Source organism: Musa acuminata, chromosome BXJ1-6 (assembly GCF_036884655.1).
Source record: "Musa acuminata AAA Group cultivar baxijiao chromosome BXJ1-6, Cavendish_Baxijiao_AAA, whole genome shotgun sequence".
Classification (NCBI taxonomy): Eukaryota; Viridiplantae; Streptophyta; class Magnoliopsida; order Zingiberales; family Musaceae; genus Musa; species Musa acuminata.
In genome coordinates this window covers 30,399,951-30,472,039 of record NC_088332.1, presented here as the reverse complement: position 1 = coordinate 30,472,039, position 72,089 = coordinate 30,399,951, and the positions used below count along the sequence as shown (strand labels likewise).

General features: G+C 37.6%; 3 protein-coding genes across 4 annotated transcripts; 1 reads left to right on the top strand and 2 right to left on the bottom strand.

Annotated features, from left to right (window-relative positions):
* The first annotated feature begins 15,657 nt into the window (after positions 1 to 15,657).
* On the top strand, positions 15,658 to 45,006 carry LOC103988692 (uncharacterized). Its single transcript, XM_009407302.3, has 21 exons — positions 15,658 to 16,050; positions 16,156 to 16,240; positions 17,102 to 17,141; positions 17,235 to 17,483; positions 19,362 to 19,461; positions 19,539 to 19,613; positions 21,142 to 21,240; positions 21,453 to 21,569; positions 21,653 to 21,768; positions 21,873 to 21,972; positions 26,139 to 26,494; positions 28,350 to 28,677; positions 28,902 to 29,119; positions 29,305 to 29,523; positions 31,234 to 31,420; positions 36,239 to 36,489; positions 38,546 to 38,638; positions 38,723 to 38,824; positions 38,990 to 39,350; positions 41,755 to 41,892; positions 44,318 to 45,006. The coding sequence occupies exons 1-21, from the start codon at positions 15,919 to 15,921 to the stop codon at positions 44,798 to 44,800; spliced, it is 3,849 nt and encodes a 1,282-aa protein (XP_009405577.2). The 5' UTR covers positions 15,658 to 15,918; the 3' UTR covers positions 44,801 to 45,006.
* A 200-nt stretch (positions 45,007 to 45,206) lies between these two features.
* LOC135676667 (ketol-acid reductoisomerase, chloroplastic-like) lies at positions 45,207 to 50,320 on the bottom strand. Its single transcript, XM_065188099.1, has 10 exons — positions 49,945 to 50,320; positions 49,772 to 49,864; positions 48,948 to 49,013; positions 48,491 to 48,631; positions 46,877 to 47,104; positions 46,638 to 46,755; positions 46,427 to 46,566; positions 46,190 to 46,357; positions 45,844 to 45,999; positions 45,207 to 45,760 (listed from the first exon to the last, which is right to left on the bottom strand). Exons 1-10 carry the CDS (start codon positions 50,242 to 50,244, stop codon positions 45,392 to 45,394), a joined length of 1,779 nt encoding a protein of 592 aa, XP_065044171.1. The 5' UTR covers positions 50,245 to 50,320; the 3' UTR covers positions 45,207 to 45,391.
* Positions 50,321 to 51,340: 1,020 nt separating this feature from the next.
* Positions 51,341 to 58,103, bottom strand: LOC135676666 (uncharacterized protein At1g03900-like). 2 transcript variants are annotated; one of them, XM_065188098.1, is made up of 9 exons: positions 57,864 to 58,103; positions 57,719 to 57,750; positions 56,686 to 56,786; positions 56,533 to 56,605; positions 56,274 to 56,305; positions 55,037 to 55,127; positions 54,775 to 54,886; positions 51,785 to 51,848; positions 51,341 to 51,679 (listed from the first exon to the last, which is right to left on the bottom strand). In XM_065188098.1, exons 1-9 carry the CDS (start codon positions 58,086 to 58,088, stop codon positions 51,546 to 51,548), a joined length of 864 nt encoding a protein of 287 aa, XP_065044170.1. In that variant the 5' UTR covers positions 58,089 to 58,103; the 3' UTR covers positions 51,341 to 51,545. The 2 variants fall into 2 exon arrangements, with proteins under 2 accessions (XP_065044170.1, XP_065044169.1); XM_065188097.1 differs by having other exon boundaries at positions 51,341 to 51,848.
* Between the last annotated feature and the right edge of the window lie 13,986 nt (positions 58,104 to 72,089).

Below are 72,089 nucleotides of genomic sequence, written 5' to 3'. Positions count from 1 at the left end.
AGAAAGGAAGAGTTCATAAGAAAGGATAAAAAGAAATCAATGAATAAAACTTCATTAAATTCATTTCTCAATAAGAATTCATAATAATGAAATCCCTGAAAGATGCATTTGTCAATAAGTTCAATGGGTGAAGGGACTAAATGTATCAAACATCATTACGTGACGAAGCAAGAGTATGGAGTAAACTTGATATGACATAATTTCATGAAAGCTCCATTCATGAAATACATAAAGATAGTCCAAAAAAGAAATATAACAACTTATGCAATCAGATAGTTTAATATGCCTATCTCTCTTCTAATGAAATTAAATTATTCTTTATTTAAAAATTTTGTAAAGATATCGGCCAATTGATATTTCGTATTAATGAATTCTAAGATTATATCATGATTATTAATATGATATTGTATAAAGTGATGCCTAATATCAATATGTCTAGTTCTAGAGTGTTGAATAGGATTTTTTGTTAAACATATTGCACTTGTATTATCACTTTTTATGGGAATATTCTTTACATAAATTTTATAATCTTCTAATGTATTTTTCATCATTACGACTTGTGCACAACATGCACTAGCCGTTATGTATTTGGCTTCAGTCATAGATAGTGCAACCGAGTTTTGTTTCTTAGAAGACTAAGACAAGTACATGACCTAAGAATTGATATATTCTGAATATGCTTTTTCTATCTAATCTACATCCACCAAAATCTGCATCAGCATAAGCAATTAATTCAAAGTTTTTAGATTTTGGGTACCATAACCCTATATTAGTGGTTCCTTTAAGTTATCTAAAGAGTTTTTTAACTACTTTAAGATGAGGTAGCTTAGGATTAGATTGAAACCTAGCACAAAGTCCTACGCTAGATATGATATCGGGTCTTATTACGGTGAGGTATAGTAAACTACCTATCATACCTCGATAAGCTTTTTGATCAAAGTTTTCTCCACTTTCGTCAATGTCTAACTTAGTGAAGGTACTCATAGGAGTATTGATAGTCTTTGAATTATCTATTTTAAACAATTTTAGCAAGTCTAATGCATATTTTATTTGACTAAAAAAAAATCATAATTAAGTTGTTTGATTTGTAAGTCTAAAAAGAAGGTTAGTTCCCCCATTAGGCTCATTTCAAACTCTAGGTTCATACTCTTGGCAAACGATTCACATAAAGATTCATTTCTAGAGCCAAAGATAATATCATCAACATATATTTGAATAATATGAAAATTATTTTTAATTTTTTTAATAAATAATGTGGTATCGACCTTGCCTTTAGAGAAATTATTTTGAATAAGAAATGAGCTAAGTCTCTCACACCAAGCCCTTGATGCTTGTTTCAATCCATAGAGAGCTTTAGTCAATTTAAACACATGATTAAAGAAATTATTATTCTCAAATCCGGGAGGTTGTTCAACATATACTTCTTCGTAAATAAAACCATTAAGAAAAGCACTTTTAACATCCATTTGAAATAACTTAAAATTATTATTGCTAGCATAGGCAAGGAGCATCCTTATGGCTTCTAATCGTGCCATAGGAGCGAAAGTTTCTTCATAATCGATACCTTCTTCTTGGTTGAAACCCTTGGCCACTAATCTAGTCTTGTTTCTAACCACAATACCACATTCATCTTGTTTGTTTCTAAAGACCCATTTAGTACCAATAACTAAATGGTCATTTGGCCTCGGAACAAGCTTTCATACCTCATTTCTCTCAAATTGGCTCAACTCTTCTTGCATTATGATAACCCATGAATTATATTTCAATGCCTCGTCAATGCATTTAGGCTCAATTTGAGAAAGAAATGCGTCATTGGTACAAAAATTCTTAAGAGAAAAATGAGTTTGAATCCCTTTTGATGTGTCTCCTATGATTAGCTCCTTAGGATGAGCATCTACGTACTTTCATTCCTTGGGTCAGGATGTTTCAGAAGAAGATGCATCCAAGTTGCTAGATGGAGAAAGGGTTTTATTTAAATTTAAAGCATTAAAATTTAGATCATCATCAAAATCATTTTTCTTAATTCTGGAAACGTCATTAAAAACAACATGAATAAACTCTTCTATAACTAATGTTCTTTTGTTAAAAGATACGAAAGGCCTTAGAAATAGAAGAATAGCCAAGAAAAAATCTCTTCATTGGATTTTGCATCAAACTTTCCTTAGGCACATTTTTCATTCAAGATAAAATATTTACACCTGAAAACTTTAAAATATGAAATGTTGGGTTTTTTATTGTTCCACAACTCATAAGGAGTTTTGGAAAGTAATGATCTTACTAGAACCCTATTCATAACATAGTATATCGTATTTACGGCTTCGGCCCAAAAAAATTGGGGTAGGCTATGTTCATTTAACATGGTTCTTGCCATTTCTTGTAAGTTTCTATTTTTTCTTTCTACTACTCTATTTTGTTGAGGATTTCTTGGAGTAGAGAAATTATGGTCGTATCCATTAGATTCATGAAAGTCTTAGAAATCACGGTTTTGAAATTCACCACTGTGATCACTTTGAATTAATGAAATCATAAAACCCTTTTCATTTTGAACAAGTTTACAAAACTTAGAAAAAACCCTAAAGTAATCACTTTTGTGTGCCAAGAAGTAAGTCCAAGTATATCTACTATAATCATCCATGATGACAAAGGCGTATTTGCTACTTCCTAGACTTGATGTAGCAATTGGTCCGAACAAGTCCATATGGATCAATTGCAATGGTCTAGAGGTGATTATTTGGTTCTTTGGTTTGAAACTACCTTTTATTTGTTTTCCTAGTTGACATACATCACACAAAATGTCTTTAATGAACTTAATATGAGGAATGTTGAATCTCGGATTTCGATGATAAAGTCAATTGTCATTTGTTATCTAATCTATATGTTGAGATAAGTGTGCAGGATTACATACGATGGAAGAAAGACATGCAACAGGAGTTACGCCGGAGTCAAGACAATGATCACGTTGGGAGTTCGAGAGTTCGACGGAAGTTCGGACAATCGTCGGAGGTTCTGCGGGAACAAATCCGAGAAGTCTAGGAGCTTGCCAAAGAAGCTCGTCGGAACTCGCCAAGTGGATCGTCGCAAGTCCAGGAGTTTTCCGGAAGTCCGCAGGAGCATCACCGAGGGTTCATCGGATGATCGACGGAAGTTCGACGGAAGTTCGCCGGAAGCTCGTTGGAAGAAGCGATTGACGCACCGGAGCAAGTTGCAGTAAATGTCTTAGGGAATATCGTAGTTAGCATAATGATTAAGTTGGAAATGGGAGGTGATCCCATTAACTTAATCTTGGGGCAATTGGGCCCCTGAAAAACCCAAATTGGGCCGAATGGATCAACCCATTCAGACCCTGATTTCTGCCAGGCGGTTGAACCGCCCAAGCCAGGAGGTGGCACCGCCTGGGCTAAGTCTCCGAGCGAGACTGGGCGGTGCAACCGCCCCAGCCAGGAGGTGGCACCGCCTGGGCTCAGTCTCCGAGCGAGACTGGGCGGTGCAACCTCCCCTGACAGGAGGTGGCACCGCTTGAGCTCGGTCTTCGAGCTCTGCCAGGAGGTGCAACCGCCTCAGTCAAGCGGTGGCACTGCCTGAGCTCGGTCTTCGAGCTCTGGCAGGAGTTGCAACCGCCCCTGACAGGAGGTGGCACCACCTAGAGGCTTAGTCTTCGAGCTCTGCCAGGAGATGCAACCGCCAGATCCCGGAATTCCGGGAATTGACAGTTTTGAGCTCGAAATTTGAACTGAGTTAGGGCCTATAAATACCCCACCCATTCAGCACTGAAAGAGCACTGAACATACACCGAAATCTTGATCTTGTTCTGTGATTTTTAAAGATCAAAATTGTTGTAAAGGCCAAAAGTTCTTCTCCCTCTTTTCTTCCAAGTTCTGAGCTTTAAAGAGAGGAGAGAAAATTCTGTAAGGGTTGTCTCCTAAGCCCGTCAAAAGGAGTGAAACTGTAAAAGGGTGGTTGGCCTTCGCCTATTGAAGGAAGGCCTCTAGTTGACGTCGGTGACCTTGTCGGTGGAGGAAGCCAAAAGTGGAGTAGGTCAAGATTAACCGAACCACTCTAAATCTCGGTTTGCATTTACTTTGAGCATCTTATCTTTACTGCAAACCTTCTCAATAGCTTACTGCCTTCTATGTTTTTACGAATGTGTTTCAAAGTTCAGTGCTTTCCGAATCGACGTTTAGACGCAAATCAGTTTTATCGTACGAACATCATATTTCAGTTTGTGCTTACGTTCTGATTTCCATCATAACTGCAAACTGCCTTTATATCTTTGCTTTAACTGCATCTCGCTTCATCTCAAGTTAAAGTGGTTTACGAATCGGCTTTCACACCGAAATCGCTTTTATCGTTCGAACGTTTTTTATCGTTGAAAGATTTCCGCTGCACTAATTCACCCCGCCCCCCCCCCCCCCCCCCCCTAATGCTCTTGATCCTAACAATTGGTATCAGAGCGGGGTTAACTCTCAAACGGATTAAAACCCAAGAGAGATGGCATATGCCGGAAACCAAGAGGGCCATTCTATTACACGTCCACCCATGTTCAATGGGACGGACTACACCTATTGGAAGACCCGAATGAGGAGCTTTCTTATTTCTATGGATTTTGAACTTTGGAATCTTGTCGAAAATGGATTTTCGAAGTCTTCTCTTCCAATGATCGATTGGAATGAATTGGAGAAGAAGGCTTTCGCTCTTAATGCAAAGGCTATGAATGCCTTATTTTGTGCACTTGATAAAAACGAGTTCAACCGTGTTTCGATTTGTGAAACCGCATTTGATATTTGGCACACACTCGAAGTGACTCACGAAGGCACAAGTAGAGTGAAAGAGTCAAAAATCAATCTTTTATTACATTCTTTCGAACTTTTCCGGATGAAACCGAGTGAGACTATTGGCGACATGTTTACCCGTTTCACGGATGTCGTCAACGGTCTAAAAGGACTCGGAAAAAGTTTTTCGGATTTTGAGCTCGTAAATAAGATTCTAAGATCCCTTCCTAAGAGTTGGGATCCTAAAGTCACTGCTATTCAAGAGGCGAAAGATCTAAACAACTTCACTCTTGAAGAACTAATCGGGTCATTAATGACCTACGAGATGACTTGCAAAGCTCATGAAGAGCAAGAAGACATCCTTCCAAAGAACAGGAAGGATATGGCACTTAGAACTTCAGAAGACCACTTGAGAGAAAACTCAAGTGATGAGGACTGTAACGATGACTTGACACTTCTAACAAGAAAATTTAAAAAATTCATTAAAAGAAACAAGTTTAAAAATGACACAAAAAATAAACTTGAACCCAAGAAGGTCCAAGTTATTTGCTATAAGTGCAAAAAGCCGGAACACTACAAGAGTGATTATCCCCAAGTCAAAAAGAGAACATTAAAGAAGAAGGCGCTCAAAGCAATATGGGATGACTCGAGCGTGTCCGAAGAAGAGGAGTCCAACACCGAGCAAGTTGCTCATTACGCCTTAATTGCCATCGGAGAGGAGGTAACGAATTTAATAGATGCAGATTTATCATTTGATGAATTATTAAATGTCTTCCATGACTTATTTGATGAATGCAAGATTATTAGTAGAAAATATAAATTGCTAAAAAATGAGCATGATAGTCTTACTTGTAATTTTGATAAGTTAAAAACTGAATATCATGATAGTTTAAGTTCATGCATAAAATGCCATGATCTAGAAACTCTCCAAAAGGAAAACTTACTACTTAAGGACATCTTGAAGAAATTTGAGGTTAGTAGCAAGTCATTGAACGTGATCCTTGCAAACAAGGGTCACGTTCCTAAAAGATGTGGAATCAGATTTGTGAGAAGTCCTCACCAAAATCCAACCACCTTCATAAAAGGCCTCATCTTACATGTTCGACACCAAAGCAAATGCAACTTTTGTTGCAAACTTGGACACAAAATGCATTATTGTCCATTCAAGAAAATTAGTCCAAACAAATTAATTTGGGTTCCTAAAGGAACCATGATAAATTCTATGCAACATGATAAACAATGTAGATCTATTTTTGAGGCACCCAAAAGCAAATGGGTACCTAAAGATCATCCTTTCTTGTAAAGACATAAAACATCTTAAGCTGGGAGCAAGAAATAATATCCTGCTCTTTGGATTCTCGATATTCATGACACGAGATCTAAAAAGAACTCGCGATGCTCTCTAGCCTAAATAACAGAAGAAGATTAGAAAGTTAAAATTACAAATGTGATATAAATATAATCTTATTTGATCTCTCAGAATTGGAAACCCATGATCCTCACTTCACATATCCTGTAGATTTTTAAACTCATTGATTTCATCCGTTCGTTACTTTCAATTCCAACTATATCATGAACTTACTAAGTTTGTCATGAACTTGCAAGGCTTACCAATCTGAACAATCTGTCACAAACATGTACACGATATTTAGAGTATACACGTCACAAGATCTATCTTGATCATGCAAAATTTCTTATCTTACAATGAAAATTCTTACCTAATTACGTAAGTAAAGTTGATTGCTCTGAATGAAAATTCTTCTTAAGTCAAAAACTTTCAAATCAGATCACACTGCAGTCAGAACAAGTGCTCACCGCCCCAGCTGGAGGTAGCACCTCCGGCTGTCACGTGTTGCAATCGATTGCACCGCCCCAGCCAGAGGTGCAACCGCCCGCAACTCTGCCCCTTTTTAACCCGAGCTAGGGCCGGCGGTGGAACCGACCCCAACTCACTCCCTTCCCTTCTTTACTCTTCCAAAGCTTCTCCACCTCTATTTCTCCCCTCATAGCATCCCAAATACTCCTCATTTCGAAGCAAAAGATCAACAACGAGATCATGCGATGACTCCTCGCCGCTTGCTCAGTCAATTGAGCTTCGTGGAGTTGTTATTTGTTGAGGTACTCCTCAACATGTGAGGTTCATCCCATATAATTCTGCCTCTGGAGAGCTGGGACTTATCCCTCCTGGATAACTGTCCCGTTGGAGCAACATCTCTCTTCGTTTCGGAGACCACAATCCCCTTGGACTACTCCGATTTACTGAACAAACTATGCATTGTTCTACCTCCTGCAAACGCACTTGCTAGATTGTGACTCCACATCAATACAGCCCCCGTTGCACCACTCAAGGCCTAGTAACATGCTGAACTTGTTGCACCCTTTAGCCTCATACGGACGTATCCTTCACATGCCGAAGAGAAAGTTTCAATGCTCTATGGCGCCGAGTTTCAGTTGCCTTGGGATGGTCACGAACATTCCAACGTCCGCATACAAGGCCATGCATGAGTGCCGAATTCTTCGAGTTAGCAATTCCCCTCACCTCTGTGAGCTTTGCACAACTCTTTCGATCATTAAGTAACTCATTCCATCTTGGATGGTCTCATCCTTTATCAAGCGCCTCGCTTGCCTTGAGCACCATCAAGTATAGTTGTCAACGTTGAGCCATAGCTCAAACTCAGCCATCCCAACTTTTGTGCGCTCCGCATTCTTCCAAGCTTGTCTGTTCTCGTGGTGCCTCTTACGCGAAGGGTTGGTCATTCCTCTGAATGTTAATCTCAGATGTCCGCTCCTCCGAGTGACTCTTTTCCCTACATCTTCATGCCTGTTTTTCCCCAAACGGTCGCGCATGTGCTGACTGCCCTCAACGCAGCCCCGCTAGGTCCCCCACATTTGTATGCTAAGTGTTTCTATGAGTGCTTGTCCCACTCTGATACCATTTGTCACGGACTTAGTTGGATTTGCCTAAGTCGTGCGGCATCCTTGCGTGTCCGTTCACAAAGGTCAGCCTCCCCGAAGCCTCTCATGTCCCTTGGGACCCACAAAAGAGAGAACGGGTTAGAGAAAATGCCTCATTCAGGATCCACAAGCAAACATTTCCGAAAACACTTCATAGACAATGCAAATTACAAACAGACTTTACAAGCTCTGAATAGTTGCACAACAAAGGATAAAATGGTTCATTACAGACCGAAAATCTCTCTCACGTGTCCACATGACACAACCTTTATTTACAAGCCTAAAGCGGGCACCAACCTAACTAAAATGAGACTATTAAGCCTTCGGTCGTCCCTCTACATGTTGTACAAAGCATGAACATACCAAAAGACATGGACATATATAAGTATTATATCAAACATCCTGTTTAGAAGTTTGTTCGTGACAAACAAGCGGTGGCACTGCTAGTTAACGATCAATATGATATTGACAGGCGGTGGCACCGTCACCGACAGGTGGTGGCACCGCCAGCTCCGAGAATCTAAGAGGAATTCAAAATTTGGAGCCCAAATTTGAATCCTCTTGGGGTCTATAAATACCCCTCAATTCTCAGCAAAGAATACAACCTTTGAGAAGTTAGAAATTGAGAAAAGCTTTAGCAAAAGTCTTGTTTTCAATAGCTTAAGTGTTCACCTCCCTCTTTCTCTTTGAAAAATCTGTAAGAGTATGAACTACTTGTGAAAAGGTTGTAAGAGGGGTATTTGGTCCTTCTCCTTTAAAGTGATTTGCTAGTGGAAGTTGAGAGCCTCATCGTAGAAGGCTTCGCAAGTGGATGTGGGTCATTTGACCGAACCACTTTAAATTATTGTGTTCCTTGAATGTGTGAGTGTTTAACTTTCTGAAACCTTTATTTACTTAGCAGCAAGCTCTTGGTTTTCATCTCCTTACTTTACTCGAGCTACTTTTACTAAGCCATTCTTTGTCGAATCAAAATTTCTACATATTTACGAAATTATTTTCAAACTTACGAGTTTTAATCCGTTGCACTAATTTACCCCCCCCCCCCCCCCCCCCTCCTCTTAGTGCCACTCCGATCCTAACACTCATAAGGGTTGTCTCCTAAACTCATGAAAAGGAGAAGAGGGGTGTAAAATGTGGTTGGTCTTCACCTATTGAAAGAAGACCTCTAGTGAACGCCTAAAAAGAAAATTGCATGACTACAACAAACAAAATGATCTTGATGAAAAATGCTTTATGTTTGATGAAATCAATTTCGATGATGCATAACGATGTAATTATGTAATGAAAATATTAAATATTTTGAAACCATGTCTTGACGTCATGCATAATGATCATGCTTAATAAATTTTGAAATTATGCATGTTATATGTTGGAGATTTGAAACCATGTTTTGATATCATGTATACCCAAGAAATGTTGATTTAACAAATTGAATGAATTGAAAATGAATGATTATTTTTCTCTTGATTATAACTAGTGATTTTTTTATATGAATCATCATTTTGATTTCTTGTCATGTGATTGTACGAAATCATGAAATACTTATGATAGTGTGTTAATTTGAAAAATTGAATGAGTTGAAAATTATGATGAATGTTTAGAAAATAAATGATTGTATCATGTTTAATGATTTTACATGTTAAAATTATGCATGATGAGTTGAAGTGATGATTTAAAAATATTTATTCAAATGCATGAATCGATAATATTTTTGTCCAAATGAATCATGATTTTTTAGAATTATAATTTTTATGATTCATAATGAATTGAGAGATATTATACATGAATCAAGATCATTTATGTGTTCTCTCATGACATCTTTTAAAGTTTATGACTTAAATGTTATTATGTAAAATTCTTTGAATTTATAAAGTATATCTCATCACCAAGTTCTTTTTGATATTCTTCATGTGATGATATGAATGCATGAAACACTCATGATATTATTTTGATGCATGCAATGATGAAATATTCATGATGAAAAATTATTTTGATATTCACGACTTGATTACCTTACCTTTGTCATAATTTGAAAATTGATATAAAGGGTCTTCCCTTCTTTTTGATAATGACAAAAGGGGAGATAAAAGATGCTAGCTTGCACAATTCAAGAAGAAAACAAAAATTGCACTTCTCAAAAGAGAAGAAAGAACTTGCTTCTTGAACAGCTCAAATTGTTAGCTTCCATATTGTAAAATAATGTAACATTTTGTTAGCTTGCGTTTTTACAAAGGAAGAAAAAATAATCGCACCTCTCAAAAGAGAAGAAATTACTATGAACAACACCGAGAATTGCTAGCTTGAAATTTCAAGAAAATGCAAAAATATGCTATCTTGCACATCGTAAAGAAAAGTAAATTTGCAAACTTGCACAACTCTAAATTTTTGCTAGCTTGCATTATTATAAAAATGGAGATTATGTTTATCATGCAATGACTTGAAACTGTTATGTCTAAACACATGAGAATTAAACTTCTCCTTTTTGTTGATGACAAAGGGGGAGAAGCATGTTGATGTTATGCATGATTTGATCATAACATATTGCTTGGATTTTTAAATCCAAGAGTTTCTATCAATATGGAATATTGATAGGGGGAGTTTATTTAAACTCCAAGAGTTAAGGTTAACTCCATCATCAATTGGTTGTCATCATCAAAAAGGGGGAGATTGTTGAATCTCGTATTTTGATGATGAAACCAATTGATAATTGTGTATGTTTTAATCTGCGTTTTGAGTGATGCAGAATGCTTCGATCAGGATGAGACAATTAAAGTAGAAAGAATCATGTTGGGCCGGAGGAACATGTCAGAAGATTGAACGTCGGGCCGGAGGATCGATCGATGTATCGACAAAAGGTTTTGGGCCATGGATTTGGGCATCGGGCTAAGAAGAGTGGATATTGCGCCAAGGATATTGGAGTTGCGGAGTCAACTAACCGAATGGGCAATAGGCCGCAAGAGAGAACGATGCGCCGAAGGACGAATCGTCGAGGAACCAATGACATGCCAGATAATATAATTAATGTTTAGTATTAATTGTTTGGATTAAAGTGTGTTTTATATATGCCGGATTAACTATGATAGCAAGACATGAAGCAAAATGAAGTCTCGGAGTCAAGGACGCGATTTTGTTGGGAGTTCGAGAGTTCATTGGAATTCCGGACGTTCATCGGAAGTTCTATCAGAACCAGCCGAGAAGTCTCAGAGCTTGCCAGAGAAGCTCGTCGGAACTCACCAAGAAGATCATCATGAAGTCCAAAAGCTTGCTGGGATTCCGTCGGAACATCACAGGAAGATTGCCGGAAGCTCGTTGGAAGAACCAAGACTTACAGACTTGTTTAGATTAGATTATGTCTTAGATTTCGTGGTTAGTATGTAATTAGGTTTGGATTTGGGCCAACCCAATTAGGGGCCAGCTACGCCCATGTAAGAACTGTGTTGAGCCCAATGAGAGGCCCAAATAGTGCCCCAAGAAGTCTCACCATCGTGGCATAGTCTTTGAGACTATGTCAGGCCCAAACAGTCCTCATTTTTGCATTGAGTTGATGGTGGCCCTCGAGCCCACCATTCCACGGGTCAGCCCTCCCTTGAGTCTGATCTCCATATCGACTCCAAGTGTGCCTTCATTTGTATTACTTTGGGTCGCTCGCCCACTTGATCTCGTAATGCATCCACCAATGCATTCTCTCAAGCAAGATCATGCGATGACTCCTTGCCACTCGCTTAGTCCATTGAGCTTCATGAAGTTATTGTTTTTGAGGTACTCCTCAACATGTGCGGTCTATTGTACATGATTCTCCCTCTAGAGAACCGAGACTTACCCCTCCTAGATATCTATCCTATTGGAGCAACATCTCTCTTCGCTTCTTTCTGTCTGAAAGTTTCGGAGACCAGCATCCCCTTAGACTACTCCGATTTGCTGAATAAACTATGCATTGTTTTGCATTCTGCAAACACACTTGCTAGATTATGACTCCACGTCAATACAACCCTCGCTGCACCACTCAAGGCCTAGTAACATACTGAACTCGCTGCATACTTCAGCCTCCTACGAATGTATCCTTCACATACCAAAGAGAAAGTTTCAATGCTCCATGGCGCCGAGTTTCGGTTACCTTGGGATGACCATGAATATTCCATCGTCCATATACAAGCCCATGCATGAGTACCAAATTCTTTGAGTTAGCAATTCCCCTCACCTCTGTGAGCTTTACACAACTCTTTCAGTCGTTGAGCAACTCATTCCACCTTGCATGGTCTCATCCTTTACTAAGCGTCTCGCTTGCCTTGAGCACCATTAAGTATGTTGTCAACGTCAAGCCATAGCTCGAACTCAACCATCCCAATCTTTGTACACTCCGTATTCTTCCAAGCTTGCTTGTTCTCGTGGTGCCTCTTTCACGAAGGTTTGGTCATTCCTCTGAATGCCAATCTCAAAGGCCCGCTCCTTCGAGCGACTCCTTTTCCCTACATCTCCATACTCGTTTTCCCTCAAATGGTCTCGTGTGTGCTGACTACCCTCAACGCAGCCCCGCTAGGTCCCCTATATTTGCATGTCAAGTGTTTCTATGAGTGCTTATCCCACTCTGATACCATCCGTCATGGACTTAACTAGTTTTGCCTAAATCGTGCGACACCCTTACGTCTCCATCCGCAAAAGTCAACCTCCTTGAAACCTCCCATGGTCCCTTAGGACCTATAAAAGAGAAAACGGGTTAGAGAAAGTGCCTCACTCGGGATCTACAAGCAAACATTCTAGGAAACACTTCATAGACAATGTAAATTATAAACAGACTTTACAAGCTCTGACCGGTTGCACAACAAAGGGTCAAAATGGTCCACTACAAACCGAATATCTCTCACAAATGTCCACATAACACAACATTTATTTACAAGCCTAAGAAGGCCACCAAACCCAACTATAATGGGGCTATTAAGCTTTCAAACATTCCTTTACATGCTATGCAAAGCATGAACAAACAGAAAGACATGGACATACACAAGTATTACATCAAACATTCTATTTAGAACTTTGTTCGTGACAAGACGATATAAGGGAATCTAATCCATTGGACCTATCTATTCTCAGTTACCATGTACCTATAGTCCCTCATCCATCTAATATCTCAGAGACTGTATACCATACATAGTGCTGTCAGGCCCATACAGTTTCTACACGAGTCTCGCTCTAATCAGATTCTCCCGAAGAACTCTTTCTCTCTCAATCTGAATGACCTTGGCTAGGGATTTGTTTGAGCAAAAACAGATAAGATATTTCTCTCATGATACCGAGAGTGGACAATCCTCTATCGACATTCAATAGTCCTCATAAGATTGGCTGCTAATCCCGATAACCGGTTGTGCTAGATCTAAAACTTCCAGGGCTATAAGTCTAGTATCAAATAATAGAGTACTCATACAGGACATCTTTAGTGTTTTAATTCTAAGGACCAAGTATACTACTAGGATATTAGAATCACTATCTGATAATAAAGTATCATTAACTATCCAACATTTTATGAGCGGATCAATTAGTGAACTCATTCTCCAATAAGCACTTGTATTGTATCCCTAGTGTCCCCACATGATAGCTATGATACCATCCATCATATGGATATGTATACAACACATCAGTTTGTCCGGTTATCTCGATGTCCCTCTCGAGTAACCTATGACCGGGATTATTTAAGATCTGTGTTTAAAGGCGCGAATCGGTCTCATTATCGTGATCTCATCACGATTCGATTCTCATTGCACAGATCCATGTACATCACGATATATTCATGCAATAGGCAATATAAAGTGAAAAAATACCAAATAATAATAATAAGTAAAAAGACTGTGTGTCAAGTCACACGTGTTATCACTCATGTGATTAGTTTGTAGGGCACCTATGACTAGCAGCCGACACGTCGATCGATCCTCCGGCTCGACGTTCAATCTTCTGATATATTCCACTCCAGCCCATGATTCTTTCTGCTTTAATTGTCTCTTCATGATTGAAGCTAGTCCTGCATCATTTAAAACGTATATTAGATCATAAACTCTATCAATTGATTTCATTATCAAAATTCAAGATTCAACACCTCCATCATAGAGACGAATATACAGCACATCGGTTTGTCCGACTATCTCGATGTCCCTCTCGAGTAACCTATGATCGAAAATATTCATGGTATGTGTTTATAGGCAAATTGGTCTCATTATCATGATCTCCTCATAATCCAAGGACATCATAATATATTCATCATCCAATATAAAGTAAGAAAATATCATAATAAATATTAACAAAAAAGATTATGTAACGTTTTCATACGTGTCATCACTCGTTTACGTGATTAACTTACAAGGCACCTATAACCAACAGATTTTATGATCATAACTTTTTGTGATCCATCAACAATAGTCCATAAGACCACTCGTATAGGCAAGAAAATCTTAATCACTTGCAAATGGACAACTAGGATTGACGGGATAAACAAAATAGATTAAATCATCTAGTGAAAGATGATAACACAAACAAATCTAAACTTTTACAATATAAAATATTTGATTTAAAAATAATAGATTTTGATACTTATTATAAGTGTAAAATTATAATAATGATATTATACAGAATAATTTTAATGATAGAATATGAAATCAAATAATAATAAGTCAATATTAGAATACTTGATATCATTTAAAAAATATTATTTGATTCATAAAATATAATTTGTAATTTAATTTATAGAATATAATAATAATAATATCTATTTGTAAAATCTAACTAAATTTATCTTCCAGATCATATGGTATCATATGTAATTCCTATAAGATTTTATGTATATTGATAGGTAAGAGTAAATGATCTCAGATAAATAATTAAGAAAATTCTTTCAAACTATCTCCTAAGAATCATTCTTTTGATTAATTGATAATTATAATTAAAATTTAATCAAGATTATAATATTCCTTATCTAACTAAACTAAAAAAAGAAAACGCGAAACCCTTTCGATCACTGCTTTCCCCACTTGAGCTGTCCATCCCCAACAGCGGCTGCTCTTACGAGCTCCCTTCGCTGTTGCCTTGTCGCTGGGGCAATACGAGCCGCCACGTGCGTGGACCAGTTCGGTCATGCATAAACATTTCATCTGCTGCAGGTGATGCTCGCTCTCTCAGCATATGCTAGATGTACGGACAAAGGATTGTATCAATGGCTAGCGAGCATGAAAGTTGGGAGGGGTTTTGCTGCTTCAGAGTTCCTTCTTATTGGTATTATAACGTACCTTTTATCTACGAATTCTTTGGAGCCCCCACCAAACTTGTATAAATTTTCGTGTCAAAGATATAGACATGCTTTATAATTCGACGTCAGTGCACGAGAATCGACTGAAATGAGAGTGCTTATTTTCCACTTGCCCATTGCATGTAATGCTTCCCATTCTCCCGTCTCTTCATTTGATTGGCCATTTTGTCTTAAGAGCTTCGTATACAAGATGGTTGCCAATTGAAAGGTAATATTTTTCAGAGTAATGATCCTGCTATTTATCCTCGTAGGTTCTTTATAGCGTATGAATTAAAGTTATATTTATATCAGTACAAATATTTACAACCTCCGGATGTCACTGTAAGAATATAAATCAATAAATTTGAGATGTTGGCATCGTGTTAAGAGGGGTCCGATTTCGAGATTGGCACACGTGTAATACCCATGGATGACGGGATTACCTTCTCACTGGGCGGGTCGACTCTATTGGTTACACGGAGGGCTCCATTTGGGGCTTTAAGGTGCTGACAAAGATCTTATGCGGTTGATTCGAGTGGCTGTAAGAACATGTCTCGTACATACTAAAAAAAAAATAGATCAAGAAAAAAAAATCAAAATCATTGTAACGATTACATATTTTCATATTTTTGTCTACGCCAATTGCACTATACTATTTTAACCCTCCACCCACTGTGGCCGAAATGGGCTCTGCGTTTGGTCCAACATATGTTAGCCCAACTTTAAAACTTCAAAACCAAGGAAGCCGTCCCCCATTCGCCTCGAGCCCGAGATCCTGCCTCCGATCTTCAGTGATGGCGATCTCCCACCGAGCCCTTTCTTCCCCGATCCAAGATCTAAGGCTGTGAGTTCTACATCTCGGATCTGGCGTTCTTTCCCCTCCTTGATTCATAGGGCGAGATCGGTGGGAGAAAGAGGGGGTGAAAGATGCTCCGGTTGCGCGCCTTCCGCCAGACGAACGGCAAGATCGTCAAGATCCAGCTTCACCCGACCCATCCCTGGCTTGTCACCTCTGACGATTCCGATCATGTCTCCGTCTGGGATTGGGAACACCGCCAGGTCCAAGAATCTCGACTCTGCCCTCTTTCTTCTTTTGGGAGTGGAATCTGACTGTTTTCTAGGGTTTATGGCGGATCTTGATGTCTTTGGTCTTGTTCTTGACAGGTGATCTATGAACTGAAGGCAGGCGGCGTCGACGAGCGGCGGTTGGTCGGGACGAAGCTGGAGAAGCTCGCCGAAGGAGAAACTGGTACGCAAAAGGACTTTGTTCTGTTCATGCATTAGTTTGATTTAGGTGGATGCTTAAATTTTCGTTATTGGATTAATGATTGTCGGCTCGCATGACAAGTATGGGCTAATTCGAGTGGCAGTCTTAGTTTTCTCGAGTCTATCAGTTTTAGTTATATTGAAATATTAGTTATTCCAGTGAAATCAGAGTTCCTCTCCCTGAGTTGAGTTCAGGTGTTGCACCTTGGATCACTATCACATGAGGTGTCTCAATATGCCAAGCCAGCCAATGCCTATTTGTATTAGGAACCTTGCAGTAGGCTGGCTTGTTTGGGATATATATTGATGTTGAAAAACTTGTTCAAGAAATTATATATCTAACAGATACTTCAATAGTTCATTTTTTTTTCCCATGATGATTTCAATATCCAAGCACGCTAATTGAACTTTCTTTTTACACTGGCTCACTGATAGCAAGTTAACAATCTGTCCTTCACATTTATCAGCTAATATATGTACAAGGTTGGATATGTACCAATAGGCATAGTTGTATATGTCACCATTCAGGCTGGAGAAAACAAATATATGTTATTTAGACCTTGTTCAGGTGGCAGAGTCCTTGAAGAAGAGTGAAGTGGATTAGCTTTTACTCAAGCATATTGGATCTAGATCATTAATAATCGTAAAGATGTGGCACGTAGTAGTTGTAGAGTGTTTTTCAGTGTTATTTCTGTTCCATTAAGTAATTCTGATGGCAATGATTTTTAGAGTACGGTTGCTTTCCTGTTCTGTTCAGAAACTAGACTGATCTTTTTAAATTATCAATTATTTGCACTCGTGGATATTTGTTTTTTTCTAAGGTCTACCTTCATTATGCTGACAGAGCCAAAAGGAAAACCTACAGAGGCTATACGTGGAGGAAGGTAATTAAATTTATTGGATTTTAACTTTCTTCTGTTTACTTTTTCTTGGCCTTTCACAAACTTTACAGAAACTTAAAATTGCAATCACTTTAGTGTGAAGCAAGTTGGTTTCTATGATGATGATGTGCGATACTGGCAACACTGGCGCAATCGTTCTGCAGCTGCTGAAGCCCCATCTGCTGCCAATCAGCATTCCTCTGCTTTTAGTTCACCTGTACCATCCACTAGAGGAAGACATTTTCTCGTCATTTGCTGTGAGAACAAAGCCATATTTTTGGATTTGGTAACTATGCGAGGCCGTGATGTTCCTAAACAAGAGCTTGATAACAGATCTCTTCTATGGTATGACATACTGTTCCTACCCTCTTCATTGGATTACAGATGCATCAGAACTATATTTCCTATGGACTGTTATGCATCTGCTTAGAGCAGGTTTCTTGTTTTTGAATAAGTGCATTTAAGCATAATATACACAGGTCTTTTTTTGTATCCTTCTGCATAAATAAATACATTTTTTTTTCACTTTCTCTATGTTGAATATGTAATTTGGTTCCAAATGATAATGCAGATTGCTGGGTCAGAAGAAAATTTTACTTAATTATAGTTTCTTTTTAAAATGTAATGAGAAAAAGGTGCGACATAAGCAATTTTCTACGTGTTATTAGGACTTGATAAACAAGTCTTTGTAAACCTTTGAGTCTCAATCGTCTTTATTGACATGCTTAAGTCTAATGATTTCAGACTATTATTTGTTTGGTCTAATTATTTAGGTTTTGGTGACTTTAATGTCAAAAAGGTGATATTTGTTGAAAGAAATGTTGTATGCCTTACATGACTTAGACCTCTCGATAAACCTTCAGTAACAAATACAAAATAAAAAGGATATTAAAATAAAATGAAGCATTAAGAAAGAAAACGTATCTACAAAAAAAAGAAAAGGATATAGAGAAGATGTATGGATAATTTTCTCATGTCACTCCCTTTCTGAAGTAGTGGAAGTGCAAGAGCATATTTCTAGGGTCGAAAAAGGGCTGGGCCAAATTGTGTTTGAGTTTGTATGTCATTTCTTGGTTGGAACAATAAAAGTTGGGCATCCTATCTGGTTTTAATCATTGCTTTTCAGTGGCTAGTAAGTTTAAGTTTTTCTTTTTTTGTGAGGTTCTCTTGAGACGTATTCCTTCTATTTCTTTTTGCTTAACAATATCCCAATGCCTATAGCTGAGTTGGTAGAGGAAATTGTTGCTGATTCCTTTAGCATTCAACTTGGGTATTCCTATTACATTTACTGTCTAGAACAAGGTTTGTCGCAAGGATTACAATTTTGAATAATACCGCCCGTACCGGGCGGTATGTACCGGTCTGTCAGTAGACTGGTACACGGACTGCTTGCTATCGAGCGGTATTATATATATATATATATATTTATATATAATATAAATATGCGACGTCGCCTCTTTCTCTCTAGCGGGAAAAGGCAACGTCGTCGAAAAAGGTGACGCGATGTCGCCTCGGCAACGTCGTCGAAAAAGGTGACGCGACGTCGCCTCGGTGATGTCGCCTCGCCTGGGGAGAGGAGAGAGGTGATGTTGCTGAAGCGACATCATCGAATTATATATATATATATATATATATATATATATATATATATATATATATATATATATATATATATATATATATACCGAACGGTATATCGCTCGGTATATCGTACCGTACCGTATCGAGCGAATGTCGAAACTCCGGTACGGTACAATATTTCAATCCTTGGTTCGTCGGATTGCAGTGTACTGTCCAGTGCGAGCGGTATGTACTAGTCTAATAGGGGACTGGTATAGGCAGTACATATTGGTTTGACGATATGATCTACCATACCACATGTCAGTACGTAGGTATGGTTTGGTATGTATCGTACCAACAGCCGGTCAGTATACTAATACAGACCGGTAAGGCGAACCATGGTCAAGAATATTACTTTTAAAGTTACTCTTTTACTAAGTTGTTGCCTTTTTTTTTGAGAATATTGGTCTAAATGTTGGTGTCTTACTAAGGTTATGCCTTCCCATAGCATTACATTTTATTATGTCAAGTTAATCCACCCAGAAAACAAAGAAGAAAGAAAGTGATGCATTAAGCTGAGTTTTGGTGCTCATATTCATCATTGACCTTTTTTGGTTTAACTGTATCTATAGAGAAGCATCTTGACGTTGTATTTCTCTACAGTATGGAATTTCTATCCAGATCTGCTACTGGCGATGGCCCACTTGTTGCTTTTGGTGGATCAGATGGTGTAATAAGAGTTCTGTCAATGATAACATGGAAGGTTTTGACTTCTACACTATGCCATAATATTTTTTTCCTTCACTACTAGAACATGTCAGCTAGAGTTTCTCTTTACAGCTCATCCGTAGGTATACTGGTGGCCATAAAGGATCGATCACTTGCTTGATGACATTTGTGGCATCTAGTGGTGAGGTAATATCTTTTGTGTTCTATTTTATTTCACTTTTTTTTATTTGAAATTTATGTTTCTGTCTTAAATTCCTATTGGTGATTTTACAAATTTATTTGTTCACTAAATGACATGACTATGGTCCTCCATAGATAGCAAGAAATGATAACAACTTTGAGCTGTTTTCTTTTGTGCTTTTAAGCTCTGTTCCCTTTTAAGATTTTGTACAAGTTACTTTTATTGCATCAGGAGTAACAATTCTCAAAGCAGAAAAATGTTTGCTTATTTGTCATAAACCAGATTTCATTGCTGGATTTGTAAGGGTAAACTGATATACAATGTGGGGATTGGAGATCAAGGTTTACCGTGCTGTGGTGTATCACTCGGTATGGGCAGTACATACCGGTCCAATAGAGGACTGATAGGGGCAGTACAAATTAGTCTGTTGGAATATCCCACCGTACCGTATATCAATAGATTGGTATGTACCATAACAATGGTTGGTCGATATACCGGTATGGACCAATAAGACGAACAATGCTGGAGATAATTAAGTTTTATTAGCAGTTTAATATCTATGATAATGAATGGATAAATATTATAATATTGTTATTTTCTTGTTTTGGTTGGTACTTGAGTGATTAGATTCTGTACTATGTGGGTTGTTGTCTTCAATGAGAACTTTGAACTTCGATATCAAAAGATATGAGAGGAATAAAACCAAATGCAGATCAAAACACTAATTGCACCAGAATTTTGGCAAAGATTTCTAAAAAGTATTATTATTGTGTATGCATTGAGCCTACAACATTGCAAAACAATCCAAAATAGTCAAGAAAATTTCATTTCTCAGTACCTTTAAAGTACATGTGAACCATGTGATGGAGTTGCAAGGATCTGTTATTATTTTGGCTTATCCAAATTTGCATATAGATTGGTGTATTGAGTTATTATGTATGAGAACATTAATGGACTTTAAAGATGTTCAAAACTCTAAAATGGTTGCCATTTCCTGCCTTCTTATCTAAGGACCACACAGTATCTCTGCCTATTCTGAGTGGTTATCATGGTTGATCTAGGGAGAGAAAAAAATGCATGTTTGATGCATGATCAACTAATATAGGTTGGTTACTTTTCTTTCTGACATTGATCAGAAATGCTGCCAGTATGCAGCTAGCCTGAAAGATTCTGGTAGGTATGAGACTTAGAATGTGACAGGCATTGTTAAGAAAACCACCACACCTCATGTTGGAAAATCAGCTCAAGCCCTGGTAAGTGTATATGATAAATGCTCAGTATGTTATGTGGCAATCCTTGGTTACTTCAACATTTGACAAACCCAGTGGTAGAAAGTTAAAGAAAAAAAGAAGAAAAAAAACTAGATGCTACATGTCTGATCTCATGGACGCGAGTCTGTGAAGATAAATGTGGGAGGCATTTATCTGCATTAAGAAATAAGTTCATTAAGAAAAATCATTTGGTTCTTCATGTATGTCCATGTTGTTGTGCCTTTTATGTGGACTGTCATGTAATTTTAGTCTGCATTTTCAGGCATTCTTAGTTTCTGGGGCAAGTGATGGTTTGCTTATATTATGGAGCGCAGACCACATCCATGATTCACGGGAACTTGTGCCCAAGCTTAGTTTAAAGGTAACTCATCTTCTTTTCCTTTTTCCTTTTCTATTGGTGGTGGTTTTATTAAAAAAAGAAAACTTTGTTTTCTTTATCTGGTTCATATTTCTCGATTTATCCCTTTGTTTCCTTCCGGTTGAAGGATATGTCATTATTCTATATCTAAATTACAATGGAACAAATATTGTATAGTTTAGACTGAGTAAACTTTAGGCAATTACCTCTGTAAGGCACATGATGGAGGGGTAGTGGCTGTTGAGCTTTCAAGGGTGATGGGAAGTGCACCACAACTCATTACTATTGGTGCTGATAAAACTTTAGCTATATGGGACACTATATCATTCAAGGTATCGTATTTTGACCTGATGCTCATATACCATTGTAAGTATCTCTCCGTCTCTGTTGCAGTAATACTCTAAATTTTATACAGGAACTTAGGCGAATAAAACCAGTTCCAAAACTTGCTTGTCACAGTGTGGCATCTTGGTGCCATCCCCGAGCCCCAAACCTTGATATTCTTACTTGTGTTAAAGATTCTCATATCTGGTATGCATCCCCTCTTTGTTTAAGTTTGATCCATTATGCATTTTTTATCTTAAATCAGCATATGTCATGGTGCATTATGGTTTCTTTTGGCTTTAAAATGACAGGGCTATTGAGCATCCAACTTATTCGGCTTTGACAAGGCCATTGTGTGAATTGTCATCACTTGTTCCTCCTCAAGTTCTTGCACCTAATAAGAAACTGAGGGTACGCCATTAGGTTTCTAATGATTAAATGATTGGACATATATATTGTATTGTGATAGGGGTGCCTATTTTGTTTGTCATTTGTATTTATTTGACATTGCAGCTTATAACTACAAGGATGTTTTTGTTACAGCCAATTACATGTCACCTTCATTGCCTGATTAAAAAGGTTCAATTTGGCCAAGTACCTGTTAGTACCTGTGAGAAAATGGAGCAGAAACCTCTCTTTCAAATGTTAAATATTGATTGATGATGCCTTTATGTTCTGATGAACCTGTCTTCATGAGAGGTGCTAATGATATGACAGTAGATTGCTGTACCAATCATGAAGGTGCAATCAAGTCGAAACTATATGAACATGATAAAATCTTAGGCTACATTAGGGTACATCTTGCAATTTTTTAGCGAATTTATAAACTTTTGAAATTCAGTAAACCACCCAGATTGATGATCACTTGCAAGCATGGATCTAAGGGCGTTGTGTTGAATCTGTTGTTTTTTGATGACTACTTGATTGTTTATTTTGAGTTTCACTATGAGATCGATTGTAGGTGACTTCCTAAATACTTCATTGAGGTATAAAGGACATTTCAGGCTCTGATAGGTAGTTATCAGAACTGAACGGGAAGCGACCTGGTCAAGTCTTAGGTCACTGGGTTACTGGCAGAATCGGTGGGTCAACTGGTCAGACCACATGTTAATTAAAAATATTTTAAAATATATTAAATAATTTAAAATTATATATATAGATATAAAATATTAAAACTAATTAAAAAAGTTATATGAAAAATGATAAAAATGATAACTAACATTATGAACCTAAATGTTGGTGGTAATTACACTAAATTGGTTTGGTTTTAATTTATTTCTCACAACAACCCTAATTTCATGGTTAATGTAAATGCCCTCTTAAACAAATAATAAAAAATAATTAAGGGTTTACATAACACGGTCGGTTCATGCTGGTTATCCAAAGGCCATCTGGGTCAATTGGTTCATTCCAGTTTTTCAACACATCCGATCCAATAATTGAATTGGATTGGTTAATGGTTCGATTCTCAGTTTTTCTGGTCATAGTGGGATAACTAGGGCTCTAATCCTGCCTTTAACCTACTTGGTCGTGTCTAAACTTGGCCTCACTTATTGGTCCTGTTTTTGCCTAAATCCATGCTGCAATGCTTTTTTGAGGCTCAGGCATGGTCACCTAAGTTCAAATTAGCTGTATTAAAAATTAAATAATAATTAGTGTGAAGTGAGATCTGATCCATAGTCGTAGTGTCAAAATTTTAGCCCACCTAATAACTGTGCTCTTGTTTCTTTTAAGTTTTAATATTAGATTTATATGTAAAATCAGATATATATATATATATATATATATGTATAATAAACATATATGTAAATTACAAAAAAAAATGTGATACATCACCTAATAGGAAACTGGTATTCCCACACATATATCTGGACTTTTGAGATATAATAGGAAACTGGTTTTCCCATAAGGAACAACCTAAAGAACTGGGTATAAATTTGTAATGCTTTAATGAAAAAAAACAAATATGTAAAGTGATTTTTTGGCTTTTATTATCTGCAACATCTCTCCTCTGCAGGGTACTTTCCGATTATAATGATCAGATAGATTAGGACGTACTGAAGCAAACCCCTATGTGATGTGCAGAAGATCATATCATTTTGTTAATGCTAGTGCAGGCTTCAGAAGCATATGAGAAGGCCTGACATAAACTTTGACTAGGATTTAGTTTTCTTGCCCAAGCTTGGTTGGCCAAATAATTTTATTGCTCATGCCTGTCCATTTGCTTACCAGACCATTGGTTTCGGGCAGGAAGCCTGGCTTGTGGAGAGGACTACTTGGTTCATTTCAGAATTCTGTCTCCCTTCTCCTTGGATAGTGAAGCTGAGGGTCACTTGTGGCTTCAGTTTTGTGTTATGGTTTCCTTTTTGGCTATCTATTGGTAACTTAAAGTGAGCCATAAGACTTTCTTTTGGCAGGATGACAAAGGTTGAAATGGACTAAGAGGACTTCTAGCTGGTCCTTCTTTTCCCTGCTTAATCAGCCTCTTCAATGCTAAATCTGCTCTCTTCATTTGTCTTTTTGAATTTAACTTATTCTAAAAAATTTTGTCTATAATCTGTTCCTCACTTTTCTCCCTTGCTCCATGCCTTTCCTCATTTAGTTTTTCTTTTTATTTTAGTTTTGTACTTTTGGAAATTTTGAAGTATTCTTATTGTTTCTTAATAAAATAAAAATTCATAGGCCTCACCAGTCTTTTGCTTAAAGAATTATTAGGTAATCTAGGTTTTCTGGTTAATTCATTGGTTAGTGGTAGTTAGAATATTTTGAAGGTGTGTGACTAGCATTGGCAGATTTGGATTTGTATATATTCACTCATGGTATTTCATCATCGAACCAATTGGTTAGATTTATTTTGTCTTATTTTTTTAATTTTGTTGTGCATTGAAAATTCACAGGTTTCGTTTGCTGTTAAAGGAGGGTCAAATGTATTGTGTTTTGTATTTCATTTTAGTGGGTGTTGGAACCAATTGATTGGGAACAAATTTTGTTCTATTGGAGTTGATATAGGAATCATAAACATGGTAGAATCGAGGCCATTGTTTTTTAGAGGTTATCATTGTCTGACCTCTCCTAAAACAACTCTACTTCTGTTAGAAGGAAGGTGCTAACCAAGGTTTTTAATTTCGAATGATATCGCTCGTACCGGGCGGTACGTACCGGTTCGCCAGTAGACCGGTACACGGACCGCTCGCTATCGGGTGGTACCGTCGATTGGGGCTGTTTTCGCCCTGTTATCATCCTAAATCGGGCGATGATCGAGGGAGAAGAAAGAAGAGGGAGAAGGGGAAGAAAGAAAAGGGAGAAGAAGAGAATCTGGAGATCGGCGCCGCTCTCTCTCCTCGTTTGTCGATGACTTCTCATCTGTGCGGGGAGAAGAATCCTCGATGACGCGGGGAGAAGAGAGGCGATATCGCCTTTGCGAAAATGATTTTCTTATATATATATATATATATATATATATATATATATATATATATATATATATATGTCACCTCATTTTTGTAGGACATCGCCTCAGCGACATCACCTCGTGTGGATAGAAGAGAGGCGACGGTGCAGAAAACGATTATATATATACATATATATATATATATATACATATATATATTGAGCGGTATATCGAAATATATTGCTCGGTATATAGTATCGTACCGTACCAAGCGAATCTCGAAACTCCGGTACGGTATAAAATTTTAATTCTTGGTACTAACAATATGACTAATCTATCTGTCAGCTATTTTTTTCTTTTAAAGCATTCTTAGTTGGAACAAAACAGAGACGATCACATTGTGAGTTTTACAATGACATAATTTTGTATGGTAGCTGGCTCGTCGCTTTTCCCTTTAATCTTCTTTTTCTTGTAATCCCATCTTCTACAATTGGTTCTTATTACATATTGCGGTTCAGTTCAGGAGCAGGTTGTCTCATCAATGCCAGTGTCTCAATTTTTAGTGATCACAAATGGATTTAAATTGGGTTGTCAAGTGCTGTTAAAGTTCCCTTGTTGTAAATGCTTATCAAGTTGGGAAGGCCAATTTAAGGCAATGATGAAATCTTTTTAATGCAATGAAGAAAAATTTTGTTGGCTGAGAGTATGAGATTTTTCTAGACTCTTAAATATGGACTTCATAAAATAGTCAGAGGCAGGCTGCTCAAGTTGAAACAGTAGATATTGGCTTGGAATAGCATGGATCAAGTAGCAGAACTTTTATTATAGGTTTGGAATGATCTTTTCATTTGCAATATTCTCCATATAACTGATATTTTCATACGTGTACCTTGTGATTGTAAATTACAATTTACAAATATATGCATATTTTTTAGCAAAAGCAAAATGCTGAATCCGTCAAGATTATTGAAATACCTGATAGTAGTATTTGGTTTGGTATGCAGTTTTTCAAGTTTAGTTAACCTGGAAGTTTACTTGCTTATATTTCTCTGGCTTTCATGAAGAAATATTTCAGAATCTTGATAAATAGCCTGGAAATATTTCTCTAGCTTGTGTTTGCATAGGAAATGGAACCTTTATTTGGTCGTCTTGGTGGAGTATGCCTGAAACAAGGGTAGGTTTGCAGGTATACTGCATGGTTGCACATCCATTGCAACCACACCTTGTGGCTACAGGAACCAACATTGGTGTTATTTTAAGTGAGTTTGATGCACGGGCTCTTCCAGCTGTGACTGCTCTAGCGACACCACCTGGCAGCAGAGAACATTCTGCTGTTTACGTAGTTGAAAGGGAGCTAAAGTTACTAAACTTTCAGCTGTCCAACACTGCTAATCCGTCTCTTGGGAGTACTGGGACCATCTCTGAAACAGGAAGATCCAGGACGGAAACAGAACAATTGCTTGTTAAGCAAACAAAGAAGCACATCAGCACACCTGCTCCACATGATTCATATTCCATTCTCTCTGTAAGCAGTTCTGGAAAGTGAGTTTCTTTTCTTAATTTGTGTTATTTGTTAAGAACAATTTTCTTGGCAACTGTTTTCAAGTTATATGTTCATTTATCTAACTTTTCTTGTACAAAATGTCTTGAATTAATTGAATTCAATCTTTTTGCAGATGGAATGGTCTATTAGATTCTGAGACTCTTTGAGTTCTTCTAGTTATTGGAGCCATAAAATTTTGAAAGAATAATCTTCAGTTACTCATTAATGCTGCGTTTATGCAGTATATGTCGATCTCAACATAGTGGTTTTAACATGGTAGCCGAAAAACAAATGAAGAATTGGCTAGAGATCAATGTTTAAAAGCCAATTGTGCTGGTTGGTATGGGTCAGATTTTACTGGTCTGAGACATGACCAGCACGTGGATTGGGTAACCCTGTCTGGTTCAAAATAGTGTTTGCCGGGTGTGCTAGGCAGTAAGCCTGGGATATTATTTTCTTTTTTTAAATAGAGCCTTTTACATCCTTTTTCTCCCTTGCAGCTTCTCTACTGCCTCTCTCTCCTATGATCATCTCTGCAACCACATATTCCTCGTCTGTCACCTCCTAATTGTGTTTCTGGCTCTACTGAGACATGTGATACTATACCAGGACTCTACTAGTTGCCTAAAGATATTGGTGTTAGAATGAGATTAAAATCTTCCAAGAGATAATGGAAAAAATGGTCACTAAATTATTCAATGACATGGTTCTTAATGCAATTGATTGAGGGAATATATTCATGTAGCCAACTAGAGGTGGCAATCTCGAATTGGATCCATGGGTCAATCTAAGCTGACCAAGTCTAGCCTGCTTAAGGTGGCATTCTGTCCATGGGAATTTGCAAAGTATGGACGTATTGGCAGTTTAGGATGTTTCCAAGCCAAGTTTACTTAGTCTTAGTTTTATGATAAAAGGTGAACTGACGTGACTTTGACAAAGCCGTCGTTTTCTTTCTAAAATAAATTTTAACTAATTTTATCTACCAAATGACTTAAGGTCTCAATTCTTGAGATTTATCTGTTGGTAGGTTGGGTGAGATAGGGTCTTGAGTTGTCCCTATATTAACTCCACCTCAACTTGACCCGACTTGACCAATGATCATCAGGACTAAAGATGGAATGTGCATGCAAAATGCATACACAATAAATTGCGGGAGGAGCCTGCACAGTCCATTATTCAACATCTTCACTAGCACTTTCAGTATAAACAATGCCTCCAGTTTATAGTCCTAGAAGGCTAGAACTGATTCTAAAAAGGGTATAATTTCTTGTTGTTGTTTGTATTTTGTAACCAGTTATTTTTGTCTTAAATAAGTCAGAGAGCCATCAAAGCTTTTTCTATCATTTATAACTTTTCTGTTCTTCCTCTACCCCTCAAGTTTGAAAGATGGAAGGCCTAAATAATAGAGGACCAAGAATAGCCTGATCATATCTAATCAGGTAGGAGGTTTACATGAAATAAGGTCAATGTTATACAAATCTTCTTGTAAAGTTCAAGTTTTCCTCCAAATTGAAATACATTGGTAGCTTAAATTATGCTTTTTTAAGAGCAACCTGTTCATATCTAATCTGTCAGGAGATTTCTCCTACATTTGCATTTTGAACAATGTAAGAATTATCTATAACTTCCAAGTGCCTCCAAAATTTTCAATGTCTTAATTTTTTTTGTCTGTAGAAGATAATGTACCATGCTCTGTTATGAATCTAATTACAATTACAAATATTAACATATAATAAATTCACAATTATTGTTTGCACACCAAATAGGAGAATCTACCTTATGGTTCTTATTCATGTTTGTCTTGTCAATGTTGTTGTACTAATATTTCCTCTCCTTTTTTTTTAATCTATTTAGGTATGTTGCAATTGTATGGCCCGATATTCCTTCGTTTTATGTGTACAAGGCCAGTGATTGGTCGGTTGTAGATTCAGGGACCGGGAAGCTTTTTGCTTGGGATACATGCCGTGACAGATATGCTTTAGTGGAAACTGCTTTGCCTCCTCGAATACCACTTATTAAAGGGGGTTCTTCTAAAAAAGCAAAAGAAGCTGCTGCTGCAGCTGCTCAAGCTGCTGCTGCAGCTGCTAGTGCAGCTTCTGCAGCAACTGTGCAAGTGCGTATTTTGCTGGATGATGGGACTTCACATGTCATGGCAAGGTCTATTGAAGGGCGTAGTGATCCAGTATGTTGTCTTTTGCTGTTACGGCAACTGAGTTCCTCTTCATTTAAACATGCTGATGAGTAGCTCTTATATGTAGTGTTTTAATTTGTCTGCTTAAACTCTATGGTTACTGTACTTTTTTTTATTCTGATTGACCTTTTCCAAATGCATTTTGTTCCAAACAATTGTTTCAGTTGGTAGCATTAGATGTTAGAATCTCAAGTCTCAAAAATCTTTCTCTGAAGGTTATTGGCTTGCATGGTGGTGCATTACTTGGTGTTGCATATCGAACATCACGGAGGATCAGCCCTGTTGCTGCAACTGCCATTTCAACAATTCAGTCAATGCCTTTATCGGGCTTTGGCAATAGTGGAGCTATGTTGTCTTTTGCTGCAGCCGATGATCCTTTTTCTTCCAATAAACCTGCTGCAGAAGCTGCACCACAAAACTTCCAGCTGTACAGGTGGCATGAGTTTTCCTGCACACTTGATATTTTTTTCTCAGTATTTTGTTTATTGAATTGAGTAATTGCAGTTGTATATTGCTGTATAATATGTATATTACAGTCTTTGTTTTAACTGTAGTTTGTACTAATACTTTTTGTTTAATGGTTGACTTCATTATTATTTAAAATTTTAAACAATGCAGTTGGGAGACCTACCAGCCTGTAAGCGGTCTTCTCTCCCAGCCAGAGTGGACTGCATGGGACCAAACTGTTGAGTATTGTGCTTTTGCTTACCATCAGTACATTATTATATCTTCCTTGCGCCCTCAATATAGGTATCTGGGAGATGTGGCAATTTCTTTTGCTACTGGTGCTGTTTGGCATCGTAGGCAGCTTTTTGTTGCTACACCAACTACAATCGAGTAAGATACAAATCACTTCTCAATATAGTTTGTTTTCATCGAACATGTTCTGACGCATATGCATATGGGGTATGTCAAGGACTTAAGTGCTGGTCACAACTCCTGTGCTTTGGATGGTGTTTGACACCATGGATTCAAGCACAGTGCATGGCGACCAGTACCTACTGGTCCAACCATATGGTCCAATACATATTGGTATTAATCTTTTTATTCTTTTTTTGGTTGGTACCGGGCATATGAGTCAGTGTACCCCCTTCTATGCCAGTAGCTAATCAGATCAATATATTACTGAAATTGGTTCCAGATTAAGATTAAAATTTTTGGTTGACATTGTATGTACAGTCATCATGACATAAAATTGCTGTGCCCATGCTTCAGTGGTGGCAGCAGACAATGCTTACATTAATTGAGTGCCCTGGAGAAACCAAACCATAACCGTACAAAATTGCTTGTAGTGACCAGCTCGGGTGCACTAGGAAGTTGTTCTCCATTCAAAGTTCTGTATTCATGCTGTCTAAATATCATGAAACAGGAGTCTATTTCTTAGATAAAACAAAGATTTGTACTATGTTGGCCAAAGTTTCTTTCCATGGTGAACAAAAGACATTCAATTCGTACCTTTCTGTGATGCGTCTGTATGTTGAAGTTAATTTGATTGAAAGTAGTCCAATTGCAAAAGAAGTTGGGAAGCTACTTAATTTCTTTCATTGTTGTTTCTGTGAACCAAATTTTGAAGTCAGAAAGTAGTAACTCAGACAAAGTAACTACCTATATCATCTGTGGCATGTATGTGCTCCTGCAGATTTAAAAAACACAGATAAAAAAGGGTGTATGGGGCTCTCATCAGTGTGGGGTCCTTTTTGTTGTTTTACTACAATAGTCTGCACCCTGTTTATCTTCATTCTGATGACAACAAGTCATACTTCATTTTCCTTGCTGTCGCATTTGTGGCTTGCATTACTGAATCATGGACCACATACCTGTCATGTTGGCCCACCATCTAATTGCATCGTGTTCTTTATTACTGCAGTAACTGATCTAGAGTGCAATATTAAAGCAAATGCTTATTGGTCTCATTGTTGTGTTTATCAATTATGGGTATCTAGTTATCAATTAGCTTCATTTAGTTTTATCTATGTTAATCCTTCACCCATTTTTTTGAAAAAGTTTATCTGACAACTTGAATATTGGTGCATCTTTGGGAATTTGTTTGATGTTGTCAAATGCTAACAAATTCTTACGCAGATGCTTGTATAATGTGTTATATGTTTTTGTTTCTGCATTATTATTCAAAACTCTGTAAAAACAGAATGATAAGATTTTAAGCAACTGACACAAAATTTAGCATGTGTTACTTTGTTTTATCCTTGGTACACACTTCATTGCCGTATTCTCCAAGATAAACTTGCTCTAATTATTGCCAGAACCAATATTGTTTTTATCATCTTCTATATCAACAATTTTTGGTATCTAGTTTTTCTTAATTCCTTTAGCTTCAGCTAAACTTGTCCTTGTTTGGGCATCTAACATGTCATGCAGCTTATAGCAGTATTTCTCTTGTTTGATGATTTTCTCAGTTTAGCAGTCACCTACCATATACAAATCAATAATAATGTTTTCAAGCGTAAATAAGATGAATGATTGGTTTCACTAAATATATTATTTACAATGCCTTTACCTCTATAATGCTAATTGCTTTATGTCTTATAGGTGTGTGTTTGTAGACGCTGGAGTTGCACCAATCGATCTGGAAACCAAGAAAAAAAAAGAGGAAACGAAAGCTCGAGAAACTCAAAGTAGGGTGTTTGCTGAGCATGGGGAGTTGGCACTCATCACAGTTGATAGCCCACAGGTGACCACGAGTGAGAGAATCTCGCTAAGGCCTCCAATGCTTCAGGTGATCCAATTAAGTTTTATTATATATTAAGTTTACAACTGACTGTAGAACTGGTTTAAAGTATAGCCATTGGTTGCCTAATGTCAACATACTACTGTGTTACCTCTCCGTTAAATATTGGTTGATTTGAACATTTACAATATTTAGTTTTTATGTGTCATCCATAATAGGCTATCCACACATACAAGATTTGCCAGTATTGATAGGTGATAATTATTTGATTTCAGGCACAACTATTTATATCACGATCCAAGTATAATAAGCTACTTAGGTACACATGATCAATTATTTACTACCCCATCTCAACCTGACCCATTGCCAACTTTTACGGTAAAGACTAAAGACAGGAATGATTAGGGTGAGAAACCTGCATGTATACCTGATCGAAATTTGTCAAATTTTCTCCCATTTAGTAAGAAGGTTTGCACTATGAAGTTATAAGGTTGTAAGATAGTCATTGAGTTCGTCTCTACTGTCTTATGGTGTTGGTTTTAATTAATGGGCTATTCCAGAGACAAAATGGGACCAGCTTTCTTATTTATAATGATATGACTGGAGTAGTGAGATTAAATAATATGTCCATCTTATTCTTATGTTCAACAGATGCTAGCCATTTGAAATTATATATGTCAGTAAGTTAATCACTCACTAGGAAGAATGCAGAAATAAATTGAAACTTGAAAGATCTTAATCTTGGGCAAGAATTGTTATTTAGATCTCAATTTTGAAGCTTTGGCTATAAATTTTAAGTTTATTTTGCTTGCTTTGGCGGTTACTTTTGTTGTCCCTTTCTTCAAGTGGCAAAAGTGTATTTTTTAACGGTGAAGAATAACCAAACTTTGAAACTTGGACGTCTAATGCTACCCTAACTTAAACTAGGTCATACTATAAAGGTTCTATAGCTAAGGAATGTGTCATCTCAAGAATTAGTAACAATATCATGAGACACATTATGAAACTTTGGGAAAGAGTAATCCAAAGTAGGATAGTATTTAAGGCAAATATTTTTTAAAATCATTTTGGTTTTTATGCTAGATGATTAAAGCTATTTATTTATTAAGACAATGACTGAAAAAATACAGAGAGTAAAAGAAAGATTTGTATATAGTTTTTATTGATCTAGAGAAAGACTATGATAGAATTCCTAGAGATTTATTATTGTAAGTTTTAGGAAAGAAAAGTGATCCACTAATCATATTGATTAGTGATTAATAAAGGATATATTTAATAATGTAGTAACTAGTATTAGAACTATAGATAATTTGTCCGGTGAGATTCCTGTTAGTATACGACTACATCAAGGTTTCATATTAAGTCTCTTTTTTCACGATGAACTTACTAGTTATTTACATGTAAATATTCCTTATGTACGTTTAGCGATTTTAAAAGGCGCTCGGGCGCTCGCCTAAGCGCTCGGGCAAGGCGAGGCGAGGCCAGAGCGCCTCGCTAATCTCCCAGGCGGCGCGCTTCAAACAGGCGCCAGCGCGCCGCCTGGGCGCTCGCCCGAGCCCAGGCGCTGGGCGCTTCGGGCGAGCGCCCGGGTTAACCAAGACGATCGAATCAGGATTTTAGGTCTGGTTCGGTCTATGATGGTTAGTTGGTTTAATCGAACCAACTAAAACTGATATAAGTGACAATCGAACCCTAACCCTCGCCGCTGCCGATCCCGATCCCGCTGCTTGCCGTTGTCGCTACTCGCAAACGCTGCCGTTGTCGCCGCTGTCGCTGCTCGCAAACGCTGCCGTTGTGGTCGCTCGCGCCTCCCGCTGCTCGCCGCTCCCGCTCCCGCTCCTGCTCCCGCTGCCGCTGCTCGTCGCTGTTGTTGCTCGCAAACGCTGCCGCTGTCGTCGCTCGCACCTCTCGCTGCTCGCCGCTCCCGCTATCGTCGCTCGTCGCTGTCGTCGCTCGCCGCTGCCGCTATCGCCGCTGCCGTTGTCGCCGCTCGCCGCTTCCTCTTTTCTCAATCAGTAGGCTCAGCACCCCTTTACACTTCCTTTTAACAGTATACGTATACTGTATACTATTAATATTATTAAGTTATTTGAAATGATTAATTTTTAATACTGTTAATAGATTAATAATATATTATTTTAATTTTAATACTATTAATTTTTATTTATTTGAAACTTTTTGTTAATGTGGCATTGTGATTTTGTATCTTAGATTTTCTTAATTTAATAGCATATTTTTATTTAAAATTTTAAATAATTATATTTATTAATTATATTATATATTTTTATATTTTAGCGTCTCGCTTCGCTCGGGCGAGCGCCTAGCGCCTCGGGCATTTTTGGACCTTGGTGCTTTTTGGCGTCTAGCGCCTAGCGTTTTTTAAATCACTGTGTACGTTAATATTATTTACTGATGATATTGTCTTAATCTCTTACTTTGTTGAGAATCTAAATTGAATTGATTTTAAACTTGAGTCAAGGTTTTAGATTAAATAGGACTAAGATGATGTAATTTTAGTAACATTAGGAATGAATGAATCGGAGGACATACGATATAGTTAAGTTGGATGATGAGAAGTTTAATTAAGTAATAGTTTTAGGGATCTTGGATCATTTATTCAAGAAGATAAGAGATTGATGAAGATATTATTCATAGACTAAAAATAGAATAGGTAAAATGACGAGGGACATCAAGACTTAAGAATTTGAGTGTCAAATAGTTAAAAAATAATATATACAAAAAGTTTGTGTTGTTGAGATGAGAATATTGAGGTGAATATTGAGATGAGTTAAGGACATAAAAAAATATTTTATTCGTAAAGTATCATTTCGATGGAGGATAAAATGAGGAAGAATTGTTTAAAATAGTATGAAAATGTGATCAGATGACCTATAGATTAGAAGAAAATGAGGAAGAATCGTTTTAGATGGTCTAAGCATATACTCAGAAGTTCTACAAATATGGTAGTTAGAAGAGATTAAATAATTATTATTAGTGATATGAGGAGGGAAGGGGTAGAAGAAAACCTAAAAAGATATTAATGGAAACTATAAAAAAAGACTTAAATACTCTTAACTGAAGATATCTGTACATATCTCTTAATTGCGGCAAAAGATTTATGTAGTCGACCCCAAATATTTGAGACTTTATGACTTTGTTGTTGTTTTATAGCATTCTTCATAGGACTAGGGATAGTTTATCATCTACCCAAGCCATGTTATGACCAAATCCTATTGTCACATATCACTTCAGAAACCAAACTATGATGAAAAAAGCTTAACAACTTGCAACAGAAGAGCCACAAAGCGAAAATCATCTCATTGAGTAATGCATATTTGAGGCAAGGTTTCATATACCTTCCCATTCTGGTTTTGATAACCTGGTGGACTATTATGAGATCAAGACAGTTCACCAACCTGTGTTGCCCTATACTTTGGAAAAATAATTAAAAAGTGAGATGAGTGGTATGTCAAGCTGGACTGAGTGACTGGTGCTTGGTGGAACTTAGTTGAACTGTTTCATGATGCCCACCTTTCTACCTTGTCTCTGATCCAATTAAAGCTGACTTCTGGTGGGACATATTGTACCTGTCCCACAATGGTTGGTACCGGTGCGTGCCACAAATAGATATTTATGCTTGAAGGCGCTTTTCTCATTCATATCTTCTTCAGTTGCTATATGTAACATTAAGAAAGGATTGCATTTCTGGTAGGCCCCAAGAAACTTGAAGTTTTAGCATGATATATGCAGACATGTATTTTGTTGCTCAGACATGGAATGGCAGTGATAACCTGTTGGCTTGCAACCTAGTGGTTCATATGCAAGACTTGATGACTGTAGCATCAACTGCATTTTCAGTTGGCATAAAATTAATGAAAATGACAGGAACACAACATTGTTTTCTGTAGGCTAGGTGGGGGAGGAACCTCCTTTCCTCATCTATGTTGCTTTCTTTTCAAATGTTGTCTTTGCACCATTGCACCTCTTTGATGACCTTGGTCCATTGTTCAAGTTGCTGTTTCTAGATAATTCGTCTTTGAAAAATAAAGTTTAAACATGATATAATAAGTTTTTTCCAACAGTGATACAATGCATCATTTTTATTTTGTAGTTATTCATATACATCTGATTACTTGTGATTCCACAGGAACTTTTCGACAGTTGCAAAGAGCACTTACCCACTAAAAGTTCACAAACTTTCATGATGCCCTTGCAAATATCGTAATACCCATCTAAAGTTCACAAATTTGATGAACATTCTTTCAAAATTTCACTAAGTAGGCATACATGGAAAAAGACCACCTTTGAAGGGGTATATAAAATGTAGAGGACAACCATGGCAATTGCAATTTTGCATTTTTTGCACGGCATATATAAAATCATCTCTTTAAAGATGAATGACATGGGCACAAAATATATTCTTGTATTCATGACATATGTTTCTTTTCTTTCTTATTGTGTTTGTTTTATCTGTCTTGGAGAATTTGATGCTGCTTACAGAGTAACAATCTTATCTTTCATGTTCATTCTTTACTTCACCTTTGTTGTGTCTTCAAAGAATGGGTAGTCACAAAGATCCCAAAAATTTCTTCATCCTTTGTGAACACGTAGTCATTTCTATGACATTGAATCATTGTAGTTAGTCATCCAACTCAAATTGGAAAACAAGGTTCAAACTTGAAATAGTCAATTTAAAATATCCATTTTGACATGCTGATGTGATGAACTTTTATTTTTTCTTGTTAGTTTATTATTTTGCTTCAACATCACAGTTTGGCAGAAGTGTCAAGTTGTTTACTTGCAATGATGACAATCAAGTATCATGTCCCAATTTATCCTGATAAATGAATGATTCTCCTCTTTTAGGTTGTTCGCTTGGCCTCCTTTCAGCATGCCCCTTCTATACCACCATTCATAACATTGCCCAAGCAATCGAGAGTAGATGGGGAAGATGCAGTTCTGCCAAAAGAGATGGAAGAAAGAAAAGTGAATGAAGTTGCTGTTGCTGGAGGAGGTGTATCTGTGGCAGTTACTCGGTTTCCTCCAGAACAGAAACGTCCCATAGGGCCTCTTATTCTGGTTGGTGTTAGAGATGGGGTCCTTTGGCTTATTGACAGGTAAGATCATGCTAGTAATGATAGTTCGTTGATTATAATCTGAAATCTGTTGGCACATTTCGGTTCACATATTGGAATCTGTCACAACTTATATGGGTATGACAGGATAATAAATACCATGGATAACTTAAGCTCAATATTGAACACAATTTACTGTTATATTGAACTTTCGATTGTAAAATATTTGGCCAGCTGCACATCCATGAGGATCATAATTCGGATGAAATATTTAGTTTTTCTATATGCTATGAATTTTAAGCACCATTAGTAGTCATGCATTCATTCATATATTTATAGGTGTAGAGCCATCACTAAACTGGACGTCAAGATACCGTCTACTAGGGCCTAAATATGGGCCAGTTGTTGGCTATGGGTCTAATCTTAAGGTGGTAGAGATTCTGATATATTAACTGGTTGAGTGTGCTATTACAAACTTGGTCTTAAATATTTATAGGAATCAGGGTCTGCCATACCGAACTGTACCGCCCGGTATGGGCGGTATGTACCGGTCCGACAGGTTGTCGGTACGAGGACCGCCCGTTACCGGTCCGAGTGCACTGTAACACTGTAGCAGTGCTACAGTACTCGGCACACCTGGGTGTACCGCTCGGTACACTTGGGTGTACCGTTCGGTATACCGTACCATACCGGTATCGAGCCCAGGTCGAAATACTGGTACGGTACGGTATTGCGAACCTTGATAGAAACACAGTCCAGGCAACTCATTTTTCTCATCAGGTCAGATCGTGACATCTGTCATGACTTTCATACTAAAGCTCATTTTATGAAATAAATATAGCAATGCCACAATCTGTCCGAGAAGTCTAAACACCCTTGTATTTTAAGTTATATTTTAAATCTTCTGATCATTATTAAAGTATAACTCTTTTTTAGCCTTTAACTGCTTCCTTTGCACTCTCATACTGTCACAGTCTACTTCATTATCTTTTAAACATGTGAAAGGCTCAATAAACAAGTTTTAACTATGCGCCAAAAAATTAGAGAATAATTTACCTTTTATATTCATTTTTACTGAAGAAAAAATAGTAATAGAAGCATTTCATTTGTAACTGTCACCAAATTGTGTCACAAAATGCTTTAGAGATAGAACATTTTCGAAGTTAGGATCAATCCATAAAAACCTGAAAATTCTGGAAGAAAACTCAAGTGCATCAAATAATTGGTTGTAAATGTACTGCTTCGGTCAGACAAGTATCTTAGAGCATTTAATGATCCTAAACTGGACAATGCTGACTTAGTATAACATATAGCATAACCATAATGAGCTTAAATGTTAATAGGATTCCTTGTCAACTTGATACTTCAAAATTGTCAGAGCTAATAAACCTTTTAAAGTAATACTTTTTATTATCATTATTTGCTGAACAAATCTCACTCAAAACACTAGGTGCCCTAAAATAGAGTGAAATTAAGATAAAAGAAATTAGTTCGCCATTGAATTACAACATCTTTAGCTCAACTGTTAGCCCTATATACATTACAATTTGGCGGTGAACCATGATATGACTTTTCATCTTGGAAAGATTTTCCTGAAAAAAACCTAAATTACCATCTGATTTCCCTCTGAAAAAGTTTTGCAATTTCGAAGAAATTAACTACATATGGAATCACATCACAAATTATGATTCACACAGGCAGTGTAAATTCAAATTATGATTCAGTATTATTTATTCAAATAAAGAGAATCTGACAATTATATAAGAACTTTCAGTAATCACATCGCAAGATGTTTGGTAAGATTACTCTTGTTCACATTTTATTGCATGTGCATAATGGAAGGGTAAACACTATGGTGTATTTTCTTAATCATCCACTGCATAAATGATTCAGATTAGTTAGGTTTCTTCTTTTAGTTTCTTCAACTCCTGTTTACCTAATTGCCTTTCCCAAATCTGGGGTGATCCTTTTGTTTGCTTCCTTTTGTACATTTATTTCAGCAAACAGTTTGTATACTTGGCAAAGAAGCGAATACCAATTTTACATCATCCAGTTTTTTGTTATAATTTTTTATGGCCGCTTTGATATCTGTTTTCAGGCATATGTGTGCACATGCCTTGTCTCTCAGCCATCCAGGTATTCGTTGCCGGTGTCTTGCTGCATATGGAGATGCAGTTAGTGCAGTGAAATGGTATTATTACCATTCTAATATATCATTTTTATTTTGCATTGAATTTCCTCAAGAAGACCTGCGAGTATTCCTTTACCTCTGCAGGGCAACTAGGCTTAGTCGTGAGCATCATGATGATTTGGCTCAATTCATGCTTGGGATGGGATATGCAACTGAAGCTCTTCATTTGCCAGGAATATCCAAGAGGTCTGTAAAAAAGGGTAGTTAATTTGTAATCATCACCAATAACATGCAATATTAATTGACTCCTTGTTTGTTTTGTAGTTGAGCATGAATTGGTCTACTATTGTGTATTTTATACTGATTTAAATCAAGAGCTAATATGACTTAATTTACACTAATTTACACCAGGTTAGAGTTTGACTTGGCTATGCAGAGCAATGACTTGAAGAGGGCCTTGCAGTGCTTGTTGACGATGAGCAATAGCAGGGATGTTGGTCAAGAAACTACAGCTGCAGATATCACTGAGATTCTTAGTCTAACTGCTGTTAAGCAGGAAAATCTTGTGGATGCTGTCCAGGGTATAGCAAAATTTGCTAAGGAGTTTTTGGACCTTATTGATGCTGCAGATGCTACAGGACAAGCTGATATTGCTCGTGAAGCTCTCAAAAGGTTGGCTGCTGCTGGATCTGTGAAGGGTGCTTTGAAAGGTCAAGTTTTGAGAGGACTAGCACTACGACTTGCAAATCATGGAGAGCTAACCAGACTTTCAGTATGTAGACTATCCTTTTCAATTGCTAAAAGTATTTTTCTTTTAGCTACAACATAGGCATATCTTAAGTGGTTAGCATAAGTACACTTTAATTAACACATACCTCATGGATGATCATTCTAATCTAAAGTTTTAGCTTAGGTGGCTGTTTTCTTTCTTACTTTTTCTTCAAGGTCAAATCAAATTTGTGTTGATTATATTGTTGCTTATTAGTATTTTATCACAAAGTTAGATGCTCATGGTCTTTCCCAAGTATTGTACAGGCAGATTTGTGGTAAAATACATTTGGATTGAGATCCTTATGAATTTTTAAAATTTATTTATGATGTAATTTGATGGTATTTAAGATGTTGAACATCATTTGTAAACCCATATCCTTCAGTATCTTAATTATTTTAGTTGTGCGCCTGTTCTCAAGATTGCGTAAATTAACCATATATTGCTTGTGTCTTGCACCATTGTGCCTCCTACTTAGTTGTTACCTCAAGCACTTTAAAGGGTTAGGGAGTCATTGTCAGGCTAATAATGCCTTGATTAATACCTATTATACTTGCTTATCTCCTTCCTGATTAAGTAAAATTTACACAATGTCCGTCCATGGCCAGACCAGTACAGTTCTGGTCCATATTGGTTTACTGACACAGAATACCAATATGTTTGCATCCTAGTTCATGACTGACCAATAAATTTCTGCTGGTACAAACTCGTCCCAGTGAACTTTTGTTCTTTGGTCCTAATCAAGGTTTCAGTAATCAGTCGAAGACTAGATTTGGTCCCTGGCTGGACCGGATGTAGTCTGGTATGCCATGGACCAAAGAGAAAGAGGCAGAGAAGAGGGGAGCGAGAGAACAAGGAGAGAGGTGGTGGAGGAGAATGACTGTATGAACCATAGGAAGCAATGCCGATGATGGGAGGAGGTAGATGCTGAGGCGGTGGTGGAGGTTCCAATCGACAACCTACAGACTTGAGAGAGGCTGCTGTGACATCCAACAGTTGCTGCCAACAGCATCTTTCATGAAGCATAACAACATGAAGGCGTATCTCACAATCTTATTGGTTCTTGCTGAGGAAATACTTAGTAAACAAGAAAATTGAAAGTTTATCGTAGGTTATTATTTGCAGACTTAAAAATTTTCTTAAGGCCTATCACATGTAACCAAAAGTAAAATATTTTTACTTGTCACAATGACTTGCTTAGTTTTTTCTTTTAATTTAATAACATTTTTTAAAGTCAGTTTTATGTTTAATGCTTGCATCTGTCTACCTGTTGGAGGTGCGGCTTATAGCTTATATGGGGATTACAGAGTTAGAAACATCTCATATAGATCTTCATATGAAGTGGATATGGTTCATAGAATCAACCTACCAACCTCTATGTAGTACCCTCTTTCTGTGGTATAAGACAAGTCAATCCCTGTACTGATTTCTCAACATTTAGGAAAACTACTAAATGACAACAAACCAAGTAAAATAAAGATGTTCGTCTTGGTTATGATTATTGTTATACGAAATTTTTGCATGGAACCATGGTCTTTCAAAGTGAAAAAGGTCCATTTCCATTCATTAATTGGAGACTACGCTTTGAGAAGTAGGAAATTGTTATCAATTTTTTTATTAAATGCATCCTTAAACTTTCAGCACAACCTGGTGTGTATGATTAGCTCCAAACTACCAAATCACGTCCAATACCCTTCCAAATATGTCGATAATAAGTTTTAATTGAATTTTATTTTGCTTGGCAGATTATTAGACAGGGAAATTTGATATCAGTCACATAAAATTATATAATCAATATTTAATTAGAATAGTAATCATGATGTATTTTCTCTAAATTAAAAGGAGATCTTATAAGACAATTATACGGATAAATGTTTTATATGAATCGGATCTCTCAGCAGTTAGCAAACTACGTATGCCTAGAGTTATTGTCATTGAGACAAAGAGGTGCTACTAACAAGGCAAAGAAGAAAAAGAAATTGATTGCAATCATGTAAAATGATGAGAAATACAACTGAAAATAAGCTTAATGGTGTGAAAGGGATCCATGTAGATGGACTGCAACTAATCAGGATCTATTATTTGTCTTTTAAATATTTGGTTGAGAAATGACAAGATCAGTTAGAATATCTTGCGGTTACCATTAATGATGCTTGTGCAACAGGCCATAGAATCAGCAATTTAGCAAATAAAATGTGAACACCTGGCAATCTAAAGACTTGTGCAAAAGGGCCATATGATTAGCATTTTTGCGACTGTAAGGTGAACACCTAGCAATTGAAGTAAAAGCTAGTGGGAGAAGCATTTGACATGCATGTGCCAGTTTACATGCAAGTCAATTCATGAATTTTTTTTTCCTCATCCAGTACTCCAAAACACTTGATTAACACTCTGCTGTTTCTTTCAGGGTTTGATAAATAATCTGATTGTAGCGGGTCATGGGCGTGAAGCAGCATTTTCTGCAGCAGTTTTAGGAGATAATGCATTAATGGAGAAGGCATGGCAGGACACTGGGATGCTTGCAGAGGCTGTACTACATGCTCATGTAAGTATCCAAGGCCTTCTATTCCTTTAAGAGGTTTATTTATAAGATTTGTGAATTAATTAGGAAGAAGACGTTTCAAATACCACAGGAGCCATTGGACATGTGAGATGCCCCTTTTTAATTACAGGAATACTCTCAATCATGTCAAAAATACTGAATCTCCCAATATTAGATACTATTTGGTATATGATCTTTAGGTAGATACCTGAAAATGCAATGTCTTCCTACATTAACCTCTTTTTTCTTTTTGGAACGGAAAGAAATGACTGCAAATTAATTAACAAAATTAGGTAGATATCTGAAAATAGCCTTTAGTGAGTTTTCTTTTTTTTGGGAACCATGTAAGAATGAGTATGTGATTGACATTTAGCTGTCGTAACTAACATCGTCACGACACAACCTGATGACCTATATGCTAACAACCAAGAGTTGAAATTTTGCACCGTACCAGAGTTTCGAGCTTTGTCGGTATGGTGCGATATGCGTAATTTAGGTGTAAAATCCTCTGAAAATATCTGAAAAATAGGAAAAAAAAAAGTTAGGATAGGGTTTTTAAGTTAGAAATAGATATAGTAATAGTATAAATTTAACAAAATCAATGTAAATTAGGTAAGAATAGTGTCATGTCTTTTTTGGGCTTTGAAGAATAGCCTTGTGCAAGGTTCATATTTCGGTCCATTACAGATTGTCCTTCTGTAAATATTGAAATATCTATAGAAAAATCATTTAAATTGTTAGATTATTTTATTACAATATAAATTTTAAAATTCAAATGAATTAAATAATCATATAAGTATATATACCTAATTGTTTATTCTACTACCAAAACAAACGATGAGCCTCCACGAGTGGTGGATCGGGGTTCTCGATCCTATACATTTGCATATCAATATGATATGTTTGTTGGACCTAATCCTGAAATTGATCTCATGACATAGTGTATTGATACACCGTATGTCATTGGTGCATCAATGTGGTGATAATCGTAGGTTGATCGTCATGAATCATATTTGTCCGAGGCGGCTCCTGAGGCATGTATTGGTGAATGTTAGAACTTCCACATTTGCTACTGATATATTGCTCTCTATGATACTATTGCTCAGAGAAGTATGACTATCTACATCATGTAGGCTCTATCGCATCTGCTTAAATTTATCCATTGTCTTCCCCTTCCACAAACTTGATCAGTACTTTGTCGAGTTCCATGATTTGAATCTTGGGTGGCATGTGTAAAATATTCCTCCTCGGTCCATGCACTACCCTCAAGTTGTGTAGACGAGACCAACGATTGCTCGGCGTCGCCGCTATCATCCGTCGAGGCACTGTTGTCCGTGTTGCTATCATGCTCTGGATCGAGCGAGTTGTTAAATGCGATTGTGAAGGTGTCTCGTCGCCCGACTCGATTCTTTCTAACGATGCGATTGATGCTACTACCTTCTCCTTTGCCTTTGCATACTGGGCGGATGACTATGATCGTTGGGTGTATGTAGTTCCTTGAGCAGTTTGACTTGATATTGTTGGACTCCTATCACAAGAAAGGGCTCCAACGATCAATTTGATCGTTGGAACACTGTTATAGGTCGTTTCGTCCGATCCTTCAGCGTATTGCCCAATCGGCATGTTGACCTTTCGCAACATCCGATTTTTTTGGCGCAATGTCCGATCCTTCAGCCTAATGCTCAAACTTAGTCCTGTGTCACTCAAAATGCATATTAGATCATAACTTTATCAATTGGTTTCATTATCAAAATTTGAGATTCAACAATGTTAATATAGAAGTAATCCTTAAGGTTGCTCTGATTCATTTGTCATAATTTGGACCTATAGGACAACATACTCTGGACTTGGCTATAACAAGCCTACAACTGTGTGGTCCAAAATATTTAATCTGCAAAAGTTCCAATTAAATATCATTCTGATCTAGGATTGTTGGGGCATCATAAGAGAATCATATTTCACACCAAGAGTGATAGACATCGACGAGTTCAGGAGAGGTGATGGAGATATACTACAGAGAGAGAGAGAGAGAGAGAGAGAGAGAGAGAGAGAGAGGCCTTTCTGGTTCAATCCAATAATCCGAGTATGGTTGGCCAAGGTTTTTCAACATGTCAACCTGAGCCCTAAGAACAGATGTATGGTTTTCACGTTCCTAGTTCAGCCTGATATCTAGAAATCCTACACAAGTCACTTGCCTCAAGATTGTTGTGGTAGCTACCCAAGATATTCCCTACACATCCAAATATTTGAATTGAAGTTGCATGTATATTTTTGTAACCTTTCAAGAACAAGGAAAGCAGGGCTATTCTGTAGCGAAAGAAAATTCCCACTGATGTTTAAATTTGTTTGGATGTTCCTTTTTCCTAGTTTGGTTCCAATAACACTGTCAGTTCTATATGATTCTAAATCCTTAATTTTGTTCTCCCAGGCCCATGGTCGCCCTACACTGAAGAACTTGGTCCAGACGTGGAACAAGATGCTACAGAAGGAGCTTGAGCACGCACCTTCTGTCAAAACTGATGCTGCTTCAGCATTTTTGGCATCACTTGAGGATCCAAAGTTTACAAGCCTAGCAGAAGCTGGAAAGAAGCCTCACATAGAAATCCTTCCTCCCGGGATGGCATCTCTGTCAGCTCCTCCCATCACGATTAACAAAAAGCCACCTGCTTCAGCCGCCACATCTCAGGGTCCCTCCACCGCAACACAGAGTCCCGAACCCACTCCAGTGCAAAGCGACTTGGCTACATCGCAGAACACACTGAACACCCAGACAGATAAGCCACTAATGTTGGAAGCTCCTCCTCCAGCTGATCAATCGAATGGCACCCCACCAGTTGTGGAGCCAGTGAGCAGCACAAATGCTTCACCAGAGGTCACCGAGTCACCTCCCCTAGTAGAGGCAGCCTCTTAGGTCCTTTTCCCATCTTTATACTATTTTGTCGTTTCCTTGGTTTCTCTGGTAGTTTCGTGTATCTTATTGTTGTTTTTAATTGCTTATTTTTTGAGCATTAACTTCATTCGTGTAATGATTATACAAGCAGGTTCTTGTTATTTCCCTGCATATGTTTGGGTGATGAGAATTCGGATATCTAATTTTTATCTTAAATATTGATAATATCCTATGGCATTGAAAAGCTTTGGTGCTTGCATTTGTCATCACGGGTCTCAAGCCAGCCAGTCGTCCGTATCACGTTCAGGGTTCGTCGAATTACAAAGCGGTAGAAAAAGGGTGGGACCACTGGAGCATTATCGAACAAGTGTTTTTACTGTAACAAGGATTTTTATCTTAAATATCGCATGGAAAGAAATAACAGGAATTTGAAAAAGAGGGCTAATTTATTCTGGCACTTCGAAGCATGGATAGCATAAAGTTCGGGTTGTTCGGAGAACTAGACCCTGCATCTCATAAACTCCCGAACAAAACTACACCTCGACTAAGCTAAACCTGTGATATAGCCATCAGACATACCAAAATAGTACCATCAGAAACTCACCTCGGATCCTAGTTGCTCGATTGTCGCAGTTCTGGACGGACAAAATCTGCATCCGGAGACACTGATATATCAACAGTCGGCCTCAGTTGTGCGCATACTCCTATGGCATCATGAACTGGATCGTACAAGTAGTTTCTGATAAGGTCCTGATTGATAGATCTGTTTTTATCCACTGAGACAAATGCCTGCTGTGTGAGGATGTAGTCAAAACGCGGGGCCCATTTTCTCGATCCCAGTCGTGCGGTAGTGGAACAATTGTCCACCATGAATGACACCCCACGAGCATGCATGAAAGGATTCAGGGAATCCACAGATTCGATTACGCTCTCGTTGATGATCTCAGAGTAAGAATGCCCTTTCTTTCTTAAGATTTCAATCTGCACGTTTATAACCATGTCGACAAAAGAAAATTTTGACGTTATGTGATTGGTAGGAGATAAATATGAAGACAATCTTGTACCTGAGCCATCATCAAAGCTACATAAACTCCAGCTGTAAAGGGATGTAGGGGGCCCAAATCACCTGCAGGACGTGTAGCACGAACTCGCTCGCCAACTTTCCACATTCGTGTTTGATCGATTTTACCCATTGGGAAAGCAGGAAGCCCTTCCTTTTCCTATCAAGCAAAATAATCAAATTTTATCCACCATCGCCTATAACAAGTAATAAAAGAAAACCCATTTGCATCAATTCGACAAACTACCTACTGTTATAATATATCAAGTACTTGAACAAACACCAAGAACAATATCAATCAAGTTTTAATCAGTTAGAGCTGTCATAATATATCATAATTAAGAGCTTACCTGGAAGCGCCGTCCAGCTAATACAACACTGCAGATTTCACTTCCACAGGCAACATCCTCATAGCATTCATACAATATATCCATGCAAGGATAGTATGATGCACTATATGCAGCATTGAATTCTTTCTTCCCCTCTTCGGTCAAAGCACTATATACAGAGAGCATCCCCTGAAATCATTGCATGCTTGAGAATTAGTCCTCTTGATGTCATACAATCACATGTTAGATAAAAGTTACCTTTGTTGAAATGGTCTTTGATATGATTCCTGTGATGCACTCAACAGTGTTCTTGTAAGCAAGCTCTTCACTCATTCCATTCTCGGTGTACCTTCTAAATAATGCTTCCACAATTCCATGCACAGCACCAAGCAAAATACCTAAAAATAGCATAACTAAATAAGGTCAGGCACCGTACACAAGCAATAAATTTGCAGGTGAATGGGCCTACCGCGCTCTCCAAAAATATCACTCTTATACTCCTGCTCCAATGTCGTAGCAAATGTAAAAGGAGATCCTAGAGCAACTGACCATCCAAGAGCAACATCCACTGCCCTGCCATCAACATCCTGCTCACATTGAAGACAAGTATGTGAAACCTCATTAAGCTAGCAATCTTTTGTGGACATGGAAAGATAATAGATACAATTCACAATCTCTTTACAAACCAACTTTAGACTTATAGATTACCTGGTGTACAGCAAAACTAGAATTAATCCCAGCACCATTTATCTCTTTACCCTGAACATATAACCTTCTCACTGATGGACCCATTCCCTTGGGGCACACAGCAATTACACTGATGTTCTTGGGGAAATCAAGGCCGAGGGACTGCAAGTGCCCTAGAAGGAAACCATGTGACAGCCCCAGAATGCTGTTTGGTTTCATATGAGAGAATACTTTTTCATAATTGTCTGCCTGAAAACAAAAAAATGAAACAATTTTTCATGTTACCTTTAGAATTGTTATGAAATTACCAATATGCCTAGTTGCAGAAGTTCATGCACCATGGAAAAATATGTTAAAACATGTTAAAAAAGGATTTAAGAACTGTTGGTTAATACAAGTCTCAGGCCTAAAGTGGAATGCAAAATCTGTGGAACATGCTCCAGAAAGACTTGCAATGAAATCTTGAAGAAACATTAAATCAAAAAGTTCAGCTACCAAGGTATGCTGTGAAAAAGGACAAAAGACAGTAACAAATAAGACTCAATCCATAATATACAAACAATTTGCTTTTGAACATTGACTAGGGTATTCTATTATCAATATTATTTAGTCGTCTTTAATTGTTTAGAACATTAATCAGACTCTTATTAATATAAGCTACCAATACAATTGGTTTTAAGTAAATAATAAATTAACATACTATTAATGAAATACGAAAGCTATTAGTAAGATTGGTTTAAGTAGAGAATAAATTAATATTCTATTACTGAAACAATAATGACCATGATCGATTGGGTTTCAATCAATAAAAAAAGCTACTAAGTAAAAGAGAAAATTTTGGAACTTTACCACTTATGGTTTTGAGCCTTTTTTTTTCAAGGACTCCTTAACTCTGAAAAAGTTCCCTCTGATTTCTATCTAAGTGATACAAACTGTTCACTCATCATTTAGTAAATCCTAGCAAAACAAGGCTCTCAACCATATCAAATAGCTAAAGTTGAACAATTATAAAAGTTTCAGTTAACATGGTTCGACTTAGATTTGTTATTGACTTCTACCCTGAGTCTTGCAAACATTGAATCCTGTTACCTAAAATCAATGAATATAATTACATGAAATTTGACAGATTCATCCATAACTAATACTGCTCTAACTCAAATCTTGCTAAGATCAGTAGTGTATATGATAACTGCCATGCTAAGAGCAGTATATCTACATAAAATCATGCTGCCTATATAAAGACAAAACAACTAAATTTGGACATGTACTGCAAGTGACTTTCTAAAAGAATAGTTTATATGATAGTTATATACACATGGAAGAAGACAAAAACTAAAAGCAGAAACGAGAACCCATGGAAGAAGAATAGTGAATATGATAGTTACATAGATATGCTACAAGAATGTGATTTTCTAAAAGGTCTATGGAGAAACTAAAGGCCATGGATGTCAACTTCTTCAAGTTGACATTCAAAAAAGATAAAGACCACATGTTTAGATCATGGGTAATTATCAGGATATACAAGCTTGCATCTGATACAATTCTTAGGCGTGCTCACAAGTGTCCAGTTAACACACATCATATAATACTGAAGAGGGGATTGGTTGAACTGCAAGGGCTATAATTATTGCTGACCTGTGCAGCATCAGAAATCAGCAGCAGAAGAAGATCGCTGCCTGCAACTGTCTCCCAGATATCACCCAAAGTTCCATTTTCATCGGTGAATCCAGCTGCACGTGCTTCATCAAAAGAACGAGAACCTTTCCTCAGACCAATCTGCAGATGATAACTTCAGAAAGTAAAGAATTAAAACATGCATGATACGACTCTTGGTAGAAATATACGGAAACTACTGGGAATCCCATTTTCAATTTGGTCACCAAATGCAACAAGAGATAGTTAGTTAATTAACAATTTGGTACTTCATCTGGCTCTGCCAGCTAACCCATACTGAGAGCATTCCAATGTGTGTAAGCGAGTCTTCTGAAGGAACTTTGAATCACATATTAGTTAAATTTCACATAATGAACAAGTTTGTCACTTCTGAATCTGTGATAAATCAGAAACACATAAAACACATAAGTACAGTCACCTTGACCACAATGTCGGACTTTGCCACCACAAGTGAATCCCTCAAATTCTGTGCTTGTGCAGGGCCCTGTAGAGCAACAGAAATTTTGGCATTAGGTAAACAAAGAAGACTGATAAACAAGAAAGTTAAATATTGAGCTATTGTAAAAGATGGTAAGGATGGGAGCTAGTCTCTAAACCTAATTAAAGGAGAAGTTGAATGAGAATGTGCAGTGAGGTACAAGAAAAACTGAAACGGGTTTGAGTCATCTCTGTAAACAACAGACTAAACCAACAGCCAACCACTATATTATAAAAAAAAAAACACTGTAATTTATTAATGGTGAATACAAAAAGTGAAATAATCTTATCATACTGCTAAATTCACCAATGACAATATTACCATAATCCTTTTAACAATATAATAAAACATAAATATTTAAGATGGTCAACCTCTTCCATAACAAAAAAAAAAAAAAAAAAAAACTATGGAGTTATCTACGTGCATATAATAGTTAAAACTAACATTATCTAGTTTCTGTAAATTTTCTTGATTATTTGCAATACATAGTATAACATAATCAGAAAGTCTGTTCTGCAGATATTATTGCAACGAATCCCATGCAGCTATCCACTGAATCTGCCACAAGTGGTTCTTCTATCACCATTTATTCATACTTTCATAGTCACAAATTCATATAACACTCTAAAGAATTACTAGAAAAATATTTTTACACCAATTTAGGAGGATAATTTTTTGCAAGAAAAGAAATTACTGCATCTACAAATTAAAGAAACAACGAGAAAAAAGAACTCGAAATAAAGAAACGATTTCTTTCATTTCACCTGAGATCCCCATCCGATCACCCCAATCTGTTTGATCCCCTTGAATGCGTCCGGCAACAAGTAGAACAAATCCCTTCCACCTTTAACAATGTACTGATACCAAAACAAGAAACCATAAGAATCACCAAAACCCTAGAATGATGGAAGCAAATGGTGGCGAAGGGTAAAAGAACCTCGTCGTGGCCGGCAAGGGTAATCTTCTCCTTCTTGAAAACCGACGTCTCGAAGTCGAGTGACGGCGGGGGCTTCTCGACAGAGGGCATCGACACCATCCGAGCACCGAAGGCGGCGCCGCGGCCGCCACCCCGTCCGGCCGGCACGACGTGCCGCAGCGATATGGAGGACGACGACAGCGAGGCAGCGGAGGATCCGAGGACCAGGGTTCCGGGCGCTGGTTTCTGGATTTTGGCGCGGGGGGCGGGAGGGGTGGACGAGGTAGCCAAGGAAATCGTCGCCACGGCGGTCGCCGCCATGAGATGGGGTATTGGATTAAGAGAGAGAGAGAGAGAGGAGAAGCCAACGAGGAAATAGTGCGAAGGAAGCTTTCTGTTGTCTCCCGTGCAGATATTTGAGAAGCTTTATGTGATCTGATGTTTATAAATAGACAGCAAACAGTGATTGGGTAAATCCCATCCGACAATTTCTAATATATAAGATGCAGTTGCTGTGATCGAATGGGAACACGTTGGTAGATCACGCCCCAGATGACGTCACCCCACGTGACAGTGAGCGCGCGACAGGTGTCTTCTCCGAGAATCTCGAGCCAATTTTTGCTTATATAAAAGAAAATTGCCTATATCTTTCTCGGAAATAAGTGATTTCCATATTCATCCCTCCAAATTTAAGTTGTTTTTCTATATACATATATCCTCACAAAATCTAAAAACTAATATATATATATATATATATATATATATATATATATATATATATGTTTTATTGTATTTAATGTCCGTATCACTGACTGTTAATTAGAATTATAAATAGTATCAATGATTTTTAAAATTATCATAATATAAAAATATTATAATTGCTGTAGGTATTTAAATATCTTTTCAGCTCATATCGCTGCTGTTAATTATGGTTCGGCATGCTTAACCTGAGTTTTCATTCATGTTAATGGAAAAAATATGTGAATAGCCTTAATAATTGAATAGATTTATATGTGATTAAAATTCGGTTGGGTGAATACACTTTTATTTGGAAGTTTCTCGAATTATGTTTATGGCATCTTCTTGTTCATGTCATTCTGTTGTTATCGTGTGACATTAGATGTTAAAGATGCCACTGATTAACATGTAATTGACATGTTACCTTGTGACAACATGTCTCCCAAGTATTTTGAAAAATGATTCGCATAATGGCCAGCAGATGGGACTCTCAAATGAAGCATATCTTTCTCATAATGTGATATCTTTCTCATAATTTATCAGGACTCTTGCAAACGTTGTGAGGATAGTGTTCAAACGAAGTGTAAAATGTAGCGAACAAAGTCTAACATGAATGAATGAATGAATGAACGAATGAATGCATGCATCATAGAAAAGTTAGAAAGAGAAGTAACCGATATGATTGCATAAAAGCATGCAAGGGTTTTCTTTGATATTTGAGTACAATTGCTCATTATCATTTGAAAGAAAGCAAATGTTATATATCTCACTGTAACCAACCATCCTAATTACACCAAGTCTTGGTACACCAACCGATCACAAAAAGTATCGATACATCAACACGACAAGAGCCAAGTGCAGAAGATAGGTGCAGATTACAAAAATCAGCCGGCTGCCTGAAAATCACCAAAGTCATCATCTATGGCATTTTGTGCACTGCTTTCTATGTTCTTCGATGTTTCTTTGGGTGAAAGTTCAACCTTGGAATGCAACTCAGTGTCTTCCATGGTAGATGGCTCTGAAGTAAAGGATGATCTTTCAGCAGGTTTTACCGGCGAAAGGGGTGCAGGTGGAGGAGGAGGTGGTTTCAGGCAAATAGAACCTTCTTGGGTTTTTGTCTTACCATCCAATAAAAGATTGTTCAGGCTCTGCTCCAAACATGCAGACTTTACCTTTTGACCTCCTTTCTGCCACAGGTGTACAATTTCACAATCAGTTTCACCAGGTCAGCAACCAAGATGTGATCATGTGAATTTATGGTGGAAGCATATCCAAGAGAGTTTCAAAGATAAGTTAGCTAAGAATAACCACATCACACTGCAAACAATCATGAGAAAACGTAAACAAAGCCAACCAATCTATCAAGAAAGACTCCCTGCTTCACTTGGAAAGGTTTTGATGAAGACATGTTTAACTCATATCAGGTGCCTCAATCATGCACTGTTAAGAAAAGAATATGGTGCTTATTGCAAGTGAGAACATGCTTATGAACTATTGTAAATCAAATAAATCTTATCATGTAAACAGACGAAGCTGGAATCTTAGTCTTACATTTAGTTGTTTAGCATTCATGTGATAAACCTTTCTTTTTCCAAATTTGTTGCAAGTATGGTTTGATAAACTTTGCAGAAGATTTTAAGCAATGAAATAACTGCATTGGTTGAAAGGTTAAGTAAAAATGCAAGATGAACCCAAGGAAAGTGCAATGCATCGAAAGTTTCAGCCATATGAGTAAAAAGCAGTGCGGCTTTTGACAGATTGAAGTGAAAACACATTCATTATATAGATCTACATCGCCTTCAGAAGAGGAACTTAGCTTTCTGTGACAAGTCACAGGCAAGTATGGTAACCTCACTGAAGTTAACTCAAATATTACAACAGTTTTGATTATAAAAAATGTTGTCCTTACTAGAAATAAGTGTACAAGGATCAAATGCTAACCCCCCTAATGGTCAAAAGAAAATGAAAAAAAGGAAAGAGCCATCAATAGACAACAAGCAATTATGTCTATCAAATGGCATTGAGTATAAAGAATAGGGACAAATAACAACTTCAGTTTTGGACTCTTTAACTGCTGGAATCTGCCTAAGCTCCAGCTTCTTTTCCACTCCTCCTTAGCTGATCGGATTCTGAGGATTTTTATTTCTAGGCTCCCCCCTGTGATGACTATTGGATATGACAGCCCAATCCATTGGGCTCTCTTTCTACAAGCGATGCCTATCAGTTTATTAAAGCTGACTCTAACAATACAGGATAGCATGGCTGGAAGGTAATTTGGAGCCTTTCTATTTCCCCAAAGGTCAAACTTTTTATTTGGAAACTTTGTTGGAATCATTTGCCTACCTCGGACTTGTTTGCTCACATTCTCCATCACCAAGTAGATGACTGTCATATGTGAAACCACTTACGAGGTTACTCCGGTTCATATCTTTCTTGAATGTAGTACTTCTATCACCTTTTGGAATCTACTTCAGAACAGAATACGACCACACTTTAAACATTTTGATTCTTCGTCAACTGGCTCTTGGCTCCAGGAAGGCAAAGGACATGAGAAACCTGTTGCTAGATGGATCCTCAACATTATTTCTTACTCCTTCTAGACCCTTTGGCTCAATAGAAATGATGTCCGATTTGGCAACCACCATGCTAACCCCACTACCTTAGTAATCAGGGCCCTGACCCTTGTGAATGAAACTTATGATCCATATCCTTGTCCTGAGGGGACCGGGAGTATATTTCCTCAACCTCCTCCTACAGAGGAGTTTTTTTACTGTACCTTGCAGTGTGACAGCTCTTTCATTTCCCCCCGATCACCTTGCAAGTATAGGGTATATTCTCAAGTTGCCTTCCTCTACTACTCTGGTGGTTGGCTGCCAATCTTGCTGGGTGCACAACTCAGCCAATGCGGAGGCATTGGCCATCCTGGAGGGCCTTAAGCATGCTGCGGCCTTTGGCTGGAATTCCATCCACCTCCAATATGATGCACAAGCAGTCATCCACTACATCAATGGAGTTCATCAAACTCCATGGCACTTCTAAGCTATCATTGCTGACATCAAGCAACTTTTGACCACTTTAGTACTTTGGATGACCTTGGTTGCCAATCCACTTGCTAATTTCTTCTAGTTCAATGAAATAGTTTGTTTTCAAAAAAATAATAATAATAATAACTGATACTTTTTATCTTTTTGTCTTGTTTGACATTACTTTTTTACTTCTTCTCATCACTCCGTGATCCTTTCGTCACCTTGTGAACATCCATAGACTTGAAGTAATCCAAAATATGTATACCAGTAGGTTTACATTTTCAGATGTTCTTTTTTTTCCAGAAGGGTTTATTTAATGAGCACAAGATACGATGGTTGTATGGTCAGATGAATATCCCTGCTTTAAATGAACAAAGAAAAAGGATATCAGAAATGATGATAAAGATGGTGGTATGTATATACATGTTCTAAATGGAAAATAGATAACCCTGAAGACATGGGAAATTATATAGGCTACAATAAGTATTGGTTATTGTGTTAACTTGCTACATCTGTATCTGCTATAAGATCCAGTCCGTAAGTAAGTTATTCTAAATCATTTTTTTGCAATAACCTCCTAGGCACAACCTGGCTCCACAACGGGAGAAGTGCAGAATGGGCCAGCAACAGTCGCACAAAGTGCCATTAAGAAGAAACAGACCTTGATGCGTTGAACCACAACTGGATTTCTACCATCCTGGTTAAGAGACAGGGGCCTTTGCACCATCCTTCAATATGTGAAAGCCTTCACTAAAATGACACTCATTAAGTCCTAGTGTCAGTTCATTAGTGCATATCTATCAGATATATATCTTGATTTACAGTTCCTTTTGTTCATAATCGTATATCCTCATATTGTATTATCTCCAAAGACAAATGGCATGATAATAAATTGAGGTTAAACATATGTCTTGCAAGAAGCAACAGAATAGTTTTGCCTTCACTTGAAACAAACTAAAAGATGATTATCGAATGATGTGCTTGTCCTAAACAAAAGTGATATAACAGCAGAACATGCATGCAATCATGTATGTATATATGTATGTCAAGAAAGGGAGAGAGAGAGAGGAGAGAAAGATAAACTTACATTTTTCAACTGAAGTACCAGAGTTTCCCCTTCCTTTAGACTATAATCAACTGTTGATGTTGTCTGATAATGTTGTTCCATCTCTTCAGCAACTTTCTTCTTGTCTAGATATCTTAAATAAAGTAAAGGAGCAAACTTCTTAAACATACAAATTCAAGATCCACCTTACACACCAGACCTGAAACTAATTTGCAAATACCACACAAACCAAAAAGTTTATAATGTTAATTAACAAGCCATTATTTGCATAAAAGAAGGATACTTCATGTGGTCATGCAGAGCAGCTTGAAAATCATATGCTTCTGTCCTTTCCCTAAATCCTATACCAATAAAAGCATGTCGTTTCCGACCACCTGCAGTTTTTAGACATTTCAACATCCAACATTACATTGCATCTTACAACAGAAAACCTCTTATGTACCAGTTCAGCAACAAATGTGAACTTAAATAATGAAAACCAAAACCATTGCATATATCAACAACCGTATGATAGTATTAAAAAATGAGTTAAAAGACTTCAATGTGCTGCTAACATGATTGAAAGCTAAAACAAACACAATATACCATCTACCACAAATCTTTCTAAATTTAACGACAGTTTTATACTGGACTTATAAGAAAAAATTGAATATCTACTAGCATCTCATTAAGAGCACTACTGCCAACGTGTGGAAATGTAGAGCTTGTTAATATGTAAACCTTATTCAAACTCTAAAAATAGGTTTTGACACAGTTCCCTAATGGCTATACTCTTGGAAGTTACACTATCAAAGCCTTATTCATTTATTTCAACATGTTACAAAATCTTGGCTGCATATTCTTATGAAACATTCTAAATCTCTATATGCCTAAAATTTCCAAGTCCTGTTTTATGGTTCCTTCAAGTCTCTTAACTAGCTCACTTCTGACAGACCTACTGATTCAAATTCTTTCTTGTTCAAGCTCTCATTAATTCTTCTTGTGCATAAACGTATGGCATAAGCCATAAAGTGTTTGTCATCATTTTATCACTAAAATTAAAGACAGGCTTCATTTTCCAAAATTACCTCATTTGGAATTTAGACAAAAAAACTTGATACTATAAATAAAATCTACAATGTCACCAAGTATACAACCTCTTCTGCTCAACATACAGTATGACTTTCCATATCACTTTTTCGCCTCTATCTCCAGACTCTTACGAGTCTTGTGTCAATATATCATTGGGGAATAACCTGTTTGAATCTAAAATTTTGTAAGTAGATTTAAGATCTACTTAAGAACATGATTAAAGAATAATCGAGTAAGAACTATCATATGTTTTGACACTTGAGATATCAATCCGTTCGTGCTAATGGGCATACAGCAAATTTGATTGCTGAAGTGGAAAAAGGAAACAATTTTAGATAAAATAACAGGGGTTGCTTGGAATGCACTTGGAATATCAATCAATGCCTAAGCTTACAAAGGCTTTACTAAAATTTGCATCACACAATTCAAAGGAAGTGTAAGGAACTTGCCTATATTTTCTTCAACTCGAAGCACAAAGTACCTGGAGAAAAGAGAAATGATGATCAAGGGGCTGAATGAGATGAGGACTACACACGAAGTAATAGGGATAGAGATTCATGTATGTAAAAAGTAAAAAGTATGTTGTAACTGTGTTGCACCTTTAGACATGAACTGTTCAAGAGACAGCTTCTCTAATTCAAAATCTAAATTGATGCAATTAAAATTGACTATAGAATTTATAGAAAAAACCGAAAGAAGGAAACAGACCTGCTGCTGTCAATAACAGGTTCCACCGGATGTGGTTCTCCCTCTCTCAAGAATGCTCTAGCATATAATTCCCCTGGGCAAATGATTCACGTGATGAAAGAATATATAACAAGGTTCCTTAATCTAATGCTCTAATAAGAAAGATGGCAACACCTGATGTTTTATCCTCCAATCTGATAATGCATTCCTTTCCCTTGCTAACAACCTTCAATACCCCCTCCCATGCCCATTTGTTGACATTCCACTCATCGGCCCTGACAATCGACAAAGTTATTTGGAAAATACAGTGTGCTTTAGCATTTGCTACTTAGAAGTGAATGTATGTCACTGACGAAAATGTGAGCACATGGATCAGATTGCAGAAAAGATTGCACAGGAAATTTAGAACATTTTGGGTAGGTGTAAGAAAAGACTGAACAAGTTGACCGACAAACAATTAAACAGCCATGAATAAATGGTAACAGAATCAATGAAACAAAATCCTAGCCACCGGCTAAAAGATAAAATAAAAGAAAATAAATTTCATGAGGCAAAGACAACAACAGTCGCTATTGACACAAAGAAGTTGAATAATTTCAGTTTCAGTCCTTATAAGCATCCAATCCTTATGTAAAAGCCAGATTTTAGACATTCATGACACGGCAGTATGCAGAGATATGTGGTACATTGCACTCAGGAAGGCCAAGCAAAAAATGAATTCAAAAGAGATGAACCACCACATGACTCACATCTTAGCAGACAGCAAATCAGCAAGCTTAAGCGTTAAGGATCAGAATTTTCCAAGTTAATCAGCAAAGAATAGTCCAAGCAAGTCAGAGAAGATCTACTTCTCCATATTTCCAATCCCATACACATTAATACTCTCTAGACTTATCAATAACCAGTCGATCACAACAGCATAAAAAAAAATTCTGAGTTTGGAAAAGAAAAAGGCACGAAAAATAAACCAACAAACTAGCAAACTTCTTGACAGTGCGCATGAAGGGAATCCGTTCCTCGGATTAATCTCGAAATCAACCAAATCGACCATCCACGTTTTACAATATAAATCCCAATAGATATAGGAAAGCAAAAGGAGCAGTTAATTCTAAGAATTCTGCACCAAAATTAGCGCGATAACCCCTATCGTGGATAAAATCTACATTAATCTGTGTACGAATAATGGAACGGGAATCTGAGGGCAAACCTGTAAGATGCTGCGCTCTTCCTGGGCGGTATCTGTGCAGAAAGCCCCACGGGATCGAAGAGCACAAGGAACACAATGGGTGAGAATTGGATCCGGAGACACGATGCAATCGAGAATGAAGGAATATAAGGGATTGCGGGGTTACCAAGTAGACGTAGCATTCGTTGGCGTGGAAGAGGACAAGCTCCACTGCTTCTTCGTCATCGCCTCCTCCTCCCCCTTGTTCCGATCCTGGGAGATTGGGGTGGGTCGGGCGATCCATCGTGAGAGTTCGCGATGCGTTTATTTTCCCGTCTTTCGTAGGCGAGTGGGTAGACTTGTTAAGCTCTTCTTCCTCACCCGTCTCTCGGCACGACTTGCGTCCCGACATGGTCGCATAAAGGGCCAAGAGAGGGGGGCCGTGGTTGTTGATGGGCGCCAACTCCGCTGTCGCGAGTTGGATCGTGCCGAACGCCGAGACTCGAAGCATTTCACACGTCATCAGGAACAAATGAGTGATGGCGTAGTTATTAAGTTTCCATCAGAACCAGGAAATAAAAAAACACAAGTAGAGAAGACAATGACAAAAAAAAAAAAAAAGACTAATAAAAAAATATATAAAAACTTAAAGGACATAATGGAGGAGAAAGAAAGAATTAAATCATATAATTTCCTAAAAGTTCATTGTTAAACACTTATCAGATCCCAATTAGTTATTCCACTACCAGTCGTATTATAAATATGTACACATAAAAAAAGTTAGATTGTACAAATATGGTTATTCGAATCATGAATTCAATTTCATGTTGATATCCAAACTTTTTTTAGTGTCATCTTGATTTCTCAAACTATAGTCATATGGCAATCAATTTTTTCTATCGTTAGATGTAATTGACACTGTAGCCATGTTAACTAATCATTAGAGAAATAGTTATTGAAATATCAGAATCAGTCGAATTATGACTAATGCAGAACCTGACATGTGCTGCGTTTTGACTACTACTGGCACTGTAATACTCATCACGTACTTCTCCATGGTGTTTCCACCCCCACAAATCCACAACAAAAGCAGTCATGCAATTTCTTGTTCTCGGACTAGTGGGACGTAACACTATCATCGTTGAACTACCACGACGCAGAGCAGAGTGTCCGAACCACAAGTAGGATAATAAATAAAGACCCATCACTTGCTTGATAGATTAGCAGCAGCCTTGTCATGGTACGTCCAACCAAAAGAGTATGGCTGACTCGTGAAAAATAAAAGAAGCCAAGTTTAAATAAATACTCAATGTGTCCTTTCAAGATAATTACGTCTCCAAGTTTAAGTTATCCTACAGTTCATCGAAGCATCACAAGCCTCAGAACCAATAGCATGATTATCATCATCGGATTTTAGATCAAATCGTTGATCCTTGGTTTCCCCAGGGCAACCAGTGCCCGAGTCTGCACTTTTGTTGCTTCCATCTTCTGTGTTGCAATCACATTTAGGATCTAGCAGATAGGTTTTCTGGAAGGCAGGCATCTCACCGACTTGTAGTTTCGCATGGAGCAGTAGTTTCTCATTGTCGGAAGCTTCAGGAGACCCTTTCATTTTGTCCGAACAGACATGGTGGTGACACATGGATCGTCACTCTCGACCTTTCAATTTGCTGCTTATACAGGGACATGGCACTCCGCATAAAACGAGCAACATAAGTTGATCATCTGGCACAACATTTCAAAATAAGACAGTATGCATCAATTTTAAACCAGCATTCCCTCAAGTCCTGAAAAAGGCTCCACAATAAACTCCTAGTCTATCAAATTCAAAATGGCTTAGCAAAAAATAAAATGCAACAAGGAAATATGCATCAAGAACGGAGAGAACAACCCTATACATCAAAGACGCAAGGTCAAAATTTTGAAAAACTGTAAAATCGATGCCTGCTTAGATTAGACGAACTTGAGAACTTGTTTAATCCAAATTTTGAAAAACTTGATTAGAAGAACTTGTTTAATCCAAAATTTTGAACAACTTCCCCAACCAAATTTTGAAAAAACTGTAACATCGTCATTGATTAGACAAACTTGTAACGTCTAATCCCACACCCAGATTGTCTGCATCTGGACCCACCCACTTACATCTAAAAATTGTTGACCATTAGTAGATGGAGAACTTGCCTTCACTTGATTTGGTGGAGCATTGGCTTTTGATCTTGGAGTCCTATCACGCAACTGGGTGTCATCCTTTGGCTTAATCTTCTCAGAGCAAATTTCAGAAGCTCTGTCATGATCTCCTGAACTCAATGAGTGTCTGGTCGAAGCTGCACTACTGTGAATTCTCTCTTCAGAGGGCGAATCTTTACGTGCAGATTCTTCTTGCTTTAAACTACTCCTGAAGTATAAAAAAAGAGATCATTATCAAAGAAGACCTGACGTGTTCATGCAAGTGTAATTAAAGCAACAACAAAACAGAAAATAAAGTAGAAATTAACAAATCATCAAGCATCATGAGAAATATATTATGTGAGGCATGTCCAGTTGTATATACGAGAAATGGTTTACTAATAATAACATGTCCAGTTGTTAATGAACATAAACTTTGGACTCACTCCCCTAACTTTGATAGCATAATGTTATTATCTTTTTTATTTTCTAAGCTTTTGTTGAGTCGGATAGAGGTTTATTTAATATTTATTTATTATCAAGAGTCCAAGTCTTAGTAGATTCTAGGTGAAACTCTATAAATAGTGATGTAACCATTTCTTTTCGACAGACAATGAAATATTATTCAGTTTTTTGAAAAAATCATAGGAGGCCAATCCTCTCGAAGTGATCAAGGAGGTCGATCCCTTCGAAGTGATCATTCCCTTTTCTCCCCTTCTTCCATGATAAAACCCTAGGGTCTTATCACACAAGTTGGAAATCATAATAGAAAAGCAATCAACTATCTACATAAATTTTGCATTTTTTGGGATGTTACTGATAATTCTGTTGCTAGATAACTCACCAAAGCAGTCAAATGAAAAAATGCAACAGAATCCTCACTGCTAACAGCAGCAATCCAGATCAAAGCAGATTATAAACACCTTATTTGGACCTTCAGAGACTTGATAAAGCATACCAAGTTCCTAATAAAACATCATGGAATGCATGTTTAGGTATGCATGTTTCTACTAAAATCATGGAATGCGACATATATACAGACACCTACCATCACTAGAGAGATTCATGGTCAGGTTAATAAGTTGGTGACTCCAGATACTGACATGATATTTGCTTCAAGTGTTACTTATTTTTAGATAACAAGACAGACCAAGGCTACAAATATGAACTACAATATTCTTTTACCACGAAGAATAGTACCAGCTGAAAGGATGAGATAAAAACAATAAAAAGCAGTACCTGCTGGGTTTTTCAACAGCATAAGCACTGGAGCTGGTAGAGCTCTTTGACCGATTGTTTCTTGGACTATAATCAACCTTCTCTTGATGCCAATACCCAGACCTGGGTAAATCCATATGTAAATCAATTCTACTAGTACTATACATATTTTTCTGAACATCTTCACAAGGTTCTTTCATGTCTCAAGGCTTCAGATTATCAAGATCCTCATTTACCTCAGTGAGCCTTTTCTTCCCCCTGCTATCTTTAGTTTCTGTATCATGATCATCAGGGCAAAACTTCAATCATGATGATTACGATGAGCTTTCCCTTTATTATGATCTTTTTGAAGGTTTGCTTTCATCTCTAAAGCACTTATTTTCAGATCTGTCACTAGCACGACCGCTTGAGTCCTCATCTCGATGCCTGTTGTTCTGCTGCTTTTGGTCCCTTCGAATATTGTCCCTGTAATTATCTTCGTACTTCATGTCTTCCTGCTTGTCATCTCTATAACTTCTACTGCTAGTATGGTTACCTCTAGAAGAAAATCTCCTATTATCACTGTCTTGATGATTACCAGCAATTTATCTTCACCTTCAAAGCCATCTCTCCTCATGTGTTTCTCAAGTCCCTTCTCTAATGCAGAATTTGGCAGCACAGACTGTATTTGGCTTTCTGTTGTCACAGATCAAAGATACAAATTAAACTGAGTAATCTAATGGAGAATGCCTTGGACATTGCTGTTAGGATTCCTTAATTCTAGGAGTCCTTAATTTTAGAGATTTGATATTAATCTTTATTTTTCTTTTTCCTAATTATAATAAGAGTTTTTGAGTTTTTTCTATTAGAGGTACTTTGATATAGTAAATTAGGAATTGCTATTTTTATTTTTGTTAGAAATCCTAGTCTTAGTTGGCTAAGAATTAATAACTCTATATATATATATATATATGTAATGTCTTTGGCTATTTTTCTCAAGCAATCAAATAAAATTCGAAGCCTTTAGCCAACTTGTAGATTGATCCCCTCGAAGCAATTAAATCCATATTTATTTTCTTAGATAAAGTTCTAGGGTTTTACCATCTGGTATCAGAACATCGTTCCCAAAGTTCTTGTGATGTTTCCTCGATGTTCCCTCAATCTCCTCTCCGACACTGCCATAGGCCCCGAAGCCTACGCCGCTAATGACGATTTCACCTTCAATGCCAAGTAAGTAGTGCTCATGCCCTTAACCAAAAATAAAAAATAAAACTTAAGAACTCTCAATGATTTCAAAAAAAGTTTACTTAGAGTTTTAGCAAAAATCAACAAGATGGAAGTTCGACTTCTATAAGTAAACAACTTGATAGATCTGAAGTCACTGAAAGGGGTTACCAAAAGCATGATAATAGCTACCCTCGTATAAAAGTAGAATTTCCTAGATGGAAAGATGGAGATCTGCCTAGTTGGATTTCTATAGTAGAGAAATTTTTTCACTTTTATAAAACTCCAGAAGATTCTAAAGTGGAAATAACTTCAATTCAATTAGATGGGGATGCTATTCAATAGTATGATTGGTATGAAACCTATCATGGAGTTCTCTCATGGGAGCAGTTCAAGAAAGGGCTTCTTGTTCGTTTTGGACCATCCGAATATGAGAATATTGATGGACAGCTTGCTAAGATTCGCTAGACTTCTATTGTATTAGAGTATCAAAGTCGATTTGAACAACTATTAAATTAGGCTAAAGATTAGTCTGAAAGATAATTTGTGGGAATATTCATTGAAGGTCTTAATTCAAACATTCGTCGTGAAGTAAAGGCTTGCCTACCTCGCACTATGATAGCTGCAATTTCTTTTGCATGATTGCATGAAGAAAAAGTTAATATAAAAAATCGCCGAACCAGAGTATTAATAAACATGTGACTAGCAAGTCAATTACTTCAATCATTCATAATCGAAATCCTAATACTAGAAGACTAACCCTAGAGGAACTCAAAGAACGATCAACAAAGGGATTGTGCTAGCATTATGATGAAAAGTGGAGTAGGGAGCATCGATGCAAGCAAGGAAAACTTTTGATGATTAAATCAGTTAAGGAACCAGAGATTTGTTAGGATCGAGAGCACTAAGAGGGGGGGGGTGAATTAGTGCAGCGGAAATCTTTTAGCGATTAAAAACAAAAGCTACGTTCGTTCGATAAAAATCAGTTTTGAAGCAAAAGGCGATTCTAAGATAACTTATGATTAAGTGCAGTTTACGTCTAAACGTAGTTTACGTCTAAACACAATTTACGTTTAAATGCAGTTTGCGTCTAAACGCAGTTTTACGTCTAAACGCAGATTTACGTCTAAACGCAGATTTACGTCTAAACGCAGATTTACGTCCAAACTCAGTTTACGTCTAAAACGCAGTTTTACGTCTAAACGCATATTTACGTCTAAACGCAGATTTACGTCTAAACGCAGATTTACGTCTAAACTCAGATTTACGTCTAAACTCAGTTTACGTCTAAAACGTCTAAACACAGTTTGGACAGTTTTACGTCTAAATGCAATTTTACGTCTAGACGCAGTTTCAAAGGGATCTGAACATAGAAATTCGTTCGTAAAAGCGCAGAAGACAGTTTTGCAGAATCAAGGCGTAAACGTAAACTGCAATGTAAATATCGCACGAAAACACTGGTTTACGTCTGAAAACAGATTTGGAAAGATCAGCACTTAGAAACTTGTTCGTGAAGACGCAGAAGACAGTTTTGCAGAATCAAAACGTAAACATAAACTGTAATGTACGAAAACACCGATTTACGTCTGAATGTAGATTCTGAAAGAACAGCACTTAGAACTTGTTCGTAAAAGCGCAGAAAGCAGTAGTTATGAAGGAGGTTTGTAGTAATGATAAAGTGCTCAAAATAAACGCAAACCAGAGATTTAGAGTGGTTCGGTCAGTCTTGACCTACTCCACTTTTGGCTTCCTCCACCGACGAGGTCACCGACGTCAACTAGAGGCCTTCCTTCAATAGGCGAAGGCCAACTGCCCTTTTACAGTTTCTCTCCTTTTGACAGGCTCAGGAGACAACCTTTACAGACCTTTCTCTCCTCACTTTACAACTCAAGAACTTGAAGAACAGAAGGAGGAGACTTAAAGGTTTTACAACACTTTTGAGCTCTTAGAATCACAGAAAAGATCAAGATTTCGGTGTAGGTCTGTGTCCCTTCAGTGCTGAATGGGTGGGGTATTTATAGGCCCCAACCCAATTCAAATTTCGAGCTCAAAACGATCAAATCCCGGAATTCCGGGATCAGGCGGTTGCACCTCTTGACTGGAGAGGTTGCACCGCCTGGCAGAGCTCGAAGACCGAGCTCAGGCGGTGCCACCTCTCTGTCAGGGAGGTTGCACCGCCCAGTCTTGCTCGAAGACTGAGCTCAGGCGGTGCCACCTCTCTGTCAGGGAGGTTGCACCGCCCAGTCTTGCTCGAAGACTGAGCTCAGGCGGTGCCACCTCCCGGCTGGGGAGGTTGCACCGCCCAGTCTCGCTGGGAGGCTTAGCCCAGGCGGTGCCACCTCCTGGCCTAGGCGGTTGCACCTCCTGGTGCAATCAGGGTCCGAATGGTTAGTTCCATTCGGCCCAATTTCAGTCTTTCAGGGGCCCAATTGCCCCAAGATTAAGCCAAAGGGATCACCTCCCATTTTCCAACTTAATCAACGTACTAACTACGATTAAATCTAAGACAATTTCTGCAGCTTTGCTTCGGTGCGTCAATCGCTTCTTCCGGCGAGTTTCCGGCGAACTTCCGTCGATCATCCGATGAACCCTCGGTGATGCTCCTGCGGACTTCCGGCAAACTCCTGGACTTTGCGACGATCCACTTGGCAAGTTCCGACGAGCTTCGCTTGGCAAGCTTCTGGACTTCTCGGATCTGTTCTCGCAGAACCTCCGACGACCGTCCGAACTTCCGTCGAACTCTCGAACTTCCAATGTGATCATGAACTTGACTCCGGCGCAACTCCTGCTGCTTGTCTAACTTTCATCGTAGATAATCCTGCACACTTATCTCAACACATAGATTAGACAACAATTGACTTCATCATCAAAATCCGAGATTCAACAATCTCCCCCTTTTTGATGATGACAATCAATTGATAATTGAGTTATCCTTAACTCCCCCTGTCTATATGCCATAGTTGAGATAAGTCAATCTTGAATTCAAGACCTAAGAATTCAAGTGACGTATTGATAAGTTAGATCAGTTAAACTTATCAATACTCCCATCATGATACTCATCATGATGTATCTCTTCAAAGATGATGTCAAGGCTTGACATACATCAACAAGTTTGTATGATTGTGTTTATAACTATTCATCATGTAGTTTAAACATTATCATATAAAGCTGTGAAACACTATTACATGATGCACACATTTGAAGTATTCTAGCAAGTTTTGCATTTTCTTCACATGATCAATTTAGGGCATAATGCAAACTTCAGCACATGTTCATATGTTCATATATTTCTTGATGATGCAAGGATGGCATAATCATAGCAGTGTTTATCAATTCATATATTTCTCCCCCTTTGTCATCAACAAAAAGCATAGTAATTATGATACCAGGAAAATAAATATTAGCAAGCTTATAGAGGAATTTTACGTAGATTGCTTTAAAAACTTCTTCCCCCTTTATAAAGATTTTGCAGGATGGAGTGCATACATATCACTTCATCAAATTTATTCATGAAAGTGTACAAGAAAATCTGTTTTTATAGCATTCGAATAAATAAGATGCATTCGGACAAGATTTTGTTGCAGATTTTCACATAGAAACATGGCAATCAAGTGATGCAATATAGTCCGAAAAATAATTTTAGCAAGTTTATCTATTCGGACATATCAACATTCCTAATTCTCTTCTTATGAAATCAAATTGTTCTTCACTTAGAGGTTTTGTAAAAATGTCAGCTAGTTGATGTTTAGTGTCAATGAATTCTATGGTTACGTCATGATTAGTGACATGATCTCATATAAAGTGATGTCTAATATCAATATGTTTTGTTCTTGAATGTTGTATTGGATTCTTGGTTAAGCAAATTGCACTCGTGTTATCACATTTAATGGGAATATCTTTAAGATTAACTTTGTAATCTTCTAAAGTGTTTTTCATCCATACAACTTGTGCACAGCATGCACTTGCTGCAATATATTCAGCTTCGGTTGTTGATAGTGCAACCGAGTTTTGTTTCTTTGATGACCAGGAAACAAGGGCATGTCCTAAGAATTGACATGATCCTGATGTGCTTTTTCTATCTAATCTACAACCAGCAAAGTCTGCATCAGCATAAGCAATTAACTCAAAATTCTCTGATTTTGGGTACCATAATCCTAGATTTGTGGTACCATTAAGATATCTAAATATTCTTTTAACTGCTTTGAGATGAGATATCTTAGGGTTTGATTGAAATCTAGCACAAAGTCCTACACTGAACATGATGTCTGGTCTGGTTGCAGTGAGGTAAAGTAAACTTCCTATCATACCCCTATAAGTTTTTTGATCAAAGCTTTCTCCACTTTCATTAATTTCTAACTTAGTGGAGGTGCTCATAGGAGTGTTACTAGCCTTTGAGTTGTTCATATTGAACCTTTTTAATACACTCATGGCATATTTAGTTTGACTAATAAAGATGCCATTGCTTAGTTGTTTGATTTGTAAACCTAAGAAGAATGTTAATTCTCCCATTAAGCTCATTTCGAATTCAAGACTCATAGTTTTAGCAAAAGATTCACAAAGAGATTCATTTGTAGAACCAAAGATAATATCATCAACATAAATCTGAACAATAAGAAAATTATTTTCAAAATTCTTGATAAATAATGTAGTATCAACCTTGCCTTTTGTGAAGTTATTTTTGATAAGAAAAGAACTAAGTCTCTCATACCAAGCCCTTGGGGCTTGTTTTAAACCATAGAGAGCTTTAGTTAATCTGAACACATGATTAGGGAGGCTATTATTTTCAAATCCAGGAGGTTGTTAAACATAAACTTCTTCGGAAATAAAGCCATTTAAAAAAGCGCTTTTAACATCCATTTGAAATAACTTAAAATTATTACTACTAGCGTAGGCAAGGAGCATCCTTATGGCTTCCAATCGAGCCACAGGTGCGAAGGTTTCTTCGTAATCGATACCTTCTTCTTGGTTGAAACCTTTGGCCACTAATCTAGCCTTGTTTCTAACCACGATACCATTTTCATCTTGCTTGTTTCTAAAAACCCATTTAGTACCAATTACTAAATGGTCATTTGGCCTAGGAACAAGCGTCCACACCTCATTTCTCTCAAACTGATTCAATTCATCTTGCATTGCGATAATCCATGAATCATATTTCATGGCTTCATCAACGCATTTGGGTTCAATTTGGGAGAGAAAGGCGGCGTTGGCACAAAAATTTTTAAAAGAAGATCGTGTTTGAACCCCCTTTGATGTGTCTCCTAATATTAGCTCCTTAGGATGAGCATCTACATACTTCCAATCCTTGGGTACGGATGTTTCGGAAGTGGATGCATTCAGGTTGCTAGTTGGAGAAGGGGTTTCATTTAAGTTTAAGGAATCAAAATTAACATCATCATCAAGATCATTTTTCTTAATTTCGGAAATCTCATTAAAAACAACATGAATGGATTCTTCAATAATTAAGGTTCTTTTATTGAAGATACGAAAAGCTTTAGAAACCGAAGAATAACCAAGAAAGATTCCTTCATCGGATTTAGCATCAAATTTTCCTAAGTTATCCTTTTCATTTAAGATAAAACACTTACACCCAAAGACTTTAAAATATGAAACATTGGGTTTTTTGTTATTCCATAACTCATAAGGAGTTTTGGTGAGTAAGGGTCTTACTAGTACTCTATTCAAAATATAGCATGCAGTGTTTACGGCTTCGGCCCAAAAGTATTTGGGTAGGCTGTGTTCATTCAACATGGTTCTTGCCATTTCTTGTAGATTTCGATTTTTTCTTTCTACTACCCCATTTTGTTGAGGATTTCTTGGAGTAGAGAAATTATGGTTATATCCATTGAGTTCACAGAATTCTTGGAAATCGTGGTTTTGAAATTCTCCACCATGATCGCTTCTTATTGACGAAATCATAGAACCTTTCTCATTTTGAACAAGTTTACAGAACTTGGTAAAATATCTAAAGCATTCATTTTTTTGTTTTAAGAAGTAGGTCCATGTATATCTGCTATAGTCATCAACAATGACAAAGGCATATTTGCTACCTCCTAGACTTGATGAAGAGATTGGTCCAAACAAGTCCATATGGATCAATTGTAAGGGCCTAGAGGTGCTTATTTGATTTTTAGTCTTGAAACTACCCTTAATCTGTTTACCTAATTGGCAAGCATCACATACATTATCTTTGATGAACTTGATATAAGGAATTCCTCTTACAAGTTCTTTAGATGATATTTGAGTGATTAGTTTCATGCTAGCATGACCTAATCTTCTATGCCATAGCCAAGCATCTTCATTTAAAACTGAAAAACACATTTCATTACACAAGTCATTGATGTCAATAGTGTATACGTTATTTTGTTTTAATGCAATCATAGACATGTTTTTATGGGGTTTTTCAATAATACAAGCATTGGATTCGAATTTGACAATGTATCCTTTATCACATAATTGACTAATGCTCAAGAGGTTATGTTTTAAACCATCAACTAACAAGACATCTTCAATAAAAAAGTTGGATTTGTTACCTATGGTTCCTTTGCCAATGATTTTACCCTTGTTGTTGTCTCCGAAGGTAACATAGCCTTCATCTATGCTAGAGAGCTTAGAGAATTGAGATGGATCTCCGGTCATATGCCTTGAGCATCCACTATCAAGATACCATCTCTTGCTCCTAGCTTGGGATGGTGTGGGTTTCTACAAGAAAGGATAATTTTTAGGTACCCATTTGCTTTTGGGTGCCTCACAAATAGATCTATATTTTTTATCATGTTGCATAGAATTTGTCATGGTTCCTTTAGGAACCCAAATCAATTTGTTTGGACTTATTTTCTTGAATGGACAACAATGTGTCTTGTGTCCAAATTTGTAACAAAAGTTGCATTTGTTTTGATGTTGAACATGTAAGATGGAGCCTTTTATGAAGGTGGTTGGATTTTGGTGAGAACTTCTCACGAATCCAATTCCACTTCTTTTGGGAACGTGACCCTTATTTGTAAGGATCATGTTTAATGACTTGCTACCAACCTTGAATTTCTTCAAGGTATCCTTGAGTAGTAGGTTTTCTTTTTGGAAAGTTTCTAAATCATGACATTTGGTACATGAATTTAAACTATCATGACTTTCTACTTTTAACTTGTCAAACTCACAAGTAAGACTATCATGCACCTTTTTCAGCAATTTATATTTTCTACTGATACTCTTGTATTCGTCAAATAAGTCATTGAAAGCATTTAATAATTCATCAAAAGATAAATCAGCATTTAATGAATTCGTTACCTCCTCTCCGATAGCCATTAAGGCGTAATGAGCAACTTGCTCAGTGTTGGACTCCTCTTCCTCAGATGCGCTCGAATCATCCCATGTTGCTTTGAGTGCTTTCTTCTTTGTTGTTCTCTTTTTGGCTTGGGGACAATCACTCTTGTAGTGTCCAGGCTTTTTGCACTCATAGCAAATAACTTGATCCTTCTTGGGTTCAAGTTTATTTTTAGTATCATTCTTAAACTTGTTTCTTTTAATGAATTTTTTAAATTTTCTAGTTAGAAGTGCCAAGTCGTCGTCATAGTCCTCATCACTTGAGTTTTCTCTCAAGTGATCTTCAGAAGTTTTGAGTGCCATATCCTTCCTGTTCTTTGGAAGGATGTCTTCTTGCTTTTCATGAGCTTTACAAGTCATTTCGTAGGTCATTAATGACCCGATTAATTCTTCAAGAGGGAAATTTCGCAGATCTTTTGCCTCTTGAATAGCCGTGACTTTAGGATCCCAACTCTTAGGAAGGGATCTTAGTATCTTATTAACAAGCTCAAAATCCGAAAAGCTCTTTCCGAGTCCTTTTAGACCGTTAACGACATCCGTGAAACGGGTAAACATGTCGCCAATGGTTTCACTCGGTATCATCCGGAAAAGTTCGAAAGAATGTAACAGCAAATTGATTTTTGACTCTTTTACTCTACTTGTGCCCTCATGGGTCACTTCGAGTGTGTGCCAAATATCAAATGCAGTTTCACAAGTTGAAACACGGTTGAACTCGTTTTTGTCAAGTGCACAAAATAAGGCATTCATAGCCTTTGCATTAAGAGCGAAAGCCTTCTTCTCCAATTCATTCCAATCGATCATTGGAAGAGAAGACTTTGAAAAACCATTTTCGACAAGGTTCCACAGTTCAAAATCCATAGAAATAAGAAAGATCCTCATTCGGGTCTTCCAGTAGGTGTAGTCCGTCCCACTGAACATGGGTGGACGAGTAATAGAATGCCCCTCTTGGTTTCCGGCATATGCCATTTCTCTTTGGGTTTTAATCCGTTAGACAGTTAACCTTGCTCTGATACCAATTGTTAGGATCGAGAGCACTAAGAGGGGGGGGGGGGGGGGGGGGGGGTGAATTAGTGCAGCGGAAATCTTTTAGCGATTAAAAACAAAAGCTGCGTTCGTTCGATAAAAATCAGTTTTGAAGCAAAAGGCGATTCTAAGATAACTTATGATTAAGTGCAGTTTACGTCTAAACGTAGTTTACGTCTAAACACAATTTACGTTTAAATGCAGTTTGCGTCTAAACGCAGTTTTACGTCTAAACGCAGATTTACGTCTAAACGCAGATTTACGTCTAAACGCAGATTTACGTCCAAACTCAGTTTACGTCTAAAACGCAGTTTTACGTCTAAACGCAGATTTACGTCTAAACGCAGATTTACGTCTAAACTCAGATTTACGTCTAAACTCAGTTTACGTCTAAAACGTCTAAACACAGTTTGGACAGTTTTACGTCTAAACACAATTTTACGTCTAGACGCAGTTTCAAAGGGATCTGAACATAGAAATTCGTTCGTAAAAGCGCAGAAGACAGTTTTGCAGAATCAAGGCGTAAACGTAAACTGCAATGTAAATATCGCACGAAAACACTGGTTTACGTCTGAAAACAGATTTGGAAAGATCAGCACTTAGAAACTTGTTCGTGAAGACGCAGAAGACAGTTTTGCAGAATCAAAACGTAAACGTAAACTGTAATGTACGAAAACACCGATTTACGTCTGAATGCAGATTCTGAAAGAACAGCACTTAGAACTTGTTCGTAAAAGCGCAGAAAGCAGTAGTTATGAAGGAGGTTTGCAGTAATGATAAAGTGCTCAAAATAAACGCAAACCAGAGATTTAGAGTGGTTCGGTCAGTCTTGACCTACTCCACTTTTGGCTTCCTCCACCGACGAGGTCACCGACGTCAACTAGAGGCCTTCCTTCAATAGGCGAAGGCCAACTGCCCTTTTACAGTTTCTCTCCTTTTGACAGGCTCAGGAGACAACCTTTACAGACCTTTCTCTCCTCACTTTACAACTCAAGAACTTGAAGAACAGAAGGAGGAGACTTAAAGGTTTTACAACACTTTTGAGCTCTTAGAATCACAGAAAAGATCAAGATTTCGGTGTAGGTCTGTGTCCCTTCAGTGCTGAATGGGTGGGGTATTTATAGGCCCCAACCCAATTCAAATTTCGAGCTCAAAACGATCAAATCCCGGAATTCCGGGATCAGGCGGTTGCACCTCTTGACTGGAGAGGTTGCACCGCCTAGCAGAGCTCGAAGACCGAGCTCAGGCGGTGCCACCTCTCTGTCAGGGAGGTTGCACCGCCCAGTCTTGCTCGAAGACTGAGCTCAGGCGGTGCCACCTCTCTGTCAGGGAGGTTGCACCGCCCAGTCTTGCTCGAAGACTGAGCTCAGGCGGTGCCACCTCCCGGCTGGGGAGGTTGCACCGCCCAGTCTCGCTGGGAGGCTTAGCCCAGGCGGTGCCACCTCCTGGCCTAGGCGGTTGCACCTCCTGGTGCAATCAGGGTCCG

Excerpts from the sequence above, each read along its gene's own strand:
- LOC103988692 (XM_009407302.3), top strand. The coding sequence starts at position 15,919 with ATGCTCCGGTTGCGCGCCTTCCGCCAGACGAACGGCAAGATCGTCAAG. Across the intron at positions 38,639-38,722 it reads GCAGTTAGTGCAGTGAAATG|GGCAACTAGGCTTAGTCGTG; the intron begins GTATTATTACCA and ends TTACCTCTGCAG. Across the intron at positions 41,893-44,317 it reads AGGCTGTACTACATGCTCAT|GCCCATGGTCGCCCTACACT; the intron begins GTAAGTATCCAA and ends TTGTTCTCCCAG.
- LOC135676667 (XM_065188099.1), bottom strand. The coding sequence starts at position 50,244 with ATGGCGGCGACCGCCGTGGCGACGATTTCCTTGGCTACCTCGTCCACC. Across the intron at positions 49,014-49,771 it reads TGATCGGATGGGGATCTCAG|GGCCCTGCACAAGCACAGAA; the intron begins GTGAAATGAAAG and ends GTTGCTCTACAG. Across the intron at positions 46,756-46,876 it reads CTAGTTTTGCTGTACACCAG|GATGTTGATGGCAGGGCAGT; the intron begins GTAATCTATAAG and ends CAATGTGAGCAG.
- LOC135676666 (XM_065188097.1), bottom strand. The coding sequence starts at position 58,088 with ATGTCGGGACGCAAGTCGTGCCGAGAGACGGGTGAGGAAGAAGAGCTT. Across the intron at positions 56,606-56,685 it reads ATTGGAGGATAAAACATCAG|GGGAATTATATGCTAGAGCA; the intron begins GTGTTGCCATCT and ends TCATTTGCCCAG. Across the intron at positions 54,887-55,036 it reads GCTCTGCATGACCACATGAA|ATATCTAGACAAGAAGAAAG; the intron begins GTATCCTTCTTT and ends ACTTTATTTAAG.